Below are 70,980 nucleotides of genomic sequence, written 5' to 3' on the forward strand. Positions count from 1 at the left end.
AAGGATTTAATACCCCCTGGAAGAGACGTGGAGGTCACAGTAGCTTAACAAGACGGTTTTAATGGCCCTTGTAAGAAACGTGGATTTCAGAGTGGTTTAACAAGACGGTTTTAATGCCCCTTGGTACGTGGAGGTCACAGTAGCTTAACAAGACGGCTTTATTGCCCCTTGGAAGAGACGTGGAGGTCACAGTAACTTAACAAGATGGTGTTAATGCCCCTTGGAAGAGACGTGGAGGTCAGAGTGGTTTAGCAAGACGGTTTTAATGCCCCTTGGAAGAGATGTGGAGTTCAGAGTGGTTTAACAAGACGGTTTTAATGCCACTTGGAAGAGACGAGGAGTTCAGAGTGCTTTAACAAGACGGTTTTAATGCCCCTTGGAAGAGACATGGAGTTCAGAGTGGTTTAACAAGACGGTTTTGTGCCCTTTGGAAGTGACGTGGAGGTCACAGTAGCTTAACAAGACGTTTTTTATGCCCCTTAGAAGAGACGTGGAGTTCAGAGTGGTTTAAAATGACGGTTTTAATGCCCCTTGGAAGAGACGTGGAAGTCACAGTAGCTTAACAAAGCGGTTTTAATGCCCCTTGGAAGAGACGTGGAGTTCAGAGTGGTTTAACAAGACGGTTTTAATGCCCCTTGGAAGAGACGTGGAGTTCATAGCAGTTTAACAAGACGGTTTCAATGCCCTTTGGAAGAGAAGTAGAGGTCACAGTAGCTTAATAAGACAGTTTTAATGCCCCTTGGTAGAGACGTGGAGGTCACAGTACTTTAACAAGACGGTTTTAATGCCCCATGGAAGAGACGTGGACGTCACAGTAGCTTAATAAGACGGTTTTAATGCCCCTTGGAAGAGAAGTGGAGTTCAGAGTGGTTTAACAAGACGGTTTTAATGCCCCTTGGAAGAGACGTGGAGGTCATAGTAGCTTAACAAGATGCTTTTAATGCCCCTTGGGAGAGACGTGGAGTTCAGAGTGGTTTAACAAGATGGTTTTAATGCCCCTTGGAAGAGACGTGGAGGTCAGAGTGGTTTAACAAGACGGTTTTAATGCCCCTTGGAAGAGACGTGGAGGTCAGAGTGGTTTAACAAGAAGAATTTAATGCCCCTTGGAAGAGACGTGGAGGTCACAGTAGCTTAACAAGACGTTTTTAATGGCCCTTGGAAGAAACGTGGATTTCAGAGTGGTTTAACAAGACGGTTTTAATGCCCCTTGGTACGTGGAGGTCACAGTAGCTTAACAAGACGGCTTTATTGCCCCTTGGAAGAGACGTGGAGGTCACAGTAACTTAACAAGATGGTGTTAATGCCCCTTGGAAGAGACGTGGAGGTCAGAGTGGTTTAGCAAGACGGTTTTAATGCCCCTTGGAAGAGATGTGGAGTTCAGAGTGGTTTAACAAGACGGTTTTAATGCCACTTGGAAGAGACGAGGAGTTCAGAGTGCTTTAACAAGACGGTTTTAATGCCCCTTGGAAGAGACATGGAGTTCAGAGTGGTTTAACAAGTGTTAATGCCCCTTGGAAATGACGTGGAGGTCACTGTGTCTTAACAAGACGTTTATAATGCCCCTTGGAAGAGACGTGGAGGTCAGAGTGGTTTAACAAGACGGTTTTAATTCCCCTTGGAAGAGACGTGGAGGTCAGAGTGGTTTAACAAGAAGGATTTAATACCCCCTGGAAGAGACGTGGAGGTCACAGTAGCTTAACAAGACGGTTTTAATGGCCCTTGGAAGAAACGTGGATTTCAGAGTGGTTTAACAAGACGGTTTTAATGCCCCTTGGTACGTGGAGGTCACAGTAGCTTAACAAGACGGCTTTATTGCCCCTTGGAAGAGACGTGGAGGTGACAGTAACTTAACAAGATGGTGTTAATGCCCCTTGGAAGAGACGTGGAGGTCAGAGTGGTTTAGCAAGACGGTTTTAATGCCCCTTGGAAGAGATGTGGAGTTCAGAGTGGTTTAACAAGACGGTTTTAATGCCACTTGGAAGAGACGAGGAGTTCAGAGTGCTTTAACAAGACGGTTTTAATGCCCCTTGGAAGAGACATGGAGTTCAGAGTGGTTTAACAAGACGGTTTTGTGCCCTTTGGAAGTGACGTGGAGGTCACAGTAGCTTAACAAGACGTTTTTTATGCCCCTTAGAAGAGACGTGGAGTTCAGAGTGGTTTAAAATGACGGTTTTAATGCCCCTTGGAAGAGACGTGGAAGTCACAGTAGCTTAACAAAGCGGTTTTAATGCCCCTTGGAAGAGACGTGGAGTTCAGAGTGGTTTAACAAGACGGTTTTAATGCCCCTTGGAAGAGACGTGGAGTTCATAGTAGTTTAACAAGACGGTTTCAATGCCCTTTGGAAGAGAAGTAGAGGTCACAGTAGCTTAATAAGACAGTTTTAATGCCCCTTGGTAGAGACGTGGAGGTCACAGTACTTTAACAAGACGGTTTTAATGCCCCATGGAAGAGACGTGGACGTCACAGTAGCTTAATAAGACGGTTTTAATGCCCCTTGGAAGAGAAGTGGAGTTCAGAGTGGTTTAACAAGATGGTTTTAATGCCCCTTGGAAGAGACGTGGAGGTCATAGTAGCTTAACAAGATGCTTTTAATGCCCCTTGGGAGAGACGTGGAGTTCAGAGTGGTTTAACAAGATGGTTTTAATGCCCCTTGGAAGAGACGTGGAGTTCAGAGCGGTTTAACAAGACCATTTTGTGCCCCTTGGAAGTGACGTGGAGGTCACAGTAGCTTAACAAGATGTTTTTAATGCCCCTTGGTAGAGACGTGGATTTCAGAGTGGTTTAACAAGACGGTTTTAATACCCCTTGAAAGAGACATGGAGTTCAGAGTGGTTTTAAAAGACGGTTTTAATGCCCCTTGGAAGAGACGTGGATGTCACAGTAGGTTAACAAGATGGTTTTAATGCCCCTTGGAAGAGACGTGGAGTTCAGAGTGGTTTAACAAGACGGTTTTAATGCCCCGTCGAAGAAACGTGGAGTTCAGAGTAGTTTAACAAAACGGTTTCAATGCCCTTTGGAAGAGACGTGGTGGGCACAGTAGCTTAACAAGACAGTATTAATGCCCCTTGGAAGAGACGTGGAGGTCAGAGTGATTTAACAAGACGGTTTTAAAGCCCCTTGGAAGAGACGTGGAGTTCAGAGTGGTTTAACAAGACAGCTTTATTGCCCCTTGGAGGAGACGTGGAGGTCACAGTAGCTTAACAATATGGTTTTAATGCCCTTTGGAAGAGACGGGGGGGGTCAAATTGGTTTAGCAAGTCGGTTTTAATACCCCTTGGAAGAGACGTGGAGTTCAGAGTGGTTTAACAAGACTGTTTTAATGCCACTTGGAAGAGACGTGGAGTTCAGAGTGCTTTAACAAGACTGTTTTAATAGCCCCATTGGAAGAGACGTGGAGTTCAGAGTGGTTTAACAAGACCGTTTTGAGCCCCTTGGAAGTGACGTGGAAGTCACAGTATCTTAACAAAACGGCTTTAATGCCCCTTGGACGAGACGTGGAGTACAGAGTGGTTTAACAAGACGGTGTTAATGCCCCTTGGTAGAGACGTGGAGTTCAGAGTGGTTTAAAAAGACGGTTTTAATGCCCCTTGGAAGAGACGTGGAGGTCACAGTAGCTTAACAAGATGGTTTTAATGCCGCTTGGAAGAGATGAGGAGTTCAGAGTGGTTTAACAAGATGGATTTAATGCCCCGTGGAAGAGTCATGGAGTTCAGAGTGGTTTAACAAATTGGTTTTAATGCCCTTTGGAAGAGACGTGGAGGTCAGAGTGATTTAACAAGACGGTTTTAATGCCCCTTGGAAGAGACGTGGAGTTCAGAGTGGTTTAACAAGACGGCTTTAATGCCCCTTGGAAGAGACGTGGAGGTGACAGTAGCTTAACAAGACGGTTAGAATGCCCCTTGTAAGAGACGTGGAGGTCAAAGTGGTTTAACAAGACGGTTTTAATGCCCCTTGCAAGAGACGTGGAGGTCAGAGTGGTTTAACAAGACAGTTTTAATGCCCCTTGGAAGAGACGTGGAGGTCAGAGTGATTTAACAAGACGGTTTTAATGCCCCTTGGAAGAGACGTAGAGTTCAGAGTGGTTTAACAAGTATTAATGCCCCTTGGAAATGACGTGGAGGTCACTGTATCTTAACAAGACGGTTATAATGCCCCTTGGAAGAGACGTGGAGGTCAGAGTGGTTTAACAAGACGGTTTTAATGCCCCTTGGAAGAGACGTGGATGTCAGAGTGGTTTAGCAAGACGGTTTTAATGCCCCTTGGAAGAGATGTGGAGTTCAGAGTGGTTTAACAAGACGGTTTTAATGCCACTTGGAAGAGACGAGGAGTTCAGAGTGCTTTAACAAGACGGTTTTAATGCCCCTTGGAAGAGACATGGAGTTCAGAGTGGTTTAACAAGACGGTTTTGTGCCCCTTGGAAGTGACGTGGAGGTCACAGTAGCTTAACAAGACGTTTTTTATGCCCCTTGGAAGAGACGTGGAGTTCAGAGTGGTTTAAAATGACGGTTTTAATGCCCCTTGGAAGAGACGTGGAAGTCACAGTAGCTTAACAAAACGGTTTTAATGCCCCTTGGAAGAGACGTGGAGTTCAGAGTGGTTTAACAAGACGGTTTTAATGCCCCTTGGAAGAGACGTGGAGTTCATAGTAGTTTAACAAGACGGTTTCAATGCCCTTTGGAAGAGAAGTAGAGGTCACAGTAGCTTAATAAGACAGTTTTAATGCCCCTTGGTAGAAACGTGAAGGTCACAGTACTTTAACAAGACGGTTTTAATGCCCCATGGAAGAGACGTGGACGTCACAGTAGCTTAATAAGACGGTTTTAATGCCCCTTGGAAGAGAAGTGGAGTTCAGAGTGGTTTAACAAGACGGTTTTAATGCCCCTTGGAAGAGACGTGGAGGTCATAGTAGCTTAACAAGATGGTTTTAATGCCCCTTGGGAGAGACGTGGAGTTCAGAGTGGTTTAACAAGACCGTTTTGTGCCCCTTGGAAGTGACGTGGAGGTCACAGTAGCTTAACAAGATGTTTTTAATGCCCCTTGGTAGAGACGTGGAGTTCAGAGTGGTTTAACAAGACAGTTTTAATACCCCTTGAAAGAGACATGGAGTTCAGAGTAGTTTTAAAAGACGGTTTTAATGCCCCTTGGAAGAGACGTGGATGTCACAGTAGCTTAACAAGATGGCTTTAATGCCGCTTGGAAGAGACGTGGAGTTCAGAGTGGTTTAACAAGACGGTTTTAATGCCCCGTCGAAGAAACGTGGAGTTCAGAGTAGTTTAACAAAACGGTTTCAATGCCCTTTGGAAGAAACGTGGAGGACACAGTAGCTTAACAAGACAGTATTAATGCCCCTTGGAAGAGACGTGGAGGTCAGAGTGATTTAACAAGACGTTTTTAAAGCCCCTTGGAAGAGACGTGGAGTTCAGAGTGGTTTAACAAGACAGCATTATTGCCCCTTGGAGGAGACGTGGAGGTCACAGTAGCTTAACAATATGGTTTTAATGCCCCTTGGAAGAGACGGGGAGGTCAAATTGGTTTAGCAAGACGGTTTTAATACCCCTTGGAAGAGACGTGGAGTTCAGAGTGGTTTAACAAGACAGTTTTAATGCCCCTTGGAAGAGACGTGGAGTTCAGAGTGCTTTAACAAGACTGTTTTAATGCCCCTTGGAAGAGACGTGGAGTTCAGAGTAGTTTAACAAGACGGTTTTAATGCCCCTTGGAAGTGACGTGGAGGTCACAGTAGCTTAACAAGATGGTTTTAATGCCCCTTGGAAGAGACGTGGAGTTCAGAGTGGTTTAACAAGACGGATTTAATGCCTCGTGGAAGAAACGTGGAGTTCAGAGTGGTTTAACAAGATGGTTTTAATGCCCTTTGGAAGAGACGTGGAGGACACAGTAGATTAGCAAGACAGTTTTAATGCCCCTTGGAAGAGACGTGGAGGTCAGAGTGATTTAACAAGACGGTTTTAGTGCCCCTTGGAAGAGACGTGGAGTTCAGAGTGGTTTAACAAGACGGTTTTAATGCCCCTTGGAAGAGACGTGGAGGTCAGAGTGATTTAACAAGACGGTTTTAATGCCCCTTGGAAGAGACGTGGATGTCAGAGTGATTTAACAAGACGGTTTTAATGCCCCTTGGAAGAGACGTGGAGTTCAGAGTGGTTTTACAAGACGGTTTTAATGCACCTTGGAAGTGACGTGGAGGTCACTGTATCTTAACAAGACGGTTATAATGCCCCTTGGAAGAGACGTGGAGGTCAGAGTGGTTTAACAAGACATTTTTAATGCCCCTTGGAAGAGACCTGGAGGTCAGAGTGGTTTAACAAGACGGTTTTAATGCCCCTTGGTAGAGACGTGGAGGTCACAGTAGCTTAAAAAGACGGTTTTAATTCCCCTTGGAAGAGACGTGGAGTTCAGAGTGGTTTAACAAGACGGTTTTAATGCCCCTTGGAAGAGACGTGGAGGTCATAGTAGCTTAGCAAGATGGTATTAATGCCCCTTGGGAGAGACGTGGAGTTCAGAGTGGTTTAACAAGATGGTTTTAATACCCCTTGGAAGAGACGTGGAGTTCAGAGCGGTTTAACAAGACCGTTTTGTGCACCTTGGAAGTGACGTGGAGGTCACAGTAGCTTAACAAGATGTTTTTAATGCCCCTTGGTAGAGACGTGGAGTTCAGAGTGGTTTAACAAGATGGTTTTAATACCCCTTGAAAGAGACATGGAGTTCAGAGTGGTTTTAAAAGACGGTTTTAATGCCCATTGGAAGAGACGTGGATGTCACAGTAGCTTAACAAGATGGTTTTAATGCCCCTTGGAAGAGACGTGGAGTTCAGAGTGGTTTAACAAGACGGTTTTAATGCCCCGTCGAAGAAACGTGGAGTTCAGAGTAGTTTAACAAAACGGTTTCAATGCCCTTTGGAAGAGACGTGGAGGACACAGTAGCTTAACAAGACAGTATTAATGCCCCTTGGAAGAGACGTGGAGGTCAGAGTGATTTAACAAGATGGTTTTAAAGCCCCTTGGAAGAGACGTGGAGTTCAGAGTGGTTTAACAAGACAGCTTTATTGCCCCTTGGAGGAGACGTGGAGGTCACAGTAGCTTAACAATATGGTTTTAATGCCCTTTGGAAGAGACGGGGGGGTCAAATTAGTTTAGCAAGTCGGTTTTAATACCCCTTGGAAGAGACGTGGAGTTCAGAGTGGTTTAACAAGACAGTTTTAATGCCCCTTGGAAGAGACGTGGAGTTCAGAGTGCTTTAACAAGACTGTTTTAATAGCCCCATTGGAAGAGACGTGGAGTTCAGAGTGGTTTAACAAGACCGTTTTGAGCCCCTTGGAAGTGACGTGGAAGTCACAGTATCTTAACAAAACGGTTTTAATGCCCCTTGGACGAGACGTGGAGGTCAGAGAGGTTTAACAAGACGGTGTTAATGCCCCTTGGTGGAGACGTGGAGTTCAGAGTGGTTTAAAAAGACGATTTTAATGCCCCTTGGAAGAGACGTGGAGGTCACAGTAGCTTAACAAGATGGTTTTAATGCCGCTTGGAAGAGATGAGGAGTTCAGAGTGGTTTAACAAGACGGATTTAATGCCCCGTGGAAGAGTCATGGAGTTCAGAGTGGTTTAACAAATTGGTTTTAATGCCCTTTGGAAGAGACGTGGAGGTCAGAGTGATTTAACAAGACGGTTTTAATGCCCCTTGGAAGAGACGTGGAGTTCAGAGTGGTTTAACAAGACGGTTTTAATGCCCCTTGGAAGAGACGTGGAGGTCACAGTAGCTTAACAAGACGGTTAGAATGCCCCTTGTAAGAGACGTGGAGGTCAAAGTGGTTTAACAAGACGGTTTTAATCCCCCTTGCAAGAGACGTGGAGGTCAGAGTGGTTTAACAAGACAGTTTTAATGCCCCTTGGAAGAGACGTGGAGGTCAGAGTGATTTAACAAGACGGTTTTAATGCCCCTTGGAAGAGACGTGGAGTTCAGAGTGGTTTAACAAGTATTAATGCCCCTTGGAAATGACGTGGAGGTCACTGTATCTTAACAAGACGGTTATAATGCCCCTTGGAAGAGACGTGGAGGTCAGAGTGGTTTAACAGGACGGTTTTAATGCCCCTTGGAAGAGATGTGGAGGTCAGAGTGGTTTAACAAGAAGGATTTAATGCCCCTTGGAAGAGACGTGGAGGTCACAGTAGCTTAACAAGACGTTTTTAATGGCCCTTGGAAGAAACGTGGATTTCAGAGTGGTTTAACAAGACGGTTTTAATGCCCCTTGGTACGTGGAGGTAACAGTAGCTTAACAAGACGGCTTTATTGCCCCTTGGAAGAGACGTGGAGGTCACAGTAACTTAACAAGATGGTGTTAATGCCCCTTGGAAGAGACGTGGAGGTCAGAGTGGTTTAGCAAGACGGTTTTAATGCCCCTTGGAAGAGATGTGGAGTTCAGAGTGGTTTAACAAGACGGTTTTAATGCCACTTGGAAGAGACGAGGAGTTCAGAGTGCTTTAACAAGACGGTTTTAATGCCCCTTGGAAGAGACATGGAGTTCAGAGTGGTTTAACAAGTGTTAATGCCCCTTGGAAATGATGTGGAGGTCACTGTGTCTTAACAAGACGTTTATAATGCCCCTTGGAAGAGACGTGGAGGTCAGAGTGGTTTAACAAGACGGTTTTAATTCCCCTTGGAAGAGACGTGGAGGTCAGAGTGGTTTAACAAGAAGGATTTAATGCCCCTTGGAAGAGACGTGGAGGTCACAGTAGCTTAACAAGACGGTTTTAATGGCCCTTGGAAGAAACGTGGATTTCAGAGTGGTTTAACAAGACGGTTTTAATGCCCCTTGGTACGTGGAGGTCACAGTAGCTTAACAAGACGGCTTTATTGCCCCTTGGAAGAGACGTGGAGGTCACAGTAACTTAACAAGATGGTGTTAATGCCCGTTGGAAGAGACGTGGAGGTCAGAGTGGTTTAGCAAGACGGTTTTAATGCCCCTTGGAAGAGATGTGGAGTTCAGAGTGGTTTAACAAGACGGTTTTAATGCCACTTGGAAGAGACGAGGAGTTCAGAGTGCTTTAACAAGACGGTTTTAATGCCCCTTGGAAGAGACATGGAGTTCAGAGTGGTTTAACAAGACGGTTTTGTGCCCTTTGGAAGTGACGTGGAGGTCACAGTAGCTTAACAAGACGTTTTTTATGCCCCTTGGAAGAGACGTGGAGTTCAGAGTGGTTTAAAATGACGGTTTTAATGCCCCTTGGAAGAGACGTGGAAGTCACAGTAGCTTAACAAAACGGTTTTAATGCCCCTTGGAAGAGACGTGGAGTTCAGAGTGGTTTAACAAGACGGTTTTAATGCCCCTTGGAAGAGACGTGGAGTTCATACTAGTTTAACAAGACGGTTTCAATGCCCTTTGGAAGAGAAGTAGAGGTCACAGTAGCTTAATAAGACAGTTTTAATGCCCCTTGGTAGAGACGTGGAGGTCACAGTACTTTAACAAGACGGTTTTAATGCCCCATGGAAGAGACGTGGACGTCACAGTAGCTTAATAAGACGGTTTTAATGCCCCTTGGAAGAGAAGTGGAGTTCAGAGTGGTTTAACAAGACGGTTTTAATGCCCCTTGGAAGAGACGTGGAGGTCATAGTAGCTTAACAAGATGGTTTTAATGCCCCTTGGGAGAGACGTGGAGTTCAGAGTGGATTAACAAGATGGTTTTAATGCCCCTTGGAAGAGACGTGGAGTTCAGAGCGGTTTAACAAGACCGTTTTGTGCCACTTGGAAGTGACGTGGAGGTCACAGTAGCTTAACAAGATGTTTTTAATGCCCCTTGGTAGGGACGTGGATTTCAGAGTGGTTTAACAAGACGGTTTTAATACCCCTTGAAAGAGACATGGAGTTCAGAGTGGTTTTAAAAGACGGTTTTAATGCCCCTTGGAAGAGACGTGGATGTCACAGTAGCTTAACAAGATGGTTTTAATGCCCCTTGGAAGAGACGTGGAGTTCAGAGTGGTTTAACAAGACGGTTTTAATGCCCCGTCAAAGAAACGTGGAGTTCATAGTAGTTTAACAAAACGGTTTCAATGCCCTTTGGAAGAGACGTGGAGGACACAGTAGCTTAACAAGACAGTATTAATGCCCCTTGGAAGAGACGTGGAGGTCAGAGTGATTTAACAAGACGGTTTTAAAGCCCCTTGGAAGAGACGTGGAGTTCAGAGTGGTTTAACAAGACAGCTTTATTGCCCCTTGGAGGAGACGTGGAGGTCACAGTAGCTTAACAATATGGATTTAATGCCCTTTGGAAGAGACGGGGGGGTCAAATTGGTTTAGCAAGTCGGTTTTAATACCCCTTGGAAGAGACGTGGGGTTCAGAGTGGTTTAACAAGACAGTTTTAATGCCCCTTGGAAGAGACGTGGAGTTCAGAGTGCTTTAACAAGACTGTTTTAATAGCCCCATTGGAAGAGACGTGGAGTTCAGAGTGGTTTAACAAGACGGATTTAATGCCCCGTGGAAGAGTCATGGAGTTCAGAGTGGTTTAACAAATTGGTTTTAATGCCCTTTGGAAGAGACGTGGAGGTCAGAGTCATTTAACAAGACGGTTTTAATGCCCCTTGGAAGAGACGTGGAGTTCAGAGTGGTTTAACAAGACGGTTTTAATGCCCCTTGGAAGAGACGTGGAGGTCACAGTAGCTTAACAAGACGGTTAGAATGCCCCTTGTAAGAGACGTGGAGGTCAAAGTGGTTTAACAAGACGGTTTTAATGCCCCTTGCAAGAGACGTGGAGGTCAGAGTGGTTTAACAAGACAGTTTTAATGCCCCTTGGAAGAGACGTGGAGGTCAGAGTGATTTAACAAGACGGTTTTAATGCCCCTTGGAAGAGACGTGGAGTTCAGAGTGGTTTAACAAGTATTAATGCCCCTTGGAAATGACGTGGAGGTCACTGTATCTTAACAAGACGGTTATAATGCCCCTTGGAAGAGACGTGGAGGTCAGAGTGGTTTAACAAGACGGTTTTAATGCCCCTTGGAAGAGACGTGGAGGTCAGAGTGGTTTACCAAGAAGGATTTAATGCCCCTTGGAAGAGACGTGGAGGTCACAGTAGCTTAACAAGACGTTTTTAATGGCCCTTGGAAGAAACGTGGATTTCAGAGTGGTTTAACAAGACGGTTTTAATGCCCCTTGGAAGAGACGTGGAGGTCATAGTAGCTTAACAAGATGGTTTTAATGCCCCTTGGGAGAGATGTGGAGTTCAGAGTGGATTAACAAGATGGTTTTAATGCCCCTTGGAAGAGACGTGGAGTTCAGAGCGGTTTAACAAGACCGTTTTGTGCCCCTTGGAAGTGACGTGGAGGTCACAGTAGCTTAACAAGATGTTTTTAATGCCCCTTGGTAGAGACGTGGATTTCAGAGTGGTTTAACAAGACGGTTTTAATACCCCTTGAAAGAGACATGGAGTTCAGAGTGGTTTTAAAAGACGGTTTTTATGCCCCTTGGAAGAGACGTGGATGTCACAGTAGCTTAACAAGATGGTTTTAATGCCCCTTGGAAGAGACGTGGAGTTCAGAGTGGTTTAACAAGACGGTTTTAATGCCCCGTCGAAGAAACGTGGAGTTCAGAGTAGTTTAACAAAACGGTTTCAATGCCCTTTGGAAGAGACGTGGAGGACACAGTAGCTTAACAAGACAGTATTAATGCCCCTTGGAAGAGACGTGGAGGTCAGAGTGATTTAACAAGACTGTTTTAAAGCCCCTTGGAAGAGACGTGGAGTTCAGAGTGGTTTAACAAGACAGCTTTATTGCCCCTTGGAGGAGACGTGGAGGTCACAGTAGCTTAACAATATGGTTTTAATGCCCTTTGGAAGAGACGGGGGGGTCAAATTGGTTTAGCAAGTCGGTTTTAATACCCCTTGGAAGAGACGTGGGGTTCAGAGTGGTTTAACAAGACTGTTTTAATATCCCCATTGGAAGAGACGTGGAGTTCAGAGTGGTTTAACAAGACCGTTTTGAGCCCCTTGGAAGTGACGTGGAAGTCACAGTATCTTAACAAAACGGTTTTAATGCCCCTTGGACGAGACGTGGAGTTCAGAGTGGTTTAACAAGACGGTGTTAATGCCCCTTGGTAGAGACGTGGAGTTCAGAGTGGTTTAAAAAGACGGTTTTAATGCCCCTTGGAAGAGACGTGGAGGTCACAGTAGCTTAACAAGATGGTTTTAATGCCGCTTGGAAGAGATGAGGAGTTCAGAGTGGTTTAACAAGACGGATTTAATGCCCCGTGGAAGAGTCATGGAGTTCAGAGTGGTTTAACAAATTGGTTTTAATGCCCTTTGGAAGAGACGTGGAGGTCAGAGTCATTTAACAAGACGGTTTTAATGCCCCTTGGAAGAGACGTGGAGTTCAGAGTGGTTTAACAAGACGGTTTTAATGCCCCTTGGAAGAGACGTGGAGGTCACAGTAGCTTAACAAGACGGTTAGAATGCCCCTTGTAAGAGACGTGGAGGTCAAAGTGGTTTAACAAGACGGTTTTAATGCCCCTTGCAAGAGACGTGGAGGTCAGAGTGGTTTAACAAGACAGTTTTAATGCCCCTTGGAAGAGACGTGGAGGTCAGAGTGATTTAACAAGACGGTTTTAATGCCCCTTGGAAGAGACGTGGAGTTCAGAGTGGTTTAACAAGTATTAATGCCCCTTGGAAATGACGTGGAGGTCACTGTATCTTAACAAGACGGTTATAATGCCCCTTGGAAGAGACGTGGAGGTCAGCGTGGTTTAACAAGACGGTTTTAATGCCCCTTGGAAGAGACGTGGAGGTCAGAGTGGTTTAACAAGAAGGATTTAATGCCCCTTGGAAGAGACGTGGAGGTCACAGTAGCTTAACAAGACGTTTTTAATGGCCCTTGGAAGAAACGTGGATTTCAGAGTGGTTTAACAAGACAGTTTTAATGCCCCTTGGTACGTGGAGGTCACAGTAGCTTAACAAGACGGCTTTATTGCCCCTTGGAAGAGACGTGGAGGTCACAGTAACTTAACAAGATGGTGTTAATGCCCCTTGGAAGAGACGTGGAGGTCAGAGTGGTTTAGCAAGACGGTTTTAATGCCCCTTGGAAGAGATGTGGAGTTCAGAGTGGTTTAACAAGATGGTTTTAATGCCACTTGGAAGAGACGAGGAGTTCAGAGTGCTTTAACAAGACGGTTTTAATGCCCCTTGGAAGAGACATGGAGTTCAGAGTGGTTTAACAAGACGGTTTTGTGCCCCTTGGAAGTGACGTGGAGGTCACAGTAGCTTAACAAGACGTTTTTTATGCCCCTTGGAAGAGACGTGGAGTTCAGAGTGGTTTAAAATGACGGTTTTAATGCCCCTTGGAAGAGACGTGGAAGTCACAGTAGCTTAACAAAACGGTTTTAATGCCCCTTGGAAGAGACGTGGAGTTCAGAGTGGTTTAACAAGACGGTTTTAATGCCCCTTGGAAGAGACGTGGAGTTCATAGTAGTTTAACAAGACGGTTTCAATGCCCTTTGGAAGAGAAGTAGAGGTCACAGTAGCTTAATAAGTCAGTTTTAATGCCCCTTGGTAGAAACGTGGAGGTCACAGTACTTTAACAAGACGGTTTTAATGCCCCATGGAAGAGACGTGGACGTCACAGTAGCTTAATAAGACGGTTTTAATGCCCCTTGGAAGAGAAGTGGAGTTCAGAGTGGTTTAACAAGTCGGTTTTAATGCCCCTTGGAAGAGACGTGGAGGTCATAGTAGCTTAACAAGATGGTTTTAATGCCCCTTGGGAGAGACGTGGAGTTCAGAGTGGTTTAACAATATGGTTTTAATGCCCCTTGAAAGAGACGTGGAGTTCAGAGCGGTTTAACAAGACCGTTTTGTGCCCCTTGGAAGTGACGTGGAGGTCACAGTAGCTTAACAAGATGTTTTTAATGCCCCTTGGTAGAGACGTGGAGTTCAGAGTGGTTTAACAAGACGGTTTTAATACCCCTTGAAAGAGACATGGAGTTCAGAGTAGTTTTAAAAGACGGTTTTAATGCCCCTTGGAAGAGACGTGGATGTCACAGTAGCTTAACAAGATGGCTTTAATGCCGCTTGGAAGAGACGTGGAGTTCAGAGTGGTTTAACAAGACGGTTTTAATGCCCCGTCGAAGAAACGTGGAGTTCAGAGTAGTTTAACAAAACGGTTTCAATGCCCTTTGGAGGAGACGTGGAGGACACAGTAGCTTAACAAGACAGTATTAATGCCCCTTGGAAGAGACGTGGAGGTCAGAGTGATTTAACAAGACGTTTTTAAAGCCCCTTGGAAGAGACGTGGAGTTCAGAGTGGTTTAACAAGACAGCATTATTGCCCCTTGGAGGAGACGTGGAGGTCACAGTAGCTTAACAATATGGTTTTAATGCCCCTTGGAAGAGACGGGGAGGTCAAATTGGTTTAGCAAGACGGTTTTAATACCCCTTGGAAGAGACGTGGAGTTCAGAGTGCTTTAACAAGACGGTTTTAATGCCCCTTGGAAGAGACGTGGAGTTCAGAATAGTTTAACAAGACGGTTTTAATGCCCCTTGGAAGTGACGTGGAGGTCACAGTAGCTTAACAAGATGGTTTTAATGCCCCTTGGAAGAGACGTGGAGTTCAGAGTGGTTTAACAAGACGTATTTAATGCCTCGTGGAAGAGACGTGGAGTTCAGAGTGGTTTAACAAGATGGTTTTAATGCCCTTTGGAAGAGACGTGGAGGACACAGTAGATTAACAAGACAGTTTTAATGCCCCTTGGAAGAGACGTGGAGGTCAGAGTGATTTAACAAGATGGTTTTAGTGCCCCTTGGAAGAGACGTGGAGTTCAGAGTGGTTTAACAAGACGGTTTTAATGCCCCTTGGAAGAGACGTGGAGGTCAGAGTGATTTAACAAGACGGTTTTAATGCCCCTTGGAAGAGACGTGGATGTCAGAGTGATTTAACAAGACGGTTTTAATGCCCCTTGGAAGAGACGTTTAGTTCAGAGTGGTTTTACAAGACGGTTTTAATGCACCTTGGAAGTGACGTGGAGGTCACTGTATCTTAACAAGACGGTTATAATGCCCCTTGGAAGAGACGTGGAGGTCAGAGTGGTTTAACAAGACATTTTTAATGCCCCTTGGAAGAGACCTGGAGGTCAGAGTGGTTTAACAAGACGGTTTTAATGCCCCTTGGTAGAGACGTGGAGGTCACAGTAGCTTAAAAAGACGGTTTTAATTCCCCTTGGAAGAGACGTGGAGTTCAGAGTGGTTTAACAAGACGGTTTTAATGCCCCTTGGAAGAGACGTGGAGGTCATAGTAGCTTAACAAGATGGTATTAATGCCCCTTGGGAGAGACGTGGAGTTCAGAGTGGTTTAACAAGATGGTTTTAATGCCCCTTGGACGAGACGTGGAGTTCAGAGTGGTTTAACAAGACGGTGTTAATGCCCCTTGGTAGAGACGTGGAGTTCAGAGTGGTTTAAAAAGACGGTTTTAATGCCCCTTGGAAGAGACGTGGAGGTCACAGTAGCTTAACAAGATGGTTTTAATGCCGCTTGGAAGAGATGAGGAGTTTAGAGTGGTTTAACAAGACGGATTTAATGCCCCGTGGAAGAGTCATGGAGTTCAGAGTGGTTTAACAAATTGGTTTTAATGCCCTTTGGAAGAGACGTGGAGGTCAGAGTCATTTAACAAGACGGTTTTAATGCCCCTTGGAAGAGACGTGGAGTTCAGAGTGGTTTAACAAGACGGTTTTAATGCCCCTTGGAAGAGACGTGGAGGTCACAGTAGCTTAACAAGACGGTTAGAATGCCCCTTGTAAGAGACGTGGAGGTCAAAGTGGTTTAACAAGACGGTTTTAATGCCCCTTGCAAGAGACGTGGAGGTCAGAGTGGTTTAACAAGACAGTTTTAATGCCCCTTGGAAGAGACGTGGAGGTCAGAGTGATTTAACAAGACGGTTTTAATGCCCCTTGGAAGAGACGTGGAGTTCAGAGTGGTTTAACAAGTATTAATGCCCCTTGGAAATGACGTGGAGGTCACTGTATCTTAACAAGACGGTTATAATGCCCCTTGGAAGAGACGTGGAGGTCAGAGTGGTTTAACAAGACGGTTTTAATGCCCCTTGGAAGAGACGTGGAGGTCAGAGTGGTTTAACAAGAAGGATTTAATGCCCCTTGGAAGAGACGTGGAGGTCACAGTAGCTTAACAAGACGTTTTTAATGGCCCTTGGAAGAAACGTGGATTTCAGAGTGGTTTAACAAGACGGTTTTAATGCCCCTTGGAAGAGACGTGGAGGTCATAGTAGCTTAACAAGATGGTTTTAATGCCCCTTGGGAGAGACGTGGAGTTCAGAGTGGATTAACAAGATGGTTTTAATGCCCCTTGGAAGAGACGTGGAGTTCAGAGCGGTTTAACAAGACCGTTTTGTGCCCCTTGGAAGTGACGTGGAGGTCACAGTAGCTTAACAAGATGTTTTTAATGCCCCTTGGTAGAGACGTGGATTTCAGAGTGGTTTAACAAGACGGTTTTAATACCCCTTGAAAGAGACATGGAGTTCAGAGTGGTTTTAAAAGACGGTTTTAATGCCCCTTGGAAGAGACGTGGATGTCACAGTAGCTTAACAAGATGGTTTTAATGCCCCTTGGAAGAGACGTGGAGTTCAGAGTGGTTTAACAAGACGGTTTTAATGCCCCGTCGAAGAAACGTGGAGTTCAGAGTAGTTTAACAAAACGGTTTCAATGCCCTTTGGAAGAGACGTGGAGGACACAGTAGCTTAACAAGACAGTATTAATGCCCCTTGGAAGAGACGTGGAGGTCAGAGTAATTTAACAAGACGGTTTTAAAGCCCCTTGGAAGAGACATGGAGTTCAGAGTGGTTTAACAAGACAGCTTTATTGCCCCTTGGAGGAGACGTGGAGGTCACAGTAGCTTAACAATATGGTTTTAATGCCCTTTGGAAGAGACGGGGGGGTCAAATTGGTTTAGCAAGTCGGTTTTAATACCCCTTGGAAGAGACGTGGGGTTCAGAGTGGTTTAACAAGACAGTTTTAATGCCCCTTGGAAGAGACGTGGAGTTCAGAGTGCTTTAACAAGACTGTCTTAATAGCCCCATTGGAAGAGACGTGGAGTTCAGAGTGGTTTAACAAGACCGTTTTGAGCCCCTTGGAAGTGACGTGGAAGTCACAGTATCTTAACAAAACGGTTTTAATGCCCCTTGGACGAGACGTGGAGTTCAGAGTGGTTTAACAAGACGGTGTTAATGCCCCTTGGTAGAGACGTGGAGTTCAGAGTGGTTTAAAATGACGGTTTTAATGCCCCTTGGAAGAGACGTGGAGGTCACAGTAGCTTAACAAGATGGTTTTAATGCCGCTTGGAAGAGACGTGGAGTTCAGAGTGGTTTAACAAGACGGTTTTAATGCCCCGTGGAAGAGTCATGGAGTTCAGAGTGGTTTAACAAATTGGTTTTAATGCCCTTTGGAAGAGACGTGGAGGTCAGAGTCATTTAACAAGACGGTTTTAATGCCCCTTGGAAGAGACGTGGAGTTCAGAGTGGTTTAACAAGACGGTTTTAATGCCCCTTGGAAGAGACGTGGAGGTCACAGTAGCTTAACAAGACGGTTAGAATGCCCCTTGTAAGAGACGTGGAGGTCAAAGTGGTTTAACAAGACGGTTTTAATGCCCCTTGCAAGAGACGTGGAGGTCAGAGTGATTTAACAAGACGGTTTTAATGCCCCTTGGAAGAGACGTGGAGTTCAGAGTGGTTTAACAAGTATTAATGCCCCTTGGAAATGACGTGGAGGTCACTGTATCTTAACAAGACGGTTATAATGCCCCTTGGAAGAGACTTGGAGGTCAGAGTGGTTTAACAAGACGGTTTTAATGCCCCTTGGAAGAGACGTGGAGGTCAGAGTGGTTTAACAAGAAGGATTTAATGCCCCTTGGAAGAGACGTGGAGGTCACAGTAGCTTAACAAGACGTTTTTAATGGCCCTTGGAAGAAACGTGGATTTCAGAGTGGTTTAACAAGACGGTTTTAATGCCCCTTGGTACGTGGAGGTCACAGTAGCTTAACAAGACGGCTTTATTGCCCCTTGGAAGAGACGTGGAGTTCACAGTAACTTAACAAGATGGTGTTAATGCCCCTTGGAAGAGACGTGGAGGTCAGAGTGGTTTAGCAAGACGGTTTTAATGCCCCTTGGAAGAGATGTGGAGTTCAGAGTGGTTTAACAAGATGGTTTTAATGCCACTTGGAAGAGACGAGGAGTTCAGAGTGCTTTAACAAGACGGTTTAATGCCCCTTGGAAGAGACATGGAGTTCAGAGTGGTTTAACAAGACGGTTTTGTGCCCCTTGGAAGTGACATGGAGGTCACAGTAGCTTAACAAGACGTTTTTTATGCCCCTTGGAAGAGACGTGGAGTTCAGAGTGGTTTAAAATGACGGTTTTAATGCCCCTTGGAAGAGACGTGGAAGTCACAGTAGCTTAACAAAACGGTTTTAATGCCCCTTGGAAGAGACGTGGAGTTCAGAGTGGTTTAACAAGACGGTTTTAATGCCCCTTGGAAGAGACGTGGAGTTCATAGTAGTTTAACAAGACGGTTTCAATGCCCTTTGGAAGAGAAGTAGAGGTCACAGTAGCTTAATAAGACAGTTTTAATGCCCCTTGGTAGAAACGTGGAGGTCACAGTACTTTAACAAGACGGTTTTAATGCCCCATGGAAGAGACGTGGACGTCACAGTAGCTTAATAAGACGGTTTTAATGCCCCTTGGAAGAGAAGTGGAGTTCAGAGTGGTTTAACAAGACGGTTTTAATGCCCCTTGGAAGAGACGTGGAGGTCATAGTAGCTTAACAAGATGGTTTTAATGCCCCTTGGGAGAGACGTGGAGTTCAGAGTGGTTTAACAATATGGTTTTAATGCCCCTTGAAAGAGACGTGGAGTTCAGAGCGGTTTAACAAGACCGTTTTGTGCCCCTTGGAAGTGACGTGGAGGTCACAGTAGCTTAACAAGATGTTTTTAATGCCCCTTGGTAGAGACGTGGAGTTCAGAGTGGTTTAACAAGACGGTTTTAATACCCCTTGAAAGAGACATGGAGTTCAGAGTAGTTTTAAAAGACGGTTTTAATGCCCCTTGGAAGAGACGTGGATGTCACAGTAGCTTAACAAGATGGCTTTAATGCCGCTTGGAAGAGACGTGGAGTTCAGAGTGGTTTAACAAGACGGTTTTAATGCCCCGTCGAAGAAACGTGGAGTTCAGAGTAGTTTAACAAAACGGTTTCAATGCCCTTTGGAAGAGACGTGGAGGACACAGTAGCTTAACAAGACAGTATTAATGCCCCTTGGAAGAGACGTGGAGGTCAGAGTGATTTAACAAGACGTTTTTAAAGCCCCTTGGAAGAGACGTGGAGTTCAGAGTGGTTTAACAAGACAGCATTATTGCCCCTTGGAGGAGACGTGGAGGTCACAGTAGCTTAACAATATGGTTTTAATGCCCCTTGGAAGAGACGGGGAGGTCAAATTGGTTTAGCAAGACGGTTTTAATACCCCTTGGAAGAGACGTGGAGTTCAGAGTGGTTTAACAACACAGTTTTAATGCCCCTTGGAAGAGACGTGGAGTTCAGAGTGCTTTAACAAGACGGTTTTAATGCCCCTTGGAAGAGACGTGGAGTTCAGAATAGTTTAACAAGACGGTTTTAATGCCCCTTGGAAGTGACGTGGAGGTCACAGTAGCTTAACAAGATGGTTTTAATGCCCCTTGGAAGAGACGTGGAGTTCAGAGTGGTTTAACAAGACGGATTTAATGCCTCGTGGAAGAGACGTGGAGTTCAGAGTGGTTTAACAAGATGGTTTTAATGCCCTTTGGAAGAGACGTGGAGGACACAGTAGATAAACAAGACAGTTTTAATGCCCCTTGGAAGAGACGTGGAGGTCAGAGTGATTTAACAAGACGGTTTTAGTGCCCCTTGGAAGAGACGTGGAGTTCAGAGTGGTTTAACAAGACGGTTTTAATGCCCCTTGGAAGAGACGTGGAGGTCAGAGTGATTTAACAAGACGGTTTTAATGCCCCTTGGAAGAGACGTGGATGTCAGAGTGATTTAACAAGACGGTTTTAATGCCCCTTGGAAGAGACGTGGAGTTCAGAGTGGTTTTACAAGACGGTTTTAATGCACCTTGGAAGTGACGTGGAGGTCACTGTATCTTAACAAGACGGTTATAATGCCCCTTGGAAGAGACGTGGAGGTCAGAGTGGTTTAACAAGACATTTTTAATGCCCCTTGGAAGAGACCTGGAGGTCAGAGTGGTTTAACAAGACGGTTTTAATGCCCCTTGGTAGAGACGTGGAGGTCACAGTAGCTTAAAAAGACGGTTTTAATTCCCCTTGGAAGAGACGTGGAGTTCAGAGTGGTTTAACAAGACGGTTTTAATGCCCCTTGGAAGAGACGTGGAGGTCATAGTAGCTTAACAAGATGGTATTAATGCCCCTTGGGAGAGACGTGGAGTTCAGAGTGGTTTAACAAGATGGTTTTAATGCCCCTTGGAAGAGACGTGGAGTTCAGAGCAGTTTAACAAGACCGTTTTGTGCACCTTGGAAGTGACGTGGAGGTCACAGTAGCTTAACAAGATGTTTTTAATGCCCCTTGGTAGAGACGTGGAGTTCAGAGTGGTTTAACAAGATGGTTTTAATACCCCTTGAAAGAGACATGGAGTTCAGAGTGGTTTTAAAAGACGGTTTTAATGCCCCTTGGAAGAGACGTGGATGTCACAGTAGCTTAACAAGATGGTTTTAATGCCGCTTGGAAGAGACGTGGAGTTCAGAGTGGTTTAACAAGACGCTTTTAATGCCCCGTCGAAGAAACGTGGAGTTCAGAGTAGTTTAACAAAACAGTTTCAATGCCCTTTGGAAGAGACGTGGAGGACACAGTAGCTTAACAAGACAGTATTAATGCCCCTTGGAAGAGACGTGGAGGTCAGAGTGATTTAACAAGACGGTTTTAATGCCCCTTGGAAGAGACGTGGAGTTCAGAGTGGTTTTACAAGACGGTTTTAATGCACCTTGGAAGTGACGTGGAGGGCACTGTATCTTAACAAGACGGTTATAATGCCCCTTGGAAGAGACGTGGAGGTCAGAGTGGTTTAACAAGACATTTTTAATGCCCCTTGGAAGAGACCTGGAGGTCAGAGTGGTTTAACAAGACGGTTTTAATGCCCCTTGGTAGAGACGTGGAGGTCACAGTAGCTTAAAAAGACGGTTTTAATTCCCCTTGGAAGAGACGTGGAGTTCAGAGTGGTTTAACAAGACGGTTTTAATGCCCCTTGGAAGAGACGTGGAGGTCATAGTAGCTTAACAAGATGGTATTAATGCCCCTTGGGAGAGACGTGGAGTTCAGAGTGGTTTAACAAGATGGTTTTAATGCCCCTTGGAAGAGACGTGGAGTTCAGAGCAGTTTAACAAGACCGTTTTGTGCACCTTGGAAGTGACGTGGAGGTCACAGTAGCTTAACAAGATGTTTTTAATGCCCCTTGGTAGAGACGTGGAGTTCAGAGTGGTTTAACAAGATGGTTTTAATACCCCTTGAAAGAGACATGGAGTTCAGAGTGGTTTTAAAAGACGGTTTTAATGCCCCTTGGAAGAGACGTGGATGTCACAGTAGCTTAACAAGATGGTTTTAATGCCGCTTGGAAGAGACGTGGAGTTCAGAGTGGTTTAACAAGACGCTTTTAATGCCCCGTCGAAGAAACGTGGAGTTCAGAGTAGTTTAACAAAACAGTTTCAATGCCCTTTGGAAGAGACGTGGAGGACACAGTAGCTTAACAAGACAGTATTAATGCCCCTTGGAAGAGACGTGGAGGTCAGAGTGATTTAACAAGACGGTTTTAAAGCCCCTTGGAAGAGACGTGGAGTTCAGAGTGGTTTAACAAGACAGCTTTATTGCCCCTTGGAGGAGACGTGGAGGTCACAGTAGCTTAACAATATGGTTTTAATGCCCCTTGGAAGAGACGGGGAGGTCAAATTGGTTTAGCAAGACGGTTTTAATACCGGTTGGAAGAGACGTGGAGTTCAGAGTGGTTTAACAAGACAGTTTTAATGCCCCTTGGAAGAGACGTGGAGTTCAGAGTGCTTTATCAAGACGGTTTTAATGCCCCTTGGAAGAGACGTGGAGTTCAGAGTAGTTTAACAAGACGGTTTTAATGCCCCTTGGAAGTGACGTGGAGGTCACAGTAGCTTAACAAGATGGTTTTAATGCCCCTTGGAAGAGACGTGGAGTTCAGAGTGGTTTAACAAGACGGATTTAATGCCTCGTGGAAGAGACGTGGAGTTCAGAGTGTTTTAACAAGATGGTTTTAATGCCCTTTGGAAGAGACGTGGAGGACACAGTAGATTAACAAGACAGTTTTAATGCCCCTTGGAAGAGACGTGGAGGTCAGAGTGATTTAACAAGACGGTTTTAATGCCCCTTGGAAGAGACGTGGAGTTCAGAGTGGTTTAACAAGACGGTTTTAATGCCCCTTGGAAGAGACGTGGAGGTCAGAGTGATTTAACAAGACGGTTTTAATGCCCCTTGGAAGAGACATGGATGTCAGAGTGATTTAACAAGACGGTTTTAATGCCCCTTGGAAGAGACGTGGAGTTCAGAGTGGTTTTTCAAGACGGTTTTAATGCACCTTGGAAGTGACGTGGAGGTCACTGTATCTTAATAAGACGGTTATAATGCCCCTTGGAAGAGACGTGGAGGTCAGAGTGGTTTAACAAGACATTTTTAATGCCCCTTGGAAGAGACCTGGAGGTCAGAGTGGTTTAACAAGACGGTTTTAATGCCCCTTGGTAGAGACGTGGAGGTCACAGTAGCTTAAAAAGACGGTTTTAATTCCCCTTGGAAGAGACGTGGAGTTCAGAGTGGTTTAACAAGACGGTTTTAATGCCCCTTGGAAGAGATGTGGAGGTCATAGTAGCTTAACAAGACGGTTTTAATGCCCCTTGGGAGAGACGCGGAGTTCAGAGTGGTTCAACAAGACGGTTTTAATGCCCCTTGAAAGAGACGTGGAGGTCACAGTAGCTTAACAAGACGGTCATAATGCCCCTTGAAAGAGACGTGGAGGTCAGAGTGGTTTAACAAGACGGTTTTAATGCCCCTTGGAAGAGACGTGGAGGTCAGAGTGGTTTAACAAGACGGTTTTAATGCCCCTTGGAAGAGACGTGGAGGTCATAGTAGCTTAACAAGACGGTTTTAATGCCCCTTGGGAGAGACGTGGAGTTCAGAGTGGTTTAACAAGACGGTTTTAATGCCCCTTGAAAGAGACGTGGAGGTCACAGTAGCTTAACAAGACGGTCATAATGGCCCTTGGAAGAGACGTGGAGGTCAGAGTGGTTTAACAAGACGGTTTTAATGCCCCTTGGAAGAGACGTGGAGGTCAGAGTGGTTTAACAAGATGGTTTTAATGCCCCTTGGAAGAGACGTGGAGGTCAGAGTGATTTAACAAGACGGTTTAAATGCCTCTTGGAAGAGACGTGGAGTTCAGAGTGGTTTAACAAGACGGTTTTAATGCCCCTTGGAAGTGACGTGGAGGTCACTGTATCTTAACAAGACGGTTATAATGCCCCTTGGAAGAGACGTGGAGGTCAGAGTGCTTTAACAAGACGGTTTTAATGCCCCTTGGAAGAGACGTGGAGGTCAGAGTGGTTTAACAAGACGGTTTTAATGCCCCTTGGAAGAGACGTGAAAGTCACAGTAGATTAAAAAGACGGTTTTAATGACCCTTGGAAGAAACGTGGATTTCAGAGTGGTTGAACAAGACTGTTTTAATGGCCCTTGGTAGAGATGTGGAGGTCACAGTAGCTTAACATGACGGTTTTAATGCCCCTTTGAAGAGATGTGGTGTTCAGAGTGGTTTAACAATCAGTTTTAATGCCCCTTGGAAGAGACGTGGAGTTCAGAGTGGTTTAACAAGACGGTTTTAATGCCCCTTGGAAGATACGTGGAAGTCATAGTAGCTTCACAAGACGGTTTTAATGCCCCTTGGAAGAGACGTTAAGTTCAGAGTGGTTTAACAAGACGTTTTTACTGCCCCTTGGAAGAGACGTGGAGTACAGAGTAGTTTAACAAGACGGTTTCAATGCCCCTTGGAAGAGACGTGGAGGTCACAGAAGCTTAATAAGACAGTTTTAATGCCCCTAGGTAGAGACGTGGAGGTCACAGTACTTTAACAAGACGGTTTTAATGCCCCATGGAAGAGACTTGGAGGTCACAGTAGCTTAATAAGACGGTTTTAATGCCCTTTGGAAGAGACTTGGAGTTCAGAGTGGTTTAACAAGAAGGTTTTAATGCCCCTTGGAAGAGAAGTGGAGTTCAGAGTGGTTTAACAAGATGGCTTTATTGCCCCTTGGAAGAGGCGTGGAGGTCACAGTAACTTAACAAGACGGTGTTAATGCCCCTTGGAAGAGAAGTGGAGGTCAGAGTGGTTTAGCAAGACAGTTTTAATGCCCCTTGGAAGAGAAGTGGAGTTCAGAGTGGTTTAACAAGATGGCTTTATTGCCCCTTGGAAGAGGCGTGGAGGTCACAGTAACTTAACAAGACAGTTTTAATGCCCCTTGGTAGAGACGTGGAGGTCACAGTACTTTAACAAGACGGTTTTAATGCCCCATGGAAGAGACGTGGACATCACAGTAGCTTAATAAGACGGTTTTAATGCCCCTTGGAAGAGAAGTGGAGTTCAGAGTGGTTTAACAAGACGATTTTAATGCCCCTTGGAAGAGACGTGAAGGTCATAGTAGCTTAACAAGATGGTTTTAATGCCCCTTGGGAGAGACGTGGAGTTCAGAGTGGTTTAACAAGATGGTTTTAATGCCCCTTGGAAGAGACGTGGAGTTCAGAGCGGTTTAACAAAACCGTTTTGTGCCCCTTGTAAGTGACGTGGAGGTCACAGTAGCTTAACAAGATGTTTTTAATACCCCTTGGTAGAGACGTGGAGTTCAGAGTGGTTTAACAAGACGGTTTTAATACCCCTTGAAAGAGACATGGAGTTCAGAGTGGTTTTAAAAGACGGTTTTAATGCCCCTTGGAAGAGACGTGGATGTCACAGTAGCTTAACAAGACGGTTTTAATGCACCTTGGAAGAGACGTGGAGTTAAGAGTGGTTTAACAAGACGGTTTTAATGCCCCGTGGAAGAAACGTGGAGTTCAGAGTAGTTTAACAAAACGGTTTCAATGCCCTTTGGAAGAGACGTGGAGGACACAGTAGCTTAACAAGACAGTATTAATGCCCCTTGGAAGAGATGTGGAGGTCAGAGTGATTTAACAAGACGGTTTTAAAGCCCCTTGGAAGAGACGTGGAGTTCAGAGTGGTTTAACAAGACAGCTTTATTGCGCCTTGGAGGAGATTTGGAGGTCACAGTAGCTTAACAATATGGTTTTAATGCCCCTTGGAAGAGACGGGGAGGTCAGATTGGTTTAGCAAGACGGTTTTAATACCCCTTGGAAGAGACGTGGAGTTCAGAGTGGTTTAACAAGACGGTTTTAATGCCCCTTGGAAGAGACTTGGAGTTCAGAGTGGTTTAACAAGACGGTTTTAATGCCCCTTGGAAGAGACTTGGAGTTCAGAGTAGTTTAACAAGACGGTTTTAATGCCCCTTGGAAGAGACGTGGAGGCCACAGTAGCTTAACAAGATGGTTTTAATGCCCCTTGGAAGAGACGTGGAGTTCAGAATGGTTTAATAAGACGGATTTAATGCCTCGTGCAAGAGACGTGGAGTTCAGAGTGGTTTAACAAGATGGTTTTAATGCCCTTTGGAAGAGACGTGGAGGACACAGTAGATTAACAAGACAGTTTTAATGCCCCTTGTAAGAGACGTGGAGTTCAGAGTCATTTAACAAGACGGTTTTAATGCCCCTTGGAAGAGACGTGGAGTTCAGAGTGGTTTAACAAGACGGTTTTAATGCCCCTTGCAAGAGACGTGGAGGTCAGAGTGATTTAACAAGACAGTTTTAATGCCCCTTGGAAGAGACGTGGAGTTCAGAGTGGTTTTACAAGACGGTTTTAATGCCCCTTGGAAGTGACGTGGAGGTCACTGTATCTTAACAAGACGGTTATAATGCCCCTTGGAAGAGACATGGAGGTCAGAGTGGTTGAACAAGACATTTTTAATGCCCCTTGGAAGAGACCTGGAGGTCAGAGTGGTTTACCAAGACAGTTTTAATGCCCCTTGGTAGAGACGTGGAGGTCACAGTAGCTTAAAAAGACGGTTTTAATTCCCCTTGGAAGAGACGTGGAGTTCAGAGTGGTTTAACAAGACGGTTTTAATGCCCCTTGGAAGAGACGTGGAGGTCATAGTAGCTTAACAAGACGGTTTTAATGCCCCTTGGGAGAGACGTGGAGTTCAGAGTGGTTTAACAAGACGGTTTTAATGCCCCTTGAAAGAGACGTGGAGGTCACAGTAGCTTAACAAGACGGTCATAATGCCCCTTGGAAGAGACGTGGAGGTCAGAGTGGTTTAACAAGACGGTTTTAATGCCCCTTGGAAGAGACGTGGAGGTCAGAGTGGTTTAACAAGACGGTTTTAATACCCCTTGGAAGAGACGTGGAGGTCAGAGTGATTTAACAAGACGGTTTTAATGCCCCTTGGAACTGACGTGGAGTTCAGAGTGGTTTAACAAGACGGTTTTAATGCCCCTTGGAAGTGAGGTGGAGGTCACTGTATCTTAACAAGACGGTTATAATGCCCCTTGGAAGAGACGTGGAGGTCAGAGTGCTTTAACAAGACGGTTTTAATGCCCCTTGGAAAAGACGTGGAGGTCAGAGTGGTTTAACAAGACGGTTTTAATGCCCCTTGGAAGAGACGTGGAAGTCTCAGTAGTTTAAAAAGACGGTTTTAATGCCCCTTGGAAGAAGCGTGGATTTCAGAGTGGTTGAACAAGACGGTTTTAATGGCCCTTGGTAGAGATGTGGAGGTCACTGTAGCTTAATATGACGGTTTTAATGCCCCTTTGAAGAGACGTGGTGTTCAGAGTGGTTTAACAATCGGTTTTAATGCCCCTTGGAAGAGACGTGGAGTTCAGAGTGGTTTAACAAGACGGTTTTAATGCCCCTTGGAAGATACGTGGAAGTCACAGTAGCTTCACAAGACGGTTTTAATGCCCCTTGGAAGAGACATGGAGTTCAGTGTGGTTTAACAAGACGTTTCTAATGCCCCTTGGAAGAGACGTGTTGTACAGAGTAGTTTAACAAGACGGTTTCAATGCCCCTTGGAAGAGACGTGGAGGTCACAGTAGCTTAATAAGACAGTTTTAATGCCCCTAGGTAGAGACGTGGAGGTCACAGTACTTTAACAAGACGGTTTTAATGTCCCATGGAAGAGACGTGGAGGTCACAGTAGCTTAATAAGACGGTTTTAATGCCCTTTGGAAGAGATTTGTAGTTCAGAGTGGTTTAACAAGAAGGTTTTAATGCCCCTTGGAAGAGAAGTGCAGTTCAGAGTGGTTTAACAAGATGGCTTTATTGCCCCTTGGAAGAGACGTGGAGGTCACAGTAATTTAACAAGACGGTGTTAATGCCCCTTGGAAGAGAAGTGGTGGTCAGAGTGGTTTAGCAAGACAGTTTTAATGCCCCTTGGAAGAGAAGTGGAGTTCAGAGTGATTTAACAAGACGGTTTTAATGCCCCTTGGAAGAGACGAGGAGTTCAGAGTGCTTTAACAAGACGGTTTTAATGCCCCTTGGAAGAGACGTGGAGTTCAGAGTGGTTTAACAAGACCGTTTTGTGCCCCTTGGAAGTGACGTGGAGGTCACAGTAGCTTAACTACATGTTTTTAATGCCCCTTGGAAGAGACGTGGAGTTCAGAGTGGTTTAAGAAGACGGTTTTAATGCCCCTTGAATGAGACGTGGAGTTCAGAGTGGTTTAACAAGACGGTTTTAATGCCCCTTGGAAGAGACGTAGATGTCACAGTAGCTTAACAAGACGGTTTTTATGCCCTTTGGAAGAGACGTGGAGTTCAGAGTGGTTTAACAAGACGGTTTTAATGCCCCTTGGAAGAGACGTGGAGTTCAGAGTAGTTTAACAAGATGGTTTCAATGCCCCTTGGAAGAGACGTGGAGGACACAGTAGCTTAACAAGACAGTATTAATGCCCCTTGGAAGAGACGTGGAGGTCAGAGTGATTTAACAAGACTGTTTTAATGCCCCTTGGAAGAGACGTGGAGTTCAGAGTGGTTTAAAAAGACGGTTTTATTGCCCCTTGGAAGAGACGTGGAGGTCATTGTAGCTTAACAAGATGGTTTTAATGCCCCTTGGGAGAGACGTGGAGTTCAGAGTGGTTTAACAAGACAGCTTTATTGCCCCTTGGAAGAGACGTGGAGGTCACAGTAGCTTAACAAGATGGTTTTAATGCCCCTTGGAAGAGACGGGGAGGTCAGAGTGGTTTAGCAAGACGGTTTTAATACCCCTTGGAAGAGACGTGGAGTTCAGAGTGCTTTAACAAGACGGTTTTAATGCCCCTTGGAGGAGACGTGGAGGTCAGAGTCGTTTAACAAGACGGTTTTGTGCCCCTTAGAAGTGACGTGGAGGTCACAGTATCTTAACAAGACGGTTTTAATGCCCCTTGGAAGAGACGTGGAGTTCAGAGTGGTTTAACAAGACAGTTTTAATGCCCCTTGGAAGAAACGTGGAGTTCAGAGTGGTTTAACAAGACGGTTTTAATGCCCCCTGGAAGAGACGTGGAGGTCTCAGTAGCTTAACAAGATGGTTTTAATGCCCCTTGGAAGAGACGTGGAGTTCAGAGTGGTTTAACAAGATGGTTTTAATGCCCCTTGGATAAGACGTGGTGGACACAGTAGCTTAACAATACTGTTATAATGCCCCTTGGAAGAGACGTGGAGGTCAGAGTGGTTTAACAAGACGGTTTTAATGCCCCTTGGAAGAGACGTGGAGGTCAGAGTGATTTAACAAGACGGTTTTAATGCCCCTTGGAAGTGACGTGGAGGTCACTGTATCTTAACAAGACGGTTATAATATCCCTTGGAAGAGACTTGGAGGTCAGAGTGGTTTAACAAGATGGTTTTAATGCCGCTTGGAAGAGACGTGGAGGTCAGAGTGGTTTAACAAGACCGTTTTAATGCCCCTTGGCAGAGACGTGGAGGTCACAGTAGCTTAACAAGACGGTTTTAATGCCCCTTGGAAGAGACGTGGAGTTCAGAGTGGTTTAACAAGATGGTTTTAATGCCCCTTGGAAGAGACGTGGAGGTCAGAGTGATTTAACAAGACGGTTTTAATGCCCCCTGGAAGACACGTGGAGGTCTCATTAGCTTAACAAGATGGTTTTAATGCCCCTTGGAAGAGACGTGGAGTTCAGAGTGGTTTAACAAGATGGTTTTAATGCCCCTTGGAAAAGACGTGGAGGACACAGTAGCTTAACAATATTGTTATAATGCCCCTTGGAAGAGACGTGGAGGTCAGAGTGGTTTAACAAGACGGTTTTAATGCCCCTTGCAAGAGACGTGGAGGTCAGAGTGTTTTAACAAGACGGTTTTAATGCCCCTTGGAAGAGACGTGGAGGTCAGAGTGATTTAACAAGACGGTTTTAATGCCCCTTGGAAGTGACGTGGAGGTCACTGTATCTTAACAAGACGGTTATAATGCCCCTTGGAAGAGACGAGGAGTTCAGAGTGCTTTAACAAGACGGTTTTAATGCCCCTTGGAAGAGACGTGGAGTTCAGAGTGGTTTAACAAGACCGTTTTGTGCCCCTTGGAAGTGACGTGGAGGTCACAGTAGCTTAACTAGATGTTTTTAATGCCCCTTGGAAGAGACGTGGAGTTCAGAGTGGTCTAAGAAGATGGTTTTAATGCCCCTTGAAAGAGACGAGGAGTTCAGAGTGGTTTAACAAGACGGTTTTAATGCCCCTTGGAAGAGACGTAGATGTCACAGTAGCTTAACAAGACGGTTTTTATGCCGCTTGGAAGAGACGTGGAGTTCAGAGTGGTTTAACAAGACGGTTTTAATGCCCCTTGGAAGAGACGTGGAGTTCAGAGTAGTTTAACAAGATTGTTTCAATGCCCCTTAGAAGAGACGTGGAGGACACAGTAGCTTAACAAGACAGTATTAATGCCCCTTGGAAGAGACATGGAGGTCAGAGTGATTTAACAAGACTGTTTTAATGCCCCTTGGAAGAGACGTGGAGTTCAGAGTGGTTTAACAAGACGGTTTTAATGCCCCTTGGAAGAGACGTGGAGTTCAGAGTGGTTTAACAAGATGGTTTTAATGCCCCTTGGAAAAGACGTGGAGGACACAGTAACTTAACAATACTGTTATAATGCCCCTTGGAAGAGACGTGAAGGTCAGAGTGGTTTAGCAAGACGGTTTTAATACCCCTTGGAAGAAACGTGGAGTTCAGAGTGGTTTAACAAGACTGTTTTAATGCCCCTTGGAAGAGACGTGGAGTTCAGAGTCCTTTAACAAGACGGTTTTAATGCCCCTTGGAGGAGACGTGGAGGTCAGAGTCGTTTAACAAGACGGTTTTGTGCCCCTTAGAAGTGACGTGGAGGTCACAGTACCTTAACAAGACGGTTTTAATGCCCCTTGGAAGAGACGTGGAGTTCAGAGTGGTTTAACAAGACAGTTTTAATGCCCCTTGGAAGAAACGTGCAATTCAGAGTGGTTTAACAAGACGGTTTTAATGCCCCCTGGAAGAGACGTGGAGGTCTCAGTAGCTTAACAAGATGGTTTTAATGCCCCTTGGAAGAGACGTGGAGTTCAGAGTGGTTTAACAAGACGGATTTAATGCCCCTTAGAAAAGACGTGGAGGACACAGTAGCTTAACAATACTGTTATAATGCCCCTTGGAAGAGACGTGGAGGTCAGAGTGGTTTAACAAGACGGTTTTAATGCCCCTTGCAAGAGACGTGGAGGTCAGAGTGGTTTAACAAGACGGTTTTAATGCCCCTTGGAAGAGACGTGGAGGTCAGAGTGATTTATAAAGACGGTTTTAATGCCCCTTGGAAGTGACGTGGAGGTCACTGTATCTTAACAAGACGGTTATAATGCCCCTTGGAAGAGACTTGGAGGTCAGAGTGGTTTAACAAGACGGTTTTAATGCCCCTTGGAAGAGACGTGGAGGTCATAGTGGTTTAACAAGACCGTTTTAATGCCCCTTGGAAGAGACGTGGAGGTCACAGTAGCTTAACAAGACGGTTTTAATGCCCCTTGGAAGAAACGTGGAATTCAGAGTGGTTTAATAAGACGGTTTTAATGCCCCTTGGTAGAGACGTGGAGGTCACAGTAGCTTAATAAGACGGTTTTAATGCCCCTTGGAAGAGACGTGGAGTTCAGAGTGGTTTAACAAGATGGTTTTATTGCCTCTTGGAAGAGACGTGGAGGACACAGAAGCTTAACAAGACGGTTATAATGCCCCTTGGAATAGAAGTGGAGGTCAGAGTGGTTTAACAAGACGGTTTTAATGCCCCTTGGAAGAGAAGTGGAGGTCAGAGTGCTTTAACAAGACGGTTTTAATGCCCATTGGAAGAGACGTGGAGGTCAGAGTGATTTAACAAGATGGTTTTAATGCCCCCTGGAAGAGACGTGGAGGTCTCAGTAGCTTAGCAAGATGGTTTTAATGCCCCTTGGAAGAGACGTGGAGTTCAGAGTGGTTTAACAAGACCGTTTTAATGCCCCTTGGAAGAGACGTGGAGGTCAGAGTGGTTTAACAAGACCGTTTTAATGCCCCTTGGAAGAGACGTGGAGGTCACAGTAGCTTAACAAGACGGTTTTAATGCCCCTTGGAAGAAACGTGGAATTCAGAGTGGTTTAATAAGACGGTTTTAATGCCCCTTGGTAGAGACGTGGAGGTCACAGTAGCTTAATAAGACGGTTTTAATGCCCCTTGGAAGAGACGTGGAGTTCAGAGTGGTTTAACAAGATGGTTTTAATGCCTCTTGGAAGAGACGTGGAGGACACAGAAGCTTAACAAGACGGTTATAATGTCCCTTGGAATAGAAGTGGAGGTCAGAGTGGTTTAACAAGACGGTTTTAATGCCCCTTGGAAGAGAAGTGGAGGTCAGAGTGGTTTAACAAGACGGTTTTAATGCCCCTCGGAAGAGACGTGGACGTCAGAGTGATTTAACAAGTCGGTTTTAATGCCCCTTGGAAGAGACGTGGAGTTCAGAGTGGTTTAACAAGATGGTTTTAATGCCCCTTGGAAGTGCCGTGGAGGTCACTGTATCTTAACAAGACGGTTATAATGCCCCTTGGAAGAGACGTGGAAATCAGCGTGGTTTAACAAGACGGTTTTAATGCCCCTTGGAAGAGACGTGGAGATCACATTAGCTTAACAAGACGTTTTTAATGCCCCTTGGAAGAGACGTGGAGTTCAGAGTGGTTTAAGAAGACGGTTTTAATGCCCCTTGAAAGAGACGAGGAGTTCAGAGTGGTTTAACAAGACGGTTTTAATGCCCCTTGGAAGAGACGTAGATGTCACAGTAGCTTAACAAGACGGTTTTTATGCCCCTTGGAAGAGACGTGGAGTTCAGAGTGGTTTAACAAGACAGTTTTAATTCCGCTTGGAAGAGACGTGGAGTTCAGAGTAGTTTAACAAGACGGTTTCAATGCCCCTTGGAAGAGACGTGGAGGACACAGTAGCTTAACAAGACAGTATTAATGCCCCTTGGAAGAGACGTGGAGGTCAGAATGATTTAACAAGATGGTTTTAATTCCCCTTGGAAGAGACGTGGAGTTCTGAGTGGTTTAACAAGGCTGCTTTATTGCCCCTTGGAAGAGACGTGGAGGTCACAGTAGCTTAACAAGATGGTTTTAATTCCCCTTGGAAGAGACGGGGAGGTCAGAGTGCTTTAGCAAGACAGTTTTAATACCCCTTCGAAGAGACGTGGAGTTCAGAGTGTTTAACAAGACAGTTTTAATGCACCTTGGAAGAGACGTGGAATTCAGAGTACTTTAACAAGACGGTTTTAATGCCCCTTGGAAGAGACGTGGAGGTCAGAGTGGTTTAACAAGACGGTTTTGTGCCCCATGGAAGTGACGTGGAGGTCACAGTATCTTAACAAGACTGTTTTAATGCCCCTTGGAAGAGACGTGGAGTTCAGACTGGTTTAACAAGATGGTTTTAATGCCCCTTGGAAGAGACGTGGAGGACACAGTAGCTTAACAAGATGGTTATAATGCCCCATGGAAGAGACGTGGAGGTCAGAGTGGTTTAACAAGACGGTTTTAATGCCCCATGGAAGAGACGTGGAGGTCAGAGTGGTTTAACAAGACGGTTTCAATGCCCCTTGGAAGAGACGTGGAGGACACAGTAGCTTAACAAGACAGTATTAATGCCCCTTGTAAGAGACGTGGAGGTCAGAATGATTTAACAAGATGGTTTTAATTCCCCTTGGAAGAGACGTGGAGTTCAGAGTGGTTTAACAAGGCTGCTTTATTGCCCCTTGGAAGAGACGTGGAGGTCACAGTAGCTTAACAAGATGATTTTTATTCCCCTTGGAAGAGACGGGGAGGTCAGAGTGGTTTAGCAAGACAGTTTTAATACCCCTTCGAAGAGACGTGGAGTTCAGAGTGGTTTAACAAGACAGTTTTAATGCACCTTGGAAGAGACGTGGAGTTCAGAGAACTTTAATAAGACGGTTTTAATGCCCCTTGGAAGAGACGTGGAGGTCAGAGTGGTTTAAAAAGATGGTTTTAATGCCCCTTGGAAGAGACGTGGAGTTCAGAGTGGTTTAACAAGACGGTTTTAATGCCCCTTGGAAGTGACGTGGAGGTCACTGTATCTTAACAAGACGGTTATAATGCCCCTTGGAAGAGACGTGGAGCTCAGAGTTGTTTAATAAGACGGTTTTAATGCCCCTTGGAAGAGACGTGGAGGTCAGAGTGGTTTAACAAGACGGTTTTAATGCCCCTTGGAAAAGACGTGGAGGTCACAGTAGCTTAACAAGACGGTTTTAAAGGCCCTTGGAAGAAACGTGGATTTCAGAGTGGTTTAACAAGACGGTTTTAATGCCCCTTGGTAGAGACGTGGAGGTCACAGTAACTTAATAAGACGGTTTTAATGCCCCTTGGAAGAGACGTGGAGTTCAGAGTGGTTTAACAAGACGGTTTTAATGCCCCTTGTAAGAGACGTGGAGGTCACAGTAGCTTAACAAGATGGTTTTAATGCCCCTTGGAAGAGACGGGGATTTCAGAGTGGTTTAGCAAGACGGTTTTATTACCCCTTGGAATAGACGTGGAGTTCAGAGTGCTTTAACAAGACAGTTTTAATGCCCCTTGGAAGAGACGTGGAGTTCAGAGTGCTTTAACAAGATGGTTTTAATGCCCCTTGGAGGAGACGTGGAGATCAGAGTGGTTTAACAAGACAGTTTTAATGCCCCTTGGAAGAAACGTGGAGTTCAGAGTGGTTTAACAAGACGGTTTTAATGCCCCTTGGAAGAGACGTGGAGGTCACAGTAGCTTAACAAGATGGTTTTAATGCCCCTTGGAAGAAACGTGGAGTTCAGAGTGGTTTAACAAGACGGTTTTAATGCCCCTTGGAAGAGACGTGGAGGTCACAGTAGCTTAACAAGATGGTTTTAATGCCCCTTGGAAGAGACGTGGAGTTCAGAGTGGTTTAACAAGACGGATTTAATGCCCCGTGGAAGAGACGTGGAGTTCAGAGTGGTTTAACAAGATGGTTTTAATGCCCCTTGGAAAAGACGTGGAGGACACATTAGCTTAACAATACTGTTATAATGCACCTTGGAAGAGACGTGGAGGTCAGAGTGGTTTAACAAGACGGTTTTAATACCCCTTGTAAGAGACGTGGAGGTCAGAGTGGTTTAACAAGACGGTTTTAATGCCCCTTGGAAGAGACGTGGAGTCAGAGTAGTTTAACAAGACGGTTTCAATGCCCCTTGGAAGAGACGTGGAGGACACAGTAGCTTAACAAGACAGTATTAATGCCCATTGGAAGAGACGTGGAGGTCAGAGTGATTTAACAAGATGGTTTTAATTCCCCTTGGAAGAGACGTGGAGTTCAGAGTGGTTTAACAAGACTGCTTTATTGCCCCTTGAAAGAGACGTGGAGGTCACAGTAGCTTAAAAAGATGTTTTTAATGCCCTTTGGAAGAGACGGGGAGGTCAGAGTGGTTTAGCAAGACAGTTTTAATACCCCTTGGAAGAGACGTGGAGTTCAGAGTGGTTTAACAAGACAGTTTTAATGCCCCTTGGAAGAGACGTGGAGTTCAGAGTGCTTTAACAAGACGGTTTTAATGCCCCTTGGAAGAGACGTGGAGGTCAGAGTGGTTTAACAAGACGGTTTTGTGCCCCTTGGAAGTGACATGGAGGTCACAGTATCTTAACAAGTCTGTTTTAATGCCCCTTGGAAGAGACGTGGAGTTCAGAGTTGTTTAATAAGACGGTTTTAATGCCCCTTGGAAGAGACGTGGAGGTCAGAGTGGTTTAACAAGACGGTTTTAATGCCCCTTGGAAAAGACGTGGAGGTCACAGTAGCTTTACAAGACGGTTTTAATGCCCCTTGGAAGAAATGTGGATTTCAGAGTGGTTTAACAAGACGGTTTTAATGCCCCTTGGTAGAGACGTGGAGGTCACAGTATCTTAACAAGACTGTTTTAATGCCTCTTGGAAGAGACGTGGAGTTCAGAGTTGTTTAATAAGATGGTTTTAATGCCCCTTGGAAGAGACGTGGAGGTCAGAGTGGTTTAACAAGACGGTTTTAATGCCCCTTGGAAAAGACGTGGAGGTCACGGTAGCTTAACAAGACGGTTTTAATGCCCCTTGGAAGAAACGTGGATTTCAGAGTGGTTTAACAAGACGGTTTTAATGCCCCTTGGTAGAGACATGGAGGTCACAGTAGCTTAATGAGACGGTTTTAATGCCCCTTGGAAGAGACGTGGAGTTCAGAGTGGTTTAACAAGATGGTTTTAATGCCCCTTGGAAGTGCCGTGGAGGTCACTGTATCTTAACAAGACGGTTATAATGCCCCTTGGAAGAGACGTGGAGATCAGAGTGGTTTAACAAGACGGTTTTAATGCCCCTTGGAAGAGACGTGGAGATCACATTAGCTTAACAATACGTTTTTAATGCCCCTTGGAAGAGACGTGGAGTTCAGAGTGGTTTAAGAAGACGGTTTTAATGCCCCTTGAAAGAGACGAGGAGTTCAGAGTGGTTTAACAAGACGGTTTTAATGCCCCTTGGAAGAGACGTAGATGTCACAGTAGCTTAACAAGACGGTTTTTATGCCCCTTGGAAGAGACGTGGAGTTCAGAGTGGTTTAACAAGACAGTTTTAATGCCGCTTGGAAGAGACGTGGAGTCAGAGTAGTTTAACAAGACGGTTTCAATGCCCCTTGGAAGAGACGTGGAGGACACTGTAGCTTAACAAGACAGTATTAATGCCCCTTGGAAGAGACGTGGAGGTCAGAATGATTTAACAAGATGGTTTTAATTCCCCTTGGAAGAGACGTGGAGTTCAGAGTGGTTTAAGAAGGCTGCTTTATTGCCCCTTGGAAGAGACGTGGAGGTCACAGTAGCTTAACAAGATGGTATTAATTCCCCTTGGAAAAGACGGGGAGGTCAGAGTGGTTTAGCAAGACAGTTTTAATACCCCTTGGAAGAGACGTGGAGTTCAGAGTGGTTTAACAAGACAGTTTTAATGCACCTTGGAAGAGACGTGGAGTTCAGAGTGCTTTAACAAGACGGTTTTAATGCCCCTTGGAAGAGACGTGGAGGTCAGAGTGGTTTAACAAGACGGTTTTGTGCCCCTTGGAAGTGACGTGGAGGTCACAGTATCTTAACAAGACTGTTTTAATGCCCCTTGGAAGAGACGTGGAGTTCAGACTGGTTTAACAAGATGGTTTTAATGCCCCTTGGAAGAGACGTGGAGGACACAGTAGCTTAAGATGGTTATAATGCCCCATGGAAGAGACGTGGAGGTCAGAGTGGTTTAACAAGACGGTTTTAATGCCCCTTGGAAGAGACGTGGAGGTCAGAGTGGTTTAAAAAGACGGTTTTAATGCCCCTTGGAAGAGACGTGGAGGTCAGAGTGATTTAACAAGACGGTTTTAATGCCCCCTGGAAGAGACGTGGAGTTCAGAGTGATTTAACAAGACGGTTTTAATGCCCCTTGGAAGTGACGTGGAGGTCACTGTATCTTAACAAGACGGTTATAATGCCCCTTGGAAGAGACGTGGAGTTCAGAGTTGTTTAATAAGACGGTTTTAATGCCCCTTGGAAGAGACGTGGAGGTCAGAGTGGTTTAACAAGACGGTTTTAATGCCCCTTGGCAAAGACGTGAAGGTCACAGTAGCTTAACAAGACGGTTTTAATGCCCCTTGGAAGAAACGTGGATTTCAGAGTGGTTTAACAAGACGGTTTTAATGCCCCTTGGTAGAGACGTGGAGGTCACAGTAGCTTAATAAGACGGTTTTAATGCCCCTTGGAAGAGACGTGGAGTTCAGAGTGGTTTAACAAGACGGTTTTAATGCCCCTTGGAAGAGACGTGGAGGTCATAGTAGCTTAACAAGATGGTTTTAATGCCCCTTGGGAGAGACGTGGAATTCAGAGTGGTTTAACAAGACAGCTTTATTGCCCCTTGGAAGAGACGTGGAGGTCACAGTAGCTTAACAAGATGGTTTTAATGCCCCTTGGAAGAGACGGGGATTTCAGAGTGGTTTAGCAAGACGGTTTTATTACCCCTTGGAAGAGACGTGGAGTTCAGAGTGGTTTAACAAGACAGTTTTAATGCCCCTTGGAAGAGACGTGGAGTTCAGAGTGCTTTAACAAGACAGTTTTAATGCCCCTTGGAAGAGACGTGGAGATCAGAGTGGTTTAACAAGACGGTTTTGTGCCCCTTAGAAGTGACGTGGAGGTCACAGTATCTTAACAAGACGGTTTTAATGCCCCTTGGAAGAGACGTGGAGTTCAAAGTGGTTTAACAAGACAGTTTTAATGCCCCTTGGAAGAAACGTGGAGTTCAGAGTGGTTTAACAAGACGGTTTTAATGCCCCTTGGAAGAGACGTGGAGGTCACAGTAGCTTAACAAGATGGTTTTAATGCCCCTTGGAAGAGACGTGGAGTTCAGAGTGGTTTAACAAGACGGATTTAATGCCCCGTTGAAGAGACGTGGAGTTCAGAGTGGTTTAACAAGATGGTTTTAATGCCCCTTGGAAAAGACGTGGAGGACACATTAGCTTAACAATACTGTTATAATGCACCTTGGAAGAGACGTGGAGGTCAGAGTGGTTTAACAAGACGGTTTTAATGCCCCTTGGAAGAGACGTGGAGGTCAGAGTGGTTTAACAAGACGGTTTTAATGCCCCTTGGAAGAGACATGGAGTCAGAGTAGTTTAACAACGCGGTTTCAATGCCCCTTGGAAGAGACGTGGAGGACACAGTAGCTTAACAAGACAGTATTAATGCCCCTTGGAAGAGACGTGGAGGTCAGAGTGATTTAACAAGATGGTTTTAATTCCCCTTGGAAGAGACGTGGAGTTCAGAGTGGTTTAACAAGACTGCTTTATTGCCCCTTGAAAGAGACGTGGAGGTCACAGTAGCTTAAAAAGATGTTTTTAATGCCCTTTGGAAGAGACGGGGAGGTCAGAGTGGTTTAGCAAGACAGTTTTAATACCCCTTGGAAGAGACGTGGAGTTCAGAGTGGTTTAACAAGACAGTTTTAATGCCCCTTGGAAGAGACGTGGAGTTCAGAGTGCTTTAACAAGACGGTTTTAATGCCCCTTGGAAGAGACGTGGAGGTCAGAGTGTTTTAACAAGACGGTTTTGTGCCCCTTGGAAGTGACATGGAGGTCACAGTATCTTAACAAGACTGTTTTAATGCCCCTTGGAAGAGACGTGGAGTTCAGAGTTGTTTAATAAGACGGTTTTAATGCCCCTTGGAAGAGACGTGGAGGTCAGAGTGGTTTAACAAGATGGTTTTAATGCCCCTTGGAAAAGACGTGGAGGTCACAGTAGCTTAACAAGACGGTTTTAATGCCCCTTGGAAGAAACGTGGATTTCAGAGTGGTTCAACAAGACGGTTTTAATGCCCCTTGGTAGAGACGTGGAGGTCACAGTAGCTTAATAAGACGGTTTTAATGCCCCTTGGAAGAGACGTGGAGTTCAGAGTGGTTTAACAAGACGGTTTTAATGCCCCTTGGAAGAGACGTGGAGGTCATAGTAGCTTAACAAGATGGTGTTAATGCCCCTTGGGAGAGACGTGGAATTCAGAGTGGTTTAACAAGACAGCTTTATTGCCCCTTGGAAGAGACGTGGAGGTCACAGTAGCTTAAAAAGATGGTTTTATTGCCCCTTGGAAGAGACGGGGATTTCAGAGTGGTTTAGCAAGACATTTTTATTACCCCTTGGAAGGGACGTGGAGTGCAGAGTGGTTTAACAAGACAGTTTTAATGCCCCTTGGAAGAGACGTGGAGTTCAGAGTGCTTTAACAAGACGATTTTAATGCCCCTTGGAGGTGACGTGGAGATCAGAGTGGTTTAACAAGACTGTTTTGTGCCCCTTAGAAGTGACGTGGAGGTCACAGTAGCTTAACAAGTTGGTTTTAATGTCCCTTGGAAGAGACGTGGAGTTCAGAGTGGTTTAACAAGACGGATTTAATGCCCCGTGGAAGAGACGTGGAGTTCAGAGTGGTTTAACAAGATGGTTTTAATGCCCCTTGGAAAAGACGTGGAGGACACAGTAGCTTAACAATACTGTTATAATGCACCTTGGAAGAGACGTGGAGGTCAGAGTGGTTTAACAAGACGGTTTTAATGCCCCTTGGAAGAGACGTGGAGGTCAGAGTGGTTTAACAAGACGGTTTTAATGCCCCTTGGAAGAGACGTGGAGTCAGAGTAGTTTAACAAGACGGTTTCAATGCCCCTTGGAAGAGACGTGGAGGACACAGTAGCTTAACAAGACAGTATTAATGCCCCTTGGAAGAGACGTGGAGGTCAGAGTGATTTAACAAGATGGTTTTAATTCCCCTTGGAAGAGACGTGGAGTTGAGAGTGGTTTAACAAGACTGCTTTATTGCCCCTTGAAAGAGACGTGGAGGTCACAGTAGCTTAAAAAGATGTTTTTAATGCCCTTTGGAAGAGACGGGGAGGTCAGAGTGGTTTAGCAATACAGTTTTAATACCCCTTGGAAGAGACGTGGAGTTCAGGGTGGTTTAACAAGACAGTTTTAATGCCCCTTGGAAGAGACGTGGAGTTCAGAGTGCTTTAACAAGACGGTTTTAATGCCCCTTGGAAGAGACGTGGAGGTCAGAGTGGTTTAACAAGACGGTTTTGTGCCCCTTGGAAGGGACATGGAGGTCACAGTATCTTAACAAGACTGTTTTAATGCCCCTTGGAAGAGACATGGAGTTCAGAGTGGTTTAACAAGACAGTTTTAATGCCCCTTGGAAGAGACGTGGAGTTCAGAGTGGTTTAACAAGACGGTTTTAATGCCCCTTGGAAGAGACTTGGAGGTCACAGTAGCTTAACAAGATGGTTTTATTGCCCCTTGTAAGAGACGTGGAGTTCAGAGTGGTTTAACAATATGGCTTTAATGCCCCTTGGAAGAGACGTGGAGGACACAGTAGCTTAACAAGATGGTTATAATGCCCCTTGGAAGAGACGTGGAGGTCAGAGTGGTTTAGCAAGACGGTTTTAATGCCCCTTGGAAGAGACGTGGAGGTCAGGGTGATTTAATAAGACGGTTTTAATGCCCCTTGGAAGAGACGTGGAGTTCAGAGTGGTTTAACAAGACGGTTTTAATGCCCCTTGGAAGTGACGTGGAGGTCACTGTATCTTAACAAGATGGTTATAATGCCCTTTGGAAGAGACGTGGAGGTCAGAGTTGTTTAACAAGACGGTTTTAATGCCCCTTGGAAGAGACGTGGAGGTCAGAGTGGTTTAACAAGACGGTTTTAATGCCCCTTGGAAAAGACGTGGAGTTCACAGTAGCTTAACAAGACGGTTTTAATGCTCCTTGGAAGAAACGTGGATTTCAGAGTGGTTTAACAAGACGGTTTTAATGCCCCTTGGTAGAGACGTGGAGGTCACAGTAGCTTAATAAGACAGTTTTAATGCCCCTTGGAAGAGACGTGGAATTCAGAGTGGTTTAACAAGACGGTTTTAATGCCCCTTGGAAGAGACGTGGAGGTCATAGTAGCTTAACAAGACGGATTTAATGCCCTTTGGGAGAGACGTGGAGGTCACAGTAGCTTAATAAGACAGTTTTAATGCCCCTTGGAAGAGACTTGGAGGTCACAGTAGCTTAACAAGATGGTTTTAATGCCCCCTGTAAGAGACGTGGAGTTCAGAGTGGTTTAACAAGATGGTTTTAATGCCCCTTGGAAGAGACGTGGAGGACACAGTAGCTTAACATGATGGTTATAATGCCCCTTGGAAGAGACGTGGAGGTCAGAGTGGTTTAACAAGACGGTTTTAATGCCCCTTGGAAGAGACGTGGAGTTCAGAGTGGTTTAACAAGACTGCTTTCTTGCCCCTTGGAAGAGACGTGGAGGTCACAGTAGCTTAAAAAGATGGTTTTAATGCCCCTTGGAAGAGACGGGGAGGTCAGAGTGGTTTAGCAAGACAGTTTTAATACCACTTGGAAGAGACATGGAGTTCAGAGTGGTTTAACAAGACAGTTTTAATGCCCCTTGGAAGAGACGTGGAGTTCAGAGTGCTTTAACAAGACGGTTTTAATGCCCCTTGGAAGAGACGTGGAGGTCAGAGTGGTTTAACAAGACGGTTTTGTGCCCATTGGAAGTGACGTGGAGGCCACAGTATCTTAACAAGACTGTTTTAATGCCCCTTGGAAGAGACGTGGAGTTCAGAGTGGTTTAACAAGACAGTTTTAATGCCCCTTGGAAGAGACGTGGAGTTCAGAGTGGTTTAACAAGACGGTTTTAATGCCCCTTGGAAGAGACTTGGAGGTCACAGTAGCTTAACAAGATGGTTTTAATACCCCTTGTAAGAGACGTGGAGTTCAGAGTGGTTTAACAAGATGGTTTTAATGCCCCTTGGAAGTGACGTGGAGGTCACTGTATCTTAACAAGACGGTTATAATGCCCCTTGGAAGAGACGTGGAGGTCAGAGTTGTTTAACAAGACGGTTTTAATGCCCCTTGGAAGAGACGTGGAGGTCAGAGTGATTTAACAAGACGGTTTTAATGCCCCTTGGAAGAGACGTGGAGTTCAGAGTGGTTTAACAAGACGGTTTTAATGCCCCTTGGAAGTGACGTGGAGGTCACTGTATCTTAACAAGACGGTTATAATGCCCCTTGGAAGAGACGTGGAGGTCAGAATTGTTTAACAAGACGGTGTTAATGCCCCTTGGAAGAACCGTGGAGGTCAGAGTGGTTTAACAAGACGGTTTTAATGCCCCTTGGAAAAGACGTGGAGGTCACAGTAGCTTAACAAGACGGTTTTAATGCCCCTTGGAAGAAACGTGGATTTCAGAGTGGTTTAACAAGACGGTTTTAATGCCCCTTGGTAGAGACGTGGAGGTCACAGTAGCATAATAAGACGGTTTTAATGCCCCTTGGAAGAGACGTGGAGTTCAGAGTGGTTTAACAAGACGGTTTTAATGCCCCTTGGAAGAGACGTGGAGGTCATAGTAGCTTAACAAGACGGTTTTAATGCCCCTTGGGAGAGAAGTGGAGGTCACAGTAGCTTAATAAGACGGTTTTAATGCCCCTTGGAAGAGACTTGGAGGTCACAGTAGCTTAACAAGATGGTTTTAATGCACCTTGTAAGAGACGTGGAGTTCAGAGTGGTTTAACAAGATGGTTTTAATGCCCCTTGGAAGAGACATGGAGGACACAGTAGCTTAACAAGATGGTTATAATGCCCCTTGGAAGAGACATGGAGGTCAGAGTGGTTTAACAAGACGGTTTTAATGCCCCTTGGAAGAGACGTGGAGGTCAGAGTGATTTAACAAAACGGTTTTAATGCCCCTTGGAAGAGACGTGGAGTTCAGAGTGGTTTAACAAGATGGTTTTAATGCCCCTTGGAAGAGACGTAGATGTCACAGTAGCTTAACAAGACGGTTTTTATGCCCCTTGGAAGAGACGTGGAGGTCACAGTAGCTTAACAAGACGTTTTTAATGCCCCTTGGAAGAGACGTGGAGTTCAGAGTGGTTTAACAAGACAGTTTTAATGCCCCTTGGAAGAGACGTAGATGTCACAGTAGCTTAACAAGACGGTTTTTATGCCCCTTGGAAGAGACGTGGAGTTCAGAGTGGGTTAACAAGATGGTTTTAATGCCCCTTGGAAGAGACGTGGAGTCAGAGTAGTTTAACAAGACGGTTTCAATGCCCCTTGGAAGAGACGTGGAGGACACAGTAGCTTAACAAGACAGTATTAATGCCCCTTGGAAGAGACGTGAAGGTCAGAGTGATTTAACAAGATGGTTTTAATTCCCCTTGGAAGAGACGTGGAGTTCAGGGTGGTTTAACAAGACTGCTTTATTGCCCCTTGGAAGAGACGTGGAGGTCACAGTAGCTTAAAAAGATGGTTTTATTGCCCCTTGGAAGAGACGGGGAGGTCAGAGTGGTTTAGCAAGACAGTTTTAATACCCCTTGGAATAGACGTGGATTTCAGAGTGGTTTAACAAGACAGTTTTAATGCCCCTTGGAAGAGACGTGGAGTTCAGAGTGCTTTAACAAGACGGTTTTAATGCCCCTTGGAAGAGACGCGGAGGTCAGAGTGGTTTAACAAGACGGTTTTGTGCCCCTTGGAAGTGACGTGGAGGTCACAGTATCTTAACAAGACTGTTTTAATGCCCCTTGGAAGAGACGTGGAGTTCAGAGTGGTTTAACAAGACAGTTTTAATGCCCCTTGGAAGAGACGTGGAGTTCAGAGTGGTTTAACAAGACGGTTTTAATGCCCCTTGGAAGAGACTTGGAGGTCACAGTAGCTTAACAAGATGGTTTTAATGCCCCTTGGAAGAGACGTGGAGGTCAAAGTGGTTTAACAAGACGGTTTTAATGCCCCTTGGAAGAGACGTGGAAGTCAGAGTGATTTAACAAGACGGTTTTAATGCCCCTTGGAAGAGACGTGGAGTTCAGAGTAGTTTAACAAGATTTTTTTAATGCCCCTTGGAAGTAACGTGGAGGTCACTGTATCTTAACAAGACGGTTATAATGCCCCTTGGAACAGACGTGAAGGTCAGAGTTGTTTAACAAGACGGTTTTAATGCCCCTTGGAAGAGACGTGGAGTTCAGAGTGGTTTAACAAGACGGTTTTAATGCCCCTTGGAAAAGACGTGGAGGTCACAGTAGCTTAACAAGACGGTTTTAATGCCCCTTGGAAGAAACGTGGATTTCAGAGTGGTTTAACAAGACGGTTTTAATGCCCCTTGGTAGAGACGTGGAGGTCACAGTAGCTTAATAAGACGGTTTTAATGCCCCTTGGAAGAGACGTGGAGTTCAGAGTGGTTTAACAAGATGGTTTTAATGCCCCTTGGAAGAGACGTGGAGGTCATAGTAGCTTAACAAGACGGATTTAATGCCGCTTGGGAGAGACGTGGAGGTCACAGTAGCTTAATAAGACAGTTTTAATGCCCCTTAGAAGAGACTTGAAGGTCACAGTAGCTTAACAAGATGGTTTTAATGCCCCTTGTAAGAGACATGGAGTTCAGAGTGGTTTAACAAGATGGTTTGAATGCCCCTTGGAAGAGACGTGGAGGACACAGTAGCTTAAGAAGATGGTTATAATGCCCCTTGGAAGAGACGTGGAGCTCTGAGTTGTTTAACAAGACGGTTTTAATGCCCCTTGGAAGAGACGTGGAGTTCAGAGTGGTTTAACAAGACTGCTTTATTGCCCCATGGAAGAGACGTGGAGGTCACAGTAACTTTAAAAGATGGTTTTAATGCCCCTTGGAAGAGATGGGGAGGTCAGAGTGGTTTAACAAGACAGTTTTAATGCCCCTTGGAAGAGACGTGGAGTTCAGAGTGCTTTAACAAGACGGTTTTAATGCTCCTTGGAAGAGACGTGGAGGTCACAGTGGTTTAACAAGACGGTTTTGTGCCCCTTGGAAGTGATGTGGAGGTCACAGTATCTTAACAAGACTGTTTTAATGCCCCTTGGAAGAGACGTGGAGTTCAGAGTGGTTTAACAAGACAGTTTTAATGCCCCTTGGAAGAGACGTGGAGTTCAGAGTGGTTTAACAAGACAGTTTTAATGCCCCTTGGAAGAGATGGAGGTCACAGTAGCTTAACAAGATGGTTTTAATGCACCTTGTAAGAGACGTGGAGTTCAGAGTGGTTTAACAAGATGGTTTTAATGCCCCTTGGAAGAGACGTGGAGGACACAGTAGCTTAACAAGATGGTTATAATGCCCCTTGGAAGAGACGTGGAGGTCAGAGTGGTTTAACAAGACGGTTTTAATGCCCCTTGGAAGAGACGTGGAGGTCAGAGTGATTTAACAAGACGGTTTTAATGCCCCTTGGAAGAGACGTGGAGTTCAGAGTGGTTTAACAAGACGGCTTTAATGCCCCTTGGAAGTGACGTGGAGGTCACTGTATCTTAACAAGACGGTTATAATGCCCCTTGGAAGAGACGTGGAGGTCAGAGCTGTTTAACAAGACGGTTTTAATGCCCCTTGGAAGAGACGTGGAGGTCAGAGTGGTTTAACAAGATGGTTTTAATGCCCCTTGGAAAAGACGTGGAGGTCACAGTAGCTTAGCAAGACAGTTTTAATGCCCCTTGGAAGAAACGTGGATTTCAGAGTGGTTTAACAAGACGGTTTTAATGCCCCTAGGTAGAGACGTGGATTTCACAGTAGCTTAATAAGACGGTTTTAATGCCCCTTGGAAGAGACGTGGAGTTCAGAGTGGTTTAACAAGACGGTTTTAATGCCCCCTGGAAGAGACGTGGAGGTCATAGTAGCTTAACAAGACGGATTTAATGCCCCTTGGGAGAGACGTGGAGGTCACAGTAGCTTAACAAGACGGTTTTAATGCCCCTTGGAAGAGACTTGGAGGTCACAGTAGCTTAGCAAGATGGTTTTAATGCCCCTTGTAAGAGACGTGGAGTTCAGAGTGGTTTAACAAGATGGCTTTAATGCCCCTTGGAAGAGACGTGGAGGACACAGTAGCTTAACAAGATGGTTATAATGCCCCTTGGAAGAGACGTGGAGGTCAGAGTGGTTTAACAAGACGGTTTTAATGCCCCTTGGAAGAGACGTGGAGGTCAGGGTGATTTAACAAGACGGTTTTAATGCCCCTTGGAAGAGACGTGGAGTTCAGAGTGGTTTAACAAGACGGTTTTAATGCCCCTTGGAAGTGACGTGGAGGTCACTGTATCTTAACAAGATGGTTATAATGCCCCTTGGAAGAGACGTGGAGGTCAGAGTTGTTTAACAAGACGGTTTTAATGCCCCTTGGAAGAGACGTGGAGGTCAGAGTGGTTTAACAAGACGGTTTTAATGCCCCTTGGAAAAGACGTGGAGTTCACAGTAGCTTAACAAGACAGTTTTAATGCCCCTTGGAAGAAACGTGTATTTCAGAGTGGTTTAACAAGACGGTTTTAATGCCCCTTGGTAGAGACGTGGAGGTCACAGTAGCTTAATAAAACAGTTTTAATGCCCCTTGGAAGAGTCGTGGAATTCAGAGTGGTTTAACAAGACGGCTTTAATGCCCCTTGGAAGAGACGTGGAGGTCATAGTAGCTTAACAAGACGGATTTAATGCCCTTTGGGAGAGACGTGGAGGTCACAGTAGCTTAATAAGACAGTTTTATTGCCCGTTGGAAGAGACTTGGAGGTCACAGTAGCTTAACAAGATGGTTTTAATGCCCCTTGTAAGAGACGTGGAGTTCAGAGTGGTTTAACAAGATGGTTTTAATGCCCCTTGGAAGAGATGTGGAGGACACAGTAGCTTAACAAGATGGTTTTAAAGCCCCTTGGAAGAGACGTGGAGGTCAGAGTGGTTTAACAAGACGGTTTTAATGCCCCTTGGAAGAGACGTGGAGTTCAGAGTGGTTTAACAAGACTGCTTTATTGCCCCTTGGAAGAGACGTGGAGGTCACAGTAGCTTAAAAAGATGGTTTTAATGCCCCTTGGAAGAGACGGGGAGGTCAGAGTGGTTTAGCAAGACAGTTTTAATACCACTTGGAAGAGACGTGGAGTTCAGAGTGGTTTAACAAGACAGTTTTAATGCCCCTTGGAAGAGACGTGGAGTTCAGAGTGCTTTAACAAGACGGTTTTAATGCCACTTGGAAGAGACGTGGAGGTCAGAGTGGTTTAACAAGACGGTTTTGTGCCCATTGGAAGTGACGTGGAGGTCACAGTATCTTAACAAGACTGTTTTAATGCCCCTTGGAAGAGACGTGGAGTTCAGAGTGGTTTAACAAGACAGTTTTAATGCCCCTTGGAAGAGACGTGGAGTTCAGAGTGGTTTAACAAGACAGTTTTAATGCCCCTTGGAAGAGACTTGGAGGTCACAGTAGCTTAACAAGATGGTTTTAATGCCCCTTGTAGGAGACGTGGAGTTCAGAGTGGTTTAACAAGATGGTTTTAATGCCCCTTGGAAGAGACGTGGAGGACACAGTAGCTTAACAAGATGGTTATAATGCCCCTTGGAAGAGACGTGGAGGTCAGAGTGGTTTAACAAGACGGTTTTAATGCCCCTTGGAAGAGACGTGGAGTTCAGAGTGGTTTAACAAGACGGTTTTAATGCCCCTTGGAAGTGACGTGGAGGTCACTGTATCTTAACAAGACGGTTATAATGCCCCTTGGAAGAGACGTGGAGGTCAGAGTTGTTTAACAAAACGGTTTTAATGCCCCTTGGAAGAGACGTGGAGGTCAGAGTGGTTTAACAAGACGGTTTTAATGCCCCTTGGAAAAGACGTGGAGGTCACAGTAGCTTAACAAGACGGTTTTAATGCCCCTTGGAAGAAACGTGGGTTTCAGAGTGGTTTAACAAGACGGTTTTAATGCCCCTTGGTAGAGATGTGGAGGTCACAGTAGCTTAATAAGACGGTTTTAATGCCCCTTGGAAGAGACGTGGAGTTCAGAGTGCTTTAACAAGACGGTTTTAATGCCCCTTGGAGGAGACGCGGAGGTCAGAGTGGTTTAACAAGACGGTTTTGTGCCCCTTGGAAGTGACGTGGAGGTCACAGTATCTTAACAAGACTGTTTTAATGCCCCTTGGAAGAGACGTGGAGTTCAGAGTGGTTTAACAAGACGGTTTTAATGCCCCTTGGAAGAGACTTGGAGGTCACAGTAGCTTAACAAGATGGTTTTAATGCCCCTTGGAAGAGACGTGGAGGTCAAAGTGGTTTAACAAGACGGTTTTAATGCCCCTTGGAAGAGACGTGGAAGTCAGAGTGATTTAACAAGACGGTTTTAATGCCCCTTTGAAGAGACGTGGAGTTCAGAGTAGTTTAACAAGATGGTTTTAATGCCCCTTGGAAGTGACGTAGAGGTCACTGTATCTTAACAAGACGGTTATAATGCCCCTTGGAACAGACGTGAAGGTCAGAGTTGTTTAACAAGACGGTTTTAATGCCCCTTGGAAGAGACGTGGAGTTCAGAGTGGTTTAACAAGACGGTTTTAATGCCCCTTGGAAAAGACGTGGAGGTCACAGTAGCTTAACAAGACGGTTTTAATGCCCCTTGGAAGAAACGTGGATTTCAGAGTGGTTTAACAAGACGGTTTTAATGCCCCTTGGTAGAGACGTGGAGGTCACAGTAGCTTAATAAGACGGTTTTAATGCCCCTTGGAAGAGACGTGGAGTTCAGAGTGGTTTAACAAGATGGTTTTAATGCCCCTTGGAAGAGACGTGGAGGTCATAGTAGCTTAACAAGACGGATTTAATGCCGCTTGGGAGAGACGTGGAGGTCACAGTAGCTTAATAAGACAGTTTTAATGCCCCTTAGAAGAGACTTGAAGGTCACAGTAGCTTAACAAGATGGTTTTAATGCCCCTTGTAAGAGACATGGAGTTCAGAGTGGTTTAACAAGATGGTTTGAATGCCCCTTGGAAGAGACGTGGAGGACACAGTAGCTTAAGAAGATGGTTATAATGCCCCTTGGAAGAGACGTGGAGCTCTGAGTGGTTTAACAAGCCAGTTTTAATGCCCCTTGGAAGAGACGTGGAGTTCAGAGTGGTTTAACAAGACTGCTTTATTGCCCCATGGAAGAGACGTGGAGGTCACAGTAACTTTAAAAGATGGTTTTAATGCCCCTTGGAAGAGACGGGGAGGTCAGAGTGGTTTAACAAGACAGTTTTAATGCCCCTTGGAAGAGACGTGGAGTTCAGAGTGCTTTAACAAGACGGTTTTAATGCCCCTTGGAAGAGACGTGGAGGTCAGAGTGGTTTAACAAGACGGTTTTGTGCCCCTTGGAAGTGATGTGGAGGTCACAGTATCTTAACAAGACTGTTTTAATGCCCCTTGGAAGAGACGTGGAGTTCAGAGTGGTTTAACAAGACAGTTTTAATGCCCCTTGGAAGAGACGTGGAGTTCAGAGTGGTTTAACAAGACAGTTTTAATGCCCCTTGGAAGAGATGGAGGTCACAGTAGCTTAACAAGATGGTTTTAATGCCCCTTGTAAGAGACGTGGAGTTCAGAGTGGTTTAACAAGATGGTTTTAATGCCCCTTGGAAGAGACGTGGAGGACACAGTAGCTTAACAAGATGGTTATAATGCCCCTTGGAAGAGACGTGGAGGTCAGAGTGGTTTAACAAGACGGTTTTAATGCCCCTTGGAAGAGACGTGGAGGTCAGAGTGATTTAACAAGACGGTTTTAATGCCCCTTGGAAGAGACGTGGAGTTCAGAGTGGTTTAACAAGACGGCTTTAATGCCCCTTGGAAGTGACGTGGAGGTCACTGTATCTTAACAAGACGGTTATAATGCCCCTTGGAAGAGACGTGGAGGTCAGAGCTGTTTAACAAGACGGTTTTAATGCCCCTTGGAAGAGACGTGGAGGTCAGAGTGGTTTAACAAGATGGTTTTAATGCCCCTTGGAAAAGACGTGGAGGTCACAGTAGCTTAGCAAGACAGTTTTAATGCCCCTTGGAAGAAACGTGGATTTCAGAGTGGTTTAACAAGACGGTTTTAATGCCCCTTGGTAGAGACGTGGATTTCACAGTAGCTTAATAAGACGGTTTTAATGCCCCTTGGAAGAGACGTGGAGTTCAGAGTGGTTTAACAAGACGGTTTTAATGCCCCTTGGAAGAGACGTGGAGGTCATAGTAGCTTAACAAGACGGATTTAATGCCCCTTGGGAGAGACGTGGAGGTCACAGTAGCTTAACAAGACGGTTTTAATGCCCCTTGGAAGAGACTTGGAGGTCACAGTAGCTTAGCAAGATGGTTTTAATGCCCCTTGTAAGAGACGTGGAGTTCAGAGTGGTTTAACAAGATGGCTTTAATGCCCCTTGGAAGAGACGTGGAGGACACAGTAGCTTAACAAGATGGTTATAATGCCCCTTGGAAGAGACGTAGAGGTCAGAGTGGTTTAACAAGACGGTTTTAATGCCCCTTGGAAGAGACGTGGAGGTCAGGGTGATTTAACAAGACGGTTTTAATGCCCCTTGGAAGAGACGTGGAGTTCAGAGTGGTTTAACAAGACGGTTTTAATGCCCCTTGGAAGTGACGTGGAGGTCACTGTATCTTAACAAGATGGTTATAATGCCCCTTGGAAGAGACGTGGAGGTCAGAGTTGTTTAACAAGACGGTTTTAATGCCCCTTGGAAGAGACGTGGAGGTCAGAGTGGTTTAACAAGACGGTTTTAATGCCCCTTGGAAAAGACGTGGAGTTCACAGTAGCTTAACAAGACGGTTTTAATGCCCCTTGGAAGAAACGTGGATTTCAGAGTGGTTTAACAAGACGGTTTTAATGCCCCTTCGTAGAGACGTGGAGGTCACAGTAGCTTAATAAGACAGTTTTAATGCCCCTTGGAAGAGTCGTGGAATTCAGAGTGGTTTAACAAGACGGCTTTAATGCCCCTTGGAAGAGACGTGGAGGTCATAGTAGCTTAACAAGACGGATTTAATGCCCTTTGGGAGAGACGTGGAGGTCACAGTAGCTTAATAAGATAGTTTTAATGCCCGTTGGAAGAGACTTGGAGGTCACAGTAGCTTAACAAGATGGTTTTAATGCCCCTTGTAAGAGACGTGGAGTTCAGAGTGGTTTAACAAGATGGTTTTAATGCCCCTTGGAAGAGATGTGGAGGACACAGTAGCTTAACAAGATGGTTTTAATGCCCCTTGGAAGAGACGTGGAGGTCAGAGTGGTTTAACAAGACGGTTTTAATGCCCCTTGGAAGAGACGTGGAGTTCAGAGTGGTTTAACAAGACTGATTTATTGCCCCTTGGAAGAGACGTGGAGGTCACAGTAGCTTAAAAAGATGGTTTTAATGCCCCTTGGAAGAGACGGGGAGTTCAGAGTGGTTTAGCAAGACAGTTTTAATACCACTTGGAAGAGACGTGGAGTTCAGAGTGGTTTAACAAGACAGTTTTAATGCCCCTTGGAAGAGACGTGGAGTTCAGAGTGCTTTAACAAGACGGTTTTAATGCCACTTGGAAGAGACGTGGAGGTCAGAGTGGTTTAACAAGACGGTTTTGTGCCCATTGGAAGTGACGTGGAGGTCACAGTATCTTAACAAGACTGTTTTAATGCCCCTTGGAAGAGACGTGGAGTTCAGAGTGGTTTAACAAGACAGTCTTAATGCCCCTTGGAAGAGACGTGGAGGTCAGAGTGGTTTAACAAGACAGTTTTAATGCCCCTTGGAAGAGACTTGGAGGTCACAGTAGCGTAACAAGATGGTTTTAATGCCCCTTGTAAGAGACGTGGAGTTCAGAGTGGTTTAACAAGATGGTTTTAATGCCCCTTGGAAGAGACGTGGAGGACACAGTAGCTTAACAAGATGGTTATAATGCCCCTTGGAAGAGACGTGGAGGTCAGAGTGGTTTAACAAGACGGTTTTAATGCCCCTTGGAAGAGACGTGGAGTTCAGAGTGGTTTAACAAGACGGTTTTAATGCCCCTTGGAAGTGACGTGGAGGTCACTGTATCTTAACAAGACGGTTATAATGCCCCTTGGAAGAGACGTGGAGGTCAGAGTGGTTTAACAAGACGGTTTTAATGCCCCTTGGAAAAGACGTGGAGGTCACAGTAGCTTAACAAGACGGTTTTAATGCCCCTTGGAAGAAACGTGGATTTCAGAGTGGTTTAACAAGACGGTTTTAATGCCCCTTGGTAGAGACGTGGAGGTCACAGTAGCTTAATAAGACGGTTTTAATGCCCCTTGGAAGAGACGTGGAGTTCAGAGTGGTTTAACAAGACGGCTTTAATGCCCCTTGGAAGAGACGTGGAGGTCATAGTAGCTTAACCAGACGGATTTAATGCCCTTTGGGAGAGACGTGGAGGTCACAGTAGCTTAATAAGACAGTTTTAATGCCCGTTGGAAGAGACTTGGAGGTCACAGTAGCTTAACAAGATGGTTTTAATGCCCCTTGTAAGAGACGTGGAGTTCAGAGTGGTTTAACAAGATGGTTTTAATGCCCCTTGGAAGAGATGTGGAGGACACAGTAGCTTAACAAGATGGTTTTAATGCCCCTTGGAAGAGACGTGGAGGTCAGAGTGGTTTAACAAGACGGTTTTAATGCCCCTTGGAAGTGACGTGGAGTTCAGAGTGGTTTAACAAGACTGCTTTATTGCCCCTTGGAAGAGACGTGGAGGTCACAGTAGCTTAAAAAGATGGTTTTAATGCCCCTTGGAAGAGACGGGGAGGTCAGAGTGGTTTAGCAAGACAGTTTTAATACCACTTGGAAGAGACGTGGAGTTCAGAGTGGTTTAACAAGACAGTTTTAATGCCCCTTGGAAGAGACGTGGAGTTCAGAGTGCTTTAACAAGACGGTTTTAATGCCACTTGGAAGAGACGTGGAGGTCAGAGTGGTTTAACAAGACGGTTTTGTGCCCATTGGAAGTGACGTGGAGGTCACAGTATCTTAACAAGACTGTTTTAATGCCCCTTGGAAGAGACGTGGAGTTCAGAGTGGTTTAACAAGACGGTTTTAATGCCCCTTGGAAGAGACGTGGAGTTCAGAGTGGTTTAACAAGACGGTTTTAATGCCCCTTGGAAGAGACGTGGAGGTCATAGTAGCTTAACAAGACGGATTTAATGCCCCTTGGGAGAGACGTGGAGGTCACAGTAGCTTAACAAGACGGTTTTACTGCCCCTTGGAAGAGACTTGGAGGTCACAGTAGCTTAGCAAGATGGTTTTAATGCCCCTTGTAAGAGACGTGGAGTTCAGAGTGGTTTAACAAGATGGCTTTAATGCCCCTTGGAAGAGACGTGGAGGACACAGTAGCTTAACAAGATGGTTATAATGCCCCTTGGAAGAGACGTGGAGGTCAGAGTGGTTTAACAAGACGGTTTTAATGCCCCTTGGAAGAGACGTGGAGGTCAGAGTGATTTAACAAGACGGTTTTAATGCCCCTTGGAAGAGACGTGGAGTTCAGAGTGGTTTAACAAGACGGTTTTAATGCCCCTTGGAAGTGACGTGGAGGTCACTGTATCTTAACAAGATGGTTATAATGCCCCTTGGAAGAGACGTGGAGGTCAGAGTTGTTTAACAAGACGGTTTTAATGCCCCTTGGAAGAGACGTGGAGGTCAGAGTGGTTTAACAAGATGGTTTTAATGCCCCTTGGAAAAGACGTGGAGTTCACAGTAGCTTAACAAGACGGTTTTAATGCCCCTTGGAAGAAACGTGGATTTCAGAGTGGTTTAACAAGACGGTTTTAATGCCCCTTGGTAGAGACGTGGAGGTCACAGTAGCTTAATAAGACAGTTTTAATGCCCCTTGGAAGAGTCGTGGAATTCAGAGTGGTTTAACAAGACGGCTTTAATGCCCCTTGGAAGAGATGTGGAGGTCATAGTAGCTTAACAAGACGGATTTAATGCCCTTTGGGAGAGACGTGGAGGTCACAGTAGCTTAATAAGACAGTTTTAATGCCCGTTGGAAGAGACTTGGAGGTCACAGTAGCTTAACAAGATGGTTTTAATGCCCCTTGTAAGAGACGTGGAGTTCAGAGTGGTTTAACAAGATGGTTTTAATGCCCCTTGGAAGAGATGTGGAGGACACAGTAGCTTAACAAGATGGTTTTAATGCCCCTTGGAAGAGACGTGGAGGTCAGAGTGGTTTAACAAGACGGTTTTAATGCCCCTTGGAAGAGACGTGGAGTTCAGAGTGGTTTAACAAGACTGCTTTATTGCCCCTTGGAAGAGACGTGGAGGTCACAGTAGCTTAAAAAGATGGTTTTAATGCCCCTTGGAAGAGACGGGGAGGTCAGAGTGGTTTAGCAAGACAGTTTTAATACCACTTGGAAGAGACGTGGAGTTCAGAGTGGTTTAACAAGACAGTTTTAATGCCCCTTGGAAGAGACGTGGAGTTCAGAGTGCTTTAACAAGACGGTTTCAATGCCCCTTGGAAGAGACGTGGAGGACACAGTAGCTTAACAAGACAGTATTAATGCCCCTTGGAAGAGACGTGAAGGTCAGAGTGATTTAACAAGATGGATTTAATTCCCCTTGGAAGAGACGTGGAGTTCAGGGTGGTTTAACAAGACTGCTTTATTGCCCCTTGGAAGAGACGTGGAGGTCACAGTAGCTTAAAAAGATGGTTTTATTGCCCCTTGGAAGAGACGGGGAGGTCAGAGTGGTTTAGCAAGACAGTTTTAATACCCCTTGGAATAGACGTGGATTTCAGAGTGGTTTAACAAGACAGTTTTAATGCCCCTTGGAAGAGACGTGGAGTTCAGAGTGCTTTAACAAGACGGTTTTAATGCCCCTTGGAAGAGACGCGGAGGTCAGAGTGGTTTAACAAGACGGTTTTGTGCCCCTTGGAAGTGACGTGGAGGTCACAGTATCTTAACAAGACTGTTTTAATGCCCCTTGGAAGAGACGTGGAGTTCAGAGTGGTTTAACAAGACAGTTTTAATGCCCCTTGGAAGAGACGTGGAGTTCAGAGTGGTTTAACAAGACGGTTTTAATGCCCCTTGGAAGAGACTTGGAGGTCACAGTAGCTTAACAAGATGGTTTTAATGCCCCTTGGAAGAGACGTGGAGGTCAAAGTGGTTTAACAAGACGGTTTTAATGCCCCTTGGAAGAGACGTGGAAGTCAGAGTGATTTAACAAGACGGTTTTAATGCCCCTTGGAAGAGACGTGGAGTTCAGAGTAGTTTAACAAGATTTTTTTAATGCCCCTTGGAAGTGACGTGGAGGTCACTGTATCTTAACAAGACGGTTATAATGCCCCTTGGAACAGACGTGAAGGTCAGAGTTGTTTAACAAGACGGTTTTAATGCCCCTTGGAAGAGACGTGTAGTTCAGAGTGGTTTAACAAGACGGTTTTAATGCCCCTTGGAAAAGACGTGGAGGTCACAGTAGCTTAACAAGACGGTTTTAATGCCCCTTGGAAGAAACGTGGATTTCAGAGTGGTTTAACAAGACGGTTTTAATGCCCCTTGGTAGAGACGTGGAGGTCACAGTAGCTTAATAAGACGGTTTTAATGCCCCTTGGAAGAGACGTGGAGTTCAGAGTGGTTTAACAAGATGGTTTTAATGCCCCTTGGAAGAGACGTGGAGGTCATAGTAGCTTAACAAGACGGATTTAATGCCGCTTGGGAGAGACGTGGAGGTCACAGTAGCTTAATAAGACAGTTTTAATGCCCCTTAGAAGAGACTTGAAGGTCACAGTAGCTTAACAAGATGGTTTTAATGCCCCTTGTAAGAGACATGGAGTTCAGAGTGGTTTAACAAGATGGTTTGAATGCCCCTTGGAAGAGACGTGGAGGACACAGTAGCTTAAGAAGATGGTTATAATGCCCCTTGGAAGAGACGTGGAGCTCTGAGTTGTTTAACAAGACGGTTTTAATGCCCCTTGGAAGAGACGTGGAGTTCAGAGTGGTTTAACAAGACTGCTTTATTGCCCCATGGAAGAGACGTGGAGGTCACAGTAACTTTAAAAGATGGTTTTAATGCCCCTTGGAAGAGATGGGGAGGTCAGAGTGGTTTAACAAGACAGTTTTAATGCCCCTTGGAAGAGACGTGGAGTTCAGAGTGCTTTAACAAGACGGTTTTAATGCTCCTTGGAAGAGACGTGGAGGTCACAGTGGTTTAACAAGACGGTTTTGTGCCCCTTGGAAGTGATGTGGAGGTCACAGTATCTTAACAAGACTGTTTTAATGCCCCTTGGAAGAGACGTGGAGTTCAGAGTGGTTTAACAAGACAGTTTTAATGCCCCTTGGAAGAGACGTGGAGTTCAGAGTGGTTTAACAAGACAGTTTTAATGCCCCTTGGAAGAGATGGAGGTCACAGTAGCTTAACAAGATGGTTTTAATGCCCCTTGTAAGAGACGTGGAGTTCAGAGTGGTTTAACAAGATGGTTTTAATGCCCCTTGGAAGAGACGTGGAGGACACAGTATCTTAACAAGATGGTTATAATGCCCCTTGGAAGAGACGTGGAGGTCAGAGTGGTTTAATAAGACGGTTTTAATGCCCCTTGGAAGAGACGTGGAGGTCAGAGTGATTTAACAAGATGGTTTTAATGCCCCTTGGAAGAGACGTGGAGTTCAGAGTGGTTTAACAAGACGGCTTTAATGCCCCTTGGAAGTGACGTGGAGGTCACTGTATCTTAACAAGACGGTTATAATGCCCCTTGGAAGAGACGTGGAGGTCAGAGCTGTTTAACAAGATGGTTTTAATGCCCCTTGGAAGAGACGTGGAGGTCAGAGTGGTTTAACAAGATGGTTTTAATGCCCCTTGGAAAAGACGTGGAGGTCACAGTAGCTTAGCAAGACAGTTTTAATGCCCCTTGGAAGAAACGTGGATTTCAGAGTGGTTTAACAAGACGGTTTTAATGCCCCTAGGTAGAGACGTGGATTTCACAGTAGCTTAATAAGACGGTTTTAATGCCCCTTGGAAGAGACGTGGAGTTCAGAGTGGTTTAACAAGACGGTTTTAATGCCCCCTGGAAGAGACGTGGAGGTCATAGTAGCTTAACAAGACGGATTTAATGCCCCTTGGGAGAGACGTGGAGGTCACAGTAGCTTAACAAGACGGTTTTAATGCCCCTTGGAAGAGACTTGGAGGTCACAGTAGCTTAGCAAGATGGTTTTAATGCCCCTTGTAAGAGACGTGGAGTTCAGAGTGGTTTAACAAGATGGCTTTAATGCCCCTTGGAAGAGACGTGGAGGACACAGTAGCTTAACAAGATGGTTATAATGCCCCTTGGAAGAGACGTGGAGGTCAGAGTGGTTTAACAAGACGGTTTTAATGCCCCTTGGAAGAGACGTGGAGGTCAGGGTGATTTAACAAGACGGTTTTAATGCCCCTTGGAAGAGACGTGGAGTTCAGAGTGGTTTAACAAGACGGTTTTAATGCCCCTTGGAAGTGACGTGGAGGTCACTGTATCTTAACAAGATGGTTATAATGCCCCTTGGAAGAGACGTGGAGGTCAGAGTTGTTTAACAAGACGGTTTTAATGCCCCTTGGAAGAGACGTGGAGGTCAGAGTGGTTTAACAAGACGGTTTTAATGCCCCTTGGAAAAGACGTGGAGTTCACAGTAGCTTAACAAGACAGTTTTAATGCCCCTTGGAAGAAACGTGGATTTCAGAGTGGTTTAACAAAACGGTTTTAATGCCCCTTGGTAGAGACGTGGAGGTCACAGTAGCTTAATAAGACAGTTTTAATGCCCCTTGGAAGAGTCGTGGAATTCAGAGTGGTTTAACAAGACGGCTTTAATGCCCCTTGGAAGAGACGTGGAGGTCATAGTAGCTTAACAAGACGGATTTAATGCCCTTTGGGAGAGACGTGGAGGTCACAGTAGCTTAATAAGACAGTTTTATTGCCCGTTGGAAGAGACTTGGAGGTCACAGTAGCTTAACAAGATGGTTTTAATGCCCCTTGTAAGAGACGTGGAGTTCAGAGTGGTTTAACAAGATGGTTTTAATGCCCCTTGGAAGAGATGTGGAGGACACAGTAGCTTAACAAGATGGTTTTAAAGCCCCTTGGAAGAGACGTGGAGGTCAGAGTGGTTTAACAAGACGGTTTTAATGCCCCTTGGAAGAGACGTGGAGTTCAGAGTGGTTTAACAAGACTGCTTTATTGCCCCTTGGAAGAGACGTGGAGGTCACAGTAGCTTAAAAAGATGGTTTTAATGCCCCTTGGAAGAGACGGGGAGGTCAGAGTGGTTTAGCAAGACAGTTTTAATACCACTTGGAAGAGACGTGGAGTTCAGAGTGGTTTAACAAGACAGTTTTAATGCCCCTTGGAAGAGACGTGGAGTTCAGAGTGCTTTAACAAGACGGTTTTAATGCCACTTGGAAGAGACGTGGAGGTCAGAGTGGTTTAACAAGACGGTTTTGTGCCCATTGGAAGTGACGTGGAGGTCACAGTATCTTAACAAGACTGTTTTAATGCCCCTTGGAAGAGACGTGGAGTTCAGAGTGGTTTAACAAGACAGTTTTAATGCCCCTTGGAAGAGACGTGGAGTTCAGAGTGGTTTAACAAGACAGTTTTAATGCCCCTTGGAAGAGACTTGGAGGTCACAGTAGCTTAACAAGATGGTTTTAATGCCCCTTGTAAGAGACGTGGAGTTCAGAGTGGTTTAACAAGATGGTTTTAATGCCCCTTGGAAGAGACGTGGAGGACACAGTAGCTTAACAAGATGGTTATAATGCCCCTTGGAAGAGACGTGGAGGTCAGAGTGGTTTAACAAGACGGTTTTAATGCCCCTTGGAAGAGACGTGGAGTTCAGAGTGGTTTAACAAGACGGTTTTAATGCCCCTTGGAAGTGACGTGGAGGTCACTGTATCTTAACAAGACGGTTATAATGCCCCTTGGAAGAGACGTGGAGGTCAGAGTTGTTTAACAAAACGGTTTTAATGCCCCTTGGAAGAGACGTGGAGGTCAGAGTGGTTTAACAAGACGGTTTTAATGCCCCTTGGAAAAGACGTGGAGGTCACAGTAGCTTAACAAGACGGTTTTAATGCCCCTTGGAAGAAACGTGGATTTCAGAGTGGTTTAACAAGACGGTTTTAATGCCCCTTGGTAGAGAAGTGGAGGTCACAGTAGCTTAATAAGACGGTTTTAATGCCCCTTGGAAGAGACGTGGAGTTCAGAGTGCTTTAACAAGACGGTTTTAATGCCCCTTGGAAGAGACGCGGAGGTCAGAGTGGTTTAACAAGACGGTTTTGTGCCCCTTGGAAGTGACGTGGAGGTCACAGTATCTTAACAAGACTGTTTTAATACCCCTTGGAAGAGACGTGGAGTTCAGAGTGGTTTAACAAGACGGTTTTAATGCCCCTTGGAAGAGACTTGGAGGTCACAGTAGCTTAACAAGATGGTTTTAATGCCCGTTGGAAGAGACGTGGAGGTCAAAGTGGTTTAACAAGACGGTTTTAATGCCCCTTGGAAGAGACGTGGAAGTCAGAGTGATTTAACAAGACGGTTTTAATGCCCCTTTGAAGAGACGTGGAGTTCAGAGTAGTTTAACAAGATGGTTTTAATGCCCCTTGGAAGTGACGTGGAGGTCACTGTATCTTAACAAGACGGTTATAATGCCCCTTGGAACAGACGTGAAGGTCAGAGTTGTTTAACAAGACGGTTTTAATGCCCCTTGGAAGAGACGTGGAGTTCAGAGTGGTTTAAGAAGACGGTTTTAATGCCCCTTGGAAAAGACGTGGAGGTCACAGTAGCTTAACAAGACGGTTTTAATGCCCCTTGGAAGAAACGTGGATTTCAGAGTGGTTTAACAAGACGGTTTTAATGCCCCTTGGTAGAGACGTGGAGGTCACAGTAGCTTAATAAGACGGTTTTAATGCCCCTTGGAAGAGACGTGGAGTTCAGAGTGGTTTAACAAGATGGTTTTAATGCCCCTTGGAAGAGACGTGGAGGTCATAGTAGCTTAACAAGACGGATTTAATGCCGCTTGGGAGAGACGTGGAGGTCACAGTAGCTTAATAAGACAGTTTTAATGCCCCTTAGAAGAGACTTGAAGGTCACAGTAGCTTAACAAGATGGTTTTAATGCCCCTTGTAAGAGACATGGAGTTCAGAGTGGTTTAACAAGATGGTTTGAATGCCCCTTGGAAGAGACGTGGAGGACACAGTAGCTTAAGAAGATGGTTATAATGCCCCTTGGAAGAGACGTGGAGCTCTGAGTGGTTTAACAAGCCAGTTTTAATGCCCCTTGGAAGAGACGTGGAGTTCAGAGTGGTTTAACAAGACTGCTTTATTGCCCCATGGAAGAGACGTGGAGGTCACAGTAACTTTAAAAGATGGTTTTAATGCCCCTTGGAAGAGACGGGGAGGTCAGAGTGGTTTAACAAGACAGTTTTAATGCCCCTTGGAAGAGACGTGGAGTTCAGAGTGCTTTAACAAGACGGTTTTAATGCCCCTTGGAAGAGACGTGGAGGTCAGAGTGGTTTAACAAGACGGTTTTGTGCCCCTTGGAAGTGATGTGGAGGTCACAGTATCTTAACAAGACTGTTTTAATGCCCCTTGGAAGAGACGTGGAGTTCAGAGTGGTTTAACAAGACAGTTTTAATGCCCCTTGGAAGAGACGTGGAGTTCAGAGTGGTTTAACAAGACAGTTTTAATGCCCCTTGGAAGAGATGGAGGTCACAGTAGCTTAACAAGATGGTTTTAATGCCCCTTGTAAGAGACGTGGAGTTCAGAGTGGTTTAACAAGATGGTTTTAATGCCCCTTGGAAGAGACGTGGAGGACACAGTAGCTTAACAAGATGGTTATAATGCCCCTTGGAAGAGACGTGGAGGTCAGAGTGGTTTAACAAGACGGTTTTAATGCCCCTTGGAAGAGACGTGGAGGTCAGAGTGATTTAACAAGACTGTTTTAATGCCCCTTGGAAGAGACGTGGAGTTCAGAGTGGTTTAACAAGACGGCTTTAATGCCCCTTGGAAGTGACGTGGAGGTCACTGTATCTTAACAAGACGGTTATAATGCCCCTTGGAAGAGACGTGGAGGTCAGAGCTGTTTAACAAGACGGTTTTAATGCCCCTTGGAAGAGACGTGGAGGTCAGAGTGGTTTAACAAGATGGTTTTAATGCCCCTTGGAAAAGACGTGGAGGTCACAGTAGCTTAGCAAGACAGTTTTAATGCCCTTTGGAAGAAACGTGGATTTCAGAGTGGTTTAACAAGACGGTTTTAATGCCCCTTGGTAGAGACGTGGATTTCACAGTAGCTTAATAAGACGGTTTTAATGCCCCTTGGAAGAGACGTGGAGTTCAGAGTGGTTTAACAAGACGGTTTTAATGCCCCTTGGAAGAGACGTGGAGGTCATAGTAGCTTAACAAGACGGATTTAATGCCCCTTGGGAGAGACGTGGAGGTCACAGTAGCTTAACAAGACGGTTTTAATGCCCCTTGGAAGAGACTTGGAGGTCACAGTAGCTTAGCAAGATGGTTTTAATGCCCCTTGTAAGAGACGTGGAGTTCAGAGTGGTTTAACAAGATGGCTTTAATGCCCCTTGGAAGAGACGTGGAGGACACAGTAGCTTAACAAGATGGTTATAATGCCCCTTGGAAGAGACGTAGAGGTCAGAGTGGTTTAACAAGACGGTTTTAATGCCCCTTGGAAGAGACGTGGAGGTCAGGGTGATTTAACAAGACGGTTTTAATGCCCCTTGGAAGAGACGTGGAGTTCAGAGTGGTTTAACAAGACGGTTTTAATGCCCCTTGGAAGTGACGTGGAGGTCACTGTATCTTAACAAGATGGTTATAATGCCCCTTGGAAGAGACGTGGAGGTCAGAGTTGTTTAACAAGACGGTTTTAATGCCCCTTGGAAGAGACGTGGAGGTCAGAGTGGTTTAACAAGACGGTTTTAATGCCCCTTGGAAAAGACGTGGAGTTCACAGTAGCTTAACAAGACGGTTTTAATGCCCCTTGGAAGAAACGTGGATTTCAGAGTGGTTTAACAAGACGGTTTTAATGCCCCTTCGTAGAGACGTGGAGGTCACAGTAGCTTAATAAGACAGTTTTAATGCCCCTTGGAAGAGTCGTGGAATTCAGAGTGGTTTAACAAGACGGCTTTAATGCCCCTTGGAAGAGACGTGGAGGTCATAGTAGCTTAACAAGACGGATTTAATGCCCTTTGGGAGAGACGTGGAGGTCACAGTAGCTTAATAAGACAGTTTTATTGCCCGTTGGAAGAGACTTGGAGGTCACAGTAGCTTAACAAGATGGTTTTAATGCCCCTTGTAAGAGACGTGGAGTTCAGAGTGGTTTAACAAGATGGTTTTAATGCCCCTTGGAAGAGATGTGGAGGACACAGTAGCTTAACAAGATGGTTTTAATGCCCCTTGGAAGAGACGTGGAGGTCAGAGTGGTTTAACAAGACGGTTTTAATGCCCCTTGGAAGAGACGTGGAGTTCAGAGTGGTTTAACAAGACTGCTTTATTGCCCCTTGGAAGAGACGTGGAGGTCACAGTAGCTTAAAAAGATGGTTTTAATGCCCCTTGGAAGAGACGGGGAGGTCAGAGTGGTTTAGCAAGACAGTTTTAATACCACTTGGAAGAGACGTGGAGTTCAGAGTGGTTTAACAAGACAGTTTTAATGCCCCTTGGAAGAGACGTGGAGTTCAGAGTGCTTTAACAAGACGGTTTTAATGCCACTTGGAAGAGACGTGGAGGTCAGAGTGGTTTAACAAGACGGTTTTGTGCCCATTGGAAGTGACGTGGAGGTCACAGTATCTTAACAAGACTGTTTTAATGCCCCTTGGAAGAGACGTGGAGTTCAGAGTGGTTTAACAAGACAGTCTTAATGCCCCTTGGAAGAGACGTGGAGTTCAGAGTGGTTTAACAAGACAGTTTTAATGCCCCTTGGAAGAGACTTGGAGTTCACAGTAGCGTAACAAGATGGTTTTAATGCCCCTTGTAAGAGACGTGGAGTTCAGAGTGGTTTAACAAGATGGTTTTAATGCCCCTTGGAAGAGACGTGGAGGACACAGTAGCTTAACAAGATGGTTATAATGCCCCTTGGAAGAGACGTGGAGGTCAGAGTGGTTTAACAAGACGGTTTTAATGCCCCTTGGAAGAGACGTGGAGTTCAGAGTGGTTTAACAAGACGGTTTTAATGCCCCTTGGAAGTGACGTGGAGGTCACTGTATCTTAACAAGACGGTTATAATGCCCCTTGGAAGAGACGTGGAGGTCAGAGTTGTTTAACAAAAGGGTTTTAATGCCCCTTGGAAGAGACGTGGAGGTCAGAGTGGTTTAACAAGACGGTTTTAATGCCCCTTGGAAAAGACGTGGAGGTCACAGTAGCTTAACAAGACGGTTTTAATGCCCCTTGGAAGAAACGTGGATTTCAGAGTGGTTTAACAAGACGGTTTTAATGCCCCTTGGTAGAGACGTGGAGGTCACAGTAGCTTAATAAGACGGTTTTAATGCCCCTTGGAAGAGACGTGGAGTTCAGAGTGGTTTAACAAGACGGCTTTAATGCCCCTTGGAAGAGACGTGGAGGTCATAGTAGCTTAACAAGACGGATTTAATGCCCTTTGGGAGAGACGTGGAGGTCACAGTAGCTTAATAAGACAGTTTTAATGCCCGTTGGAAGAGACTTGGAGGTCACAGTAGCTTAACAAGATGGTTTTAATGCCCCTTGTAAGAGACGTGGAGTTCAGAGTGGTTTAACAAGATGGTTTTAATGCCCCTTGGAAGAGATGTGGAGGACACAGTAGCTTAACAAGATGGTTTTAATGCCCCTTGGAAGAGACGTGGAGGTCAGAGTGGTTTAACAAGACGGTTTTAATGCCCCTTGGAAGTGACGTGGAGTTCAGAGTGGTTTAACAAGACTGCTTTATTGCCCCTTGGAAGAGACGTGGAGGTCACAGTAGCTTAAAAAGATGGTTTTAATGCCCCTTGGAAGAGACGGGGAGGTCAGAGTGGTTTAGCAAGACAGTTTTAATACCACTTGGAAGAGACGTGGAGTTCAGAGTGGTTTAACAAGACAGTTTTAATGCCCCTTGGAAGAGACGTGGAGTTCAGAGTGCTTTAACAAGACGGTTTTAATGCCACTTGGAAGAGACGTGGAGGTCAGAGTGGTTTAACAAGACGGTTTTGTGCCCATTGGAAGTGACGTGGAGGTCACAGTATCTTAACAAGACTGTTTTAATGCCCCTTGGAAGAGACGTGGAGTTCAGAGTGGTTTAACAAGACGGTTTTAATGCCCCTTGGAAGAGACGTGGAGTTCAGAGTGGTTTAACAAGACGGTTTTAATGCCCCTTGGAAGAGACGTGGAGGTCATAGTAGCTTAACAAGACGGATTTAATGCCCCTTGGGAGAGACGTGGAGGTCACAGTAGCTTAACAAGACGGTTTTACTGCCGCTTGGAAGAGACTTGGAGGTCACAGTAGCTTAGCAAGATGGTTTTAATGCCCCTTGTAAGAGACGTGGAGTTCAGAGTGGTTTAACAAGATGGCTTTAATGCCCCTTGGAAGAGACGTGGAGGACACAGTAGCTTAACAAGATGGTTATAATGCCCCTTGGAAGAGACGTGGAGGTCAGAGTGGTTTAACAAGACGGTTTTAATGCCCCTTGGAAGAGACGTGGAGGTCAGGGTGATTTAACAAGACGGTTTTAATGCCCCTTGGAAGAGACGTGGAGTTCAGAGTGGTTTAACAAGACGGTTTTAATGCCCCTTGGAAGTGACGTGGAGGTCACTGTATCTTAACAAGATGGTTATAATGCCCCTTGGAAGAGACGTGGAGGTCAGAGTTGTTTAACAAGACGGTTTTAATGCCCCTTGGAAGAGACGTGGAGGTCAGAGTGGTTTAACAAGACGGTTTTAATGCCCCTTGGAAAAGACGTGGAGTTCACAGTAGCTTAACAAGACGGTTTTAATGCCCCTTGGAAGAAACGTGGATTTCAGAGTGGTTTAACAAGACGGTTTTAATGCCCCTTGGTAGAGACGTGGAGGTCACAGTAGCTTAATAAGACAGTTTTAATGCCCCTTGGAAGAGTCGTGGAATTCAGAGTGGTTTAACAAGACGGCTTTAATGCCCCTTGGAAGAGACGTGGAGGTCATAGTAGCTTAACAAGACGGATTTAATGCCCTTTGGGAGAGACGTGGAGGTCACAGTAGCTCAATAAGACAGTTTTAATGCCCGTTGGAAGAGACTTGGAGGTCACAGTAGCTTAACAAGATGGTTTTAATGCCCCTTGTAAGAGACGTGGAGTTCAGAGTGGTTTAACAAGATGGTTTTAATGCCCCTTGGAAGAGATGTGGAGGACACAGTAGCTTAACAAGATGGTTTTAATGCCGCTTGGAAGAGACGTGGAGGTCAGAGTGGTTTAACAAGACGGTTTTAATGCCCCTTGGAAGAGACGTGGAGTTCAGAGTGGTTTAACAAGACTGCTTTATTGCCCCTTGGAAGAGACGTGGAGGTCACAGTAGCTTAAAAAGATGGTTTTAATGCCCCTTGGAAGAGACGGGGAGGTCAGAGTGGTTTAGCAAGACAGTTTTAATACCACTTGGAAGAGACGTGGAGTTCAGAGTGGTTTAACAAGACAGTTTTAATGCCCCTTGGAAGAGACGTGGAGTTCAGAGTGCTTTAACAAGACGGTTTTAATGCCACTTGGAAGAGACGTGGAGGTCAGAGTGGTTTAACAAGACGGTTTTGTGCCCATTGGAAGTGACGTGGAGGTCACAGTATCTTAACAAGACTGTTTTAATGCCCCTTGGAAGAGACGTGGAGTTCAGAGTGGTTTAACAAGACAGTCTTAATGCCCCTTGGAAGAGACGTGGAGTTCAGAGTGGTTTAACAAGACAGTTTTAATGCCCCTTGGAAGAGACTTGGAGTTCACAGTAGCGTAACAAGATGGTTTTAATGCCCCTTGTAAGAGACGTGGAGTTCAGAGTGGTTTAACAAGATGGTTTTAATGCCCCTTGGAAGAGACGTGGAGGACACAGTAGCTTAACAAGATGGTTATAATGCCCCTTGGAAGAGACGTGGAGGTCAGAGTGGTTTAACAAGACGGTTTTAATGCCCCTTGGAAGAGACGTGGAGTTCAGAGTGGTTTAACAAGACGGTTTTAATGCCCCTTGGAAGTGACGTGGAGGTCACTGTATCTTAACAAGACGGTTATAATGCCCCTTGGAAGAGACGTGGAGGTCAGAGTTGTTTAACAAAAGGGTTTTAATGCCCCTTGGAAGAGACGTGGAGGTCAGAGTGGTTTAACAAGACGGTTTTAATGCCCCTTGGAAAAGACGTGGAGGTCACAGTAGCTTAACAAGACGGTTTTAATGCCCCTTGGAAGAAACGTGGATTTCAGAGTGGTTTAACAAGACGGTTTTAATGCCCCTTGGTAGAGACGTGGAGGTCACAGTAGCTTAATAAGACGGTTTTAATGCCCCTTGGAAGAGACGTGGAGTTCAGAGTGGTTTAACAAGACGGCTTTAATGCCCCTTGGAAGAGACGTGGAGGTCATAGTAGCTTAACAAGACGGATTTAATGCCCTTTGGGAGAGACGTGGAGGTCACAGTAGCTTAATAAGACAGTTTTAATGCCCGTTGGAAGAGACTTGGAGGTCACAGTAGCTTAACAAGATGGTTTTAATGCCCCTTGTAAGAGACGTGGAGTTCAGAGTGGTTTAACAAGATGGTTTTAATGCCCCTTGGAAGAGATGTGGAGGACACAGTAGCTTAACAAGATGGTTTTAATGCCCCTTGGAAGAGACGTGGAGGTCAGAGTGGTTTAACAAGACGGTTTTAATGCCCCTTGGAAGTGACGTGGAGTTCAGAGTGGTTTAACAAGACTGCTTTATTGCCCCTTGGAAGAGACGTGGAGGTCACAGTAGCTTAAAAAGATGGTTTTAATGCCCCTTGGAAGAGACGGGGAGGTCAGAGTGGTTTAGCAAGACAGTTTTAATACCACTTGGAAGAGACGTGGAGTTCAGAGTGGTTTAACAAGACAGTTTTAATGCCCCTTGGAAGAGACGTGGAGTTCAGAGTGCTTTAACAAGACGGTTTTAATGCCACTTGGAAGAGACGTGGAGGTCAGAGTGGTTTAACAAGACGGTTTTGTGCCCATTGGAAGTGACGTGGAGGTCACAGTATCTTAACAAGACTGTTTTAATGCCCCTTGGAAGAGACGTGGAGTTCAGAGTGGTTTAACAAGACGGTTTTAATGCCCCTTGGAAGAGACGTGGAGTTCAGAGTGGTTTAACAAGACGGTTTTAATGCCCCTTGGAAGAGACGTGGAGGTCATAGTAGCTTAACAAGACGGATTTAATGCCCCTTGGAAGAGACTTGGAGGTCACAGTAGCTTAGCAAGATGGTTTTAATGCCCCTTGTAAGAGACGTGGAGTTCAGAGTGGTTTAACAAGATGGCTTTAATGCCCCTTGGAAGAGACGTGGAGGACACAGTAGCTTAACAAGATGGTTATAATGCCCCTTGGAAGAGACGTGGAGGTCAGAGTGGTTTAACAAGACGGTTTTAATGCCCCTTGGAAGAGACGTGGAGGTCAGGGTGATTTAACAAGACGGTTTTAATGCCCCTTGGAAGAGACGTGGAGTTCAGAGTGGTTTAACAAGACGGTTTTAATGCCCCTTGGAAGTGACGTGGAGGTCACTGTATCTTAACAAGATGGTTATAATGCCCCTTGGAAGAGACGTGGAGGTCAGAGTTGTTTAACAAGACGGTTTTAATGCCCCTTGGAAGAGACGTGGAGGTCAGAGTGGTTTAACAAGACGGTTTTAATGCCCCTTGGAAAAGACGTGGAGTTCACAGTAGCTTAACAAGACGGTTTTAATGCCCCTTGGAAGAAACGTGGATTTCAGAGTGGTTTAACAAGACGGTTTTAATGCCCCTTGGTAGAGACGTGGAGGTCACAGTAGCTTAATAAGACAGTTTTAATGCCCCTTGGAAGAGTCGTGGAATTCAGAGTGGTTTAACAAGACGGCTTTAATGCCCCTTGGAAGAGACGTGGAGGTCATAGTAGCTTAACAAGACGGATTTAATGCCCTTTGGGAGAGACGTGGAGGTCACAGTAGCTCAATAAGACAGTTTTAATGCCCGTTGGAAGAGACTTGGAGGTCACAGTAGCTTAACAAGATGGTTTTAATGCCCCTTGTAAGAGACGTGGAGTTCAGAGTGGTTTAACAAGATGGTTTTAATGCCCCTTGGAAGAGATGTGGAGGACACAGTAGCTTAACAAGATGGTTTTAATGCCGCTTGGAAGAGACGTGGAGGTCAGAGTGGTTTAACAAGACGGTTTTAATGCCCCTTGGAAGAGACGTGGAGTTCAGAGTGGTTTAACAAGACTGCTTTATTGCCCCTTGGAAGAGACGTGGAGGTCACAGTAGCTTAAAAAGATGGTTTTAATGCCCCTTGGAAGAGACGGGGAGGTCAGAGTGGTTTAGCAAGACAGTTTTAATACCACTTGGAAGAGACGTGGAGTTCAGAGTGGTTTAACAAGACAGTTTTAATGCCCCTTGGAAGAGACGTGGAGTTCAGAGTGCTTTAACAAGACGGTTTTAATGCCACTTGGAAGAGACGTGGAGGTCAGAGTGGTTTAACAAGACGGTTTTGTGGCCATTGGAAGTGATGTGGAGGTCACAGTATCTTAACAAGACTGTTTTAATGCCCCTTGGAAGAGACGTGGAGTTCAGAGTGGTTTAACAAGACAGTTTTAATGCCCCTTGGAAGAGACGTGGAGTTCAGAGTGGTTTAACAAGACAGTTTTAATGCCCCTTGGAAGAGACTTGGAGGTCACAGTAGCTTAACAAGATGGTTTTAATGCCCCTTGTAAGAGACGTGGAGTTCAGAGTGGTTTAACAAGATGGTTTTAATGCCCCTTGGAAGAGACATGGAGGACACAGTAGCTTAACAAGATGGTTATAATGCCCCTTGGAAGAGACGTGGAGGTCAGAGTGGTTTAACAAGACGGTTTTAATGCCCCTTGGAAGAGACGTGGAGTTCAGAGTGGTTTAACAAGACGGTTTTAATGCCCCTTGGAAGTGACGTGGAGGTCACTGTATCTTAACAAGACGGTTATAATGCCCCTTGGAAGAGACGTGGAGGTCAGAGTTGTTTAACAAAACGGTTTTAATGCCCCTTGGAAGAGACGTGGAGGTCAGAGTGGTTTAACAAGACGGTTTTAATGCCCCTTGGAAAAGACGTGGAGGTCACAGTAGCTTAACAAGACGGTTTTAATGCCCCTTGGAAGAAACGTGGATTTCAGAGTGGTTTAACAAGACGGTTTTATTGCCCCTTGGTAGAGACGTGGAGGTCACAGTAGCTTAACAAGACGGTTTTAATGCCCCTTGGAAGAAACGTGGATTTCAGAGTGGTTTAACAAGACGGTTTTAATGCCCCTTGGAAGAGACGTGGAGTTCAGAGTGCTTTAACAAGACGGTTTTAATGCCCCTTGGAAGAGACGCGGAGGTCAGAGTGGTTTAACAAGACGGTTTTGTGCCCCTTGGAAGTGACGTGGAGGTCACAGTATCTTAACAAGACTGTTTTAATGCCCCTTGGAAGAGACGTGGAGTTCAGAGTGGTTTAACAAGACGGTTTTAATGCCCCTTGGAAGAGACTTGGAGGTCACAGTAGCTTAACAAGATGGTTTTAATGCCCCTTGGAAGAGACGTGGAGGTCAAAGTGGTTTAACAAGACGGTTTTAATGCCCCTTGGAAGAGACGTGGAAGTCAGAGTGATTTAACAAGACGGTTTTAATGCCCCTTTGAAGAGACGTGGAGTTCAGAGTAGTTTAACAAGATGGTTTTAATGCCCCTTGGAAGTGACGTGGAGGTCACTGTATCTTAACAAGACGGTTATAATGCCCCTTGGAACAGACGTGAAGGTCAGAGTTGTTTAACAAGACGGTTTTAATGCCCCTTGGAAGAGACGTGGAGTTCAGAGTGGTTTAACAAGACGGTTTTAATGCCCCTTGGAAAAGACGTGGAGGTCACAGTAGCTTAACAAGACGGTTTTAATGCCCCTTGGAAGAAACGTGGATTTCAGAGTGGTTTAACAAGACGGTTTTAATGCCCCTTGGTAGAGACGTGGAGGTCACAGTAGCTTAATAAGACGGTTTTAATGCCCCTTGGAAGAGACGTGGAGTTCAGAGTGGTTTAACAAGATGGTTTTAATGCCCCTTGGAAGAGACGTGGAGGTCATAGTAGCTTAACAAGACGGATTTAATGCCGCTTGGGAGAGACGTGGAGGTCACAGTAGCTTAATAAGACAGTTTTAATGCCCCTTAGAAGAGACTTGAAGGTCACAGTAGCTTAACAAGATGGTTTTAATGCCCCTTGTAAGAGACATGGAGTTCAGAGTGGTTTAACAAGATGGTCTGAATGCCCCTTGGAAGAGACGTGGAGGACACAGTAGCTTAAGAAGATGGTTATAATGCCCCTTGGAAGAGACGTGGACGTCTGAGTGGTTTAACAAGACGGTTTTAATGCCCCTTGGAAGAGACGTGGAGTTCAGAGTGGTTTAACAAGACTGCTTTATTGCCCCATGGAAGAGACGTGGAGGTCGCAGTAACTTAAAAAGATGGTTTTAATGCCCCTTGGAAGAGACGGGGAGGTCAGAGTGGTTTAACAAGACAGTTTTAATGCCCCTTGGAAGAGACGTGGAGTTCAGAGTGCTTTAACAAGACGGTTTTAAAGCCCCTTGGAAGAGACGTGGAGGTCAGAGTGGTTTAACAAGACGGTTTTGTGCCCGTTGGAAGTGACGTGGAGGTCACAGTATCTTAACAAGACTGTTTTAATGCCTCTTGGAAGAGACGTGGAGTTCAGAGTGGTTTAACAAGACAGTTTTAATGCCCCTTGGAAGAGACGTGGAGTTCAGACTGGTTTAACAAGACGGTTTTAATGCCCCTTGGAAGAGATGGAGGTCACAGTAGCTTAACAAGATGGTTTTAATGCCCCTTGTAAGAGACGTGGAGTTCAGAGTGGTTTAACAAGATGGTTTTAATGCCCCTTGGAAGAGACGTGGAGGACACAGTAGCTTAACAAGATGGTTATAATGCCCCTTGGAAGAGACGTGGAGGTCAGAGTGGTTTAACAAGACGGTTTTAATGCCCCTTG

This window comes from Phyllobates terribilis, unplaced genomic scaffold (genome assembly GCF_046119375.1).
Source record: "Phyllobates terribilis strain yellow unplaced genomic scaffold, ASM4611937v1 Scaffold_13__5_contigs__length_258822181, whole genome shotgun sequence".
Lineage (NCBI taxonomy): Eukaryota > Metazoa > Chordata > Amphibia > Anura > Dendrobatidae > Phyllobates > Phyllobates terribilis.